Source organism: Microtus pennsylvanicus, chromosome 7 (assembly GCF_037038515.1).
Source record: "Microtus pennsylvanicus isolate mMicPen1 chromosome 7, mMicPen1.hap1, whole genome shotgun sequence".
Taxonomy (NCBI): Eukaryota; Metazoa; Chordata; class Mammalia; order Rodentia; family Cricetidae; genus Microtus; species Microtus pennsylvanicus.
In genome coordinates this window covers 11,073,268-11,143,091 of record NC_134585.1, presented here as the reverse complement: position 1 = coordinate 11,143,091, position 69,824 = coordinate 11,073,268, and the positions used below count along the sequence as shown (strand labels likewise).

At 47.1% G+C, this 69,824-nt stretch overlaps 4 protein-coding genes across 7 annotated transcripts in view; 2 read left to right on the top strand and 2 right to left on the bottom strand.

The window, feature by feature from the left end:
- Nucleotides 1-14,835: 14,835 nt before the first annotated feature.
- Nucleotides 14,836-27,889, bottom strand: Gucd1 (guanylyl cyclase domain containing 1). Of its 2 annotated transcripts, none has more exons than XM_075979975.1 (6): nt 27,656-27,889; nt 20,279-20,363; nt 19,133-19,298; nt 17,964-18,055; nt 17,526-17,767; nt 14,836-17,007 (listed from the first exon to the last, which is right to left on the bottom strand). In XM_075979975.1, exons 2-6 carry the CDS (start codon nt 20,287-20,289, stop codon nt 16,916-16,918), a joined length of 603 nt encoding a protein of 200 aa, XP_075836090.1. In that variant the 5' UTR covers nt 20,290-20,363; nt 27,656-27,889; the 3' UTR covers nt 14,836-16,915. The 2 variants fall into 2 exon arrangements, with proteins under 2 accessions (XP_075836090.1, XP_075836089.1); XM_075979974.1 differs by lacking the exon at nt 27,656-27,889 and adding an exon at nt 27,108-27,431.
- Nucleotides 27,890-27,920: 31 nt separating this feature from the next.
- On the top strand, nt 27,921-44,589 carry Snrpd3 (small nuclear ribonucleoprotein D3 polypeptide). Its single transcript, XM_075979976.1, has 4 exons — nt 27,921-28,055; nt 29,123-29,269; nt 41,219-41,411; nt 44,367-44,589. The coding sequence occupies exons 2-4, from the start codon at nt 29,144-29,146 to the stop codon at nt 44,426-44,428; spliced, it is 381 nt and encodes a 126-aa protein (XP_075836091.1). The 5' UTR covers nt 27,921-28,055; nt 29,123-29,143; the 3' UTR covers nt 44,429-44,589.
- Nucleotides 44,590-59,152: 14,563 nt separating this feature from the next.
- Nucleotides 59,153-69,824, bottom strand: part of Lrrc75b (leucine rich repeat containing 75B) — an 11,543-nt gene continuing 871 nt past the window's right edge. Inside the window, exons 2-4 of the mRNA XM_075979973.1 lie at nt 67,542-67,670; nt 66,247-66,347; nt 59,153-64,468 (exon numbers count right to left, since the gene is read on the bottom strand). Coding sequence (XP_075836088.1) covers nt 63,943-64,468; nt 66,247-66,347; nt 67,542-67,670 — 756 coding nt within the window. The 3' untranslated portion in view covers nt 59,153-63,942. The remainder of the gene's footprint in view (nt 64,469-66,246; nt 66,348-67,541; nt 67,671-69,824) is intronic.
- Ggt1 (gamma-glutamyltransferase 1) overlaps nt 63,615-69,824 on the top strand; it is a 33,645-nt gene continuing 27,435 nt past the window's right edge. Inside the window, exon 1 of one of the 3 annotated variants that reach the window (XM_075979972.1) lies at nt 63,615-63,705. Coding sequence is in view for 1 of the 3 variants with exons in the window: in XM_075979968.1 (XP_075836083.1) it covers nt 64,471-64,484 (14 nt within the window). In the remaining 2 variants the exon portion in view is untranslated. Of the gene's footprint in view, nt 63,706-64,398; nt 64,485-66,559; nt 66,703-69,824 lie in introns of those variants that run through there. The other 2 variants (XM_075979968.1, XM_075979971.1) reach the window with 2 other exon arrangements.

Here is a 69,824-nt window from a genome sequence, read left to right as displayed (position 1 = left end):
CTTTCTTTCTTTCTTTCTTTCTTTCTTTCTTTCTTTCTTTCTTTATTTATTTATTTATTATGTATACAATATTCTGTGTGTATATGCCTGCAGGCCAGAAGAGGGCACCAGACCCCATTACAGATGGTTGTGAGGCACCATGTGGTTGCTGGGAATTGAACTCAGGACCTCTGGAAGAGCAGCCAGAGCAGCCAGTGCTCTTAACCGCTGAGCCATCTCTCCAGCCCCCCCCCTTTTTTATTTTTTTAAAGATTTATTTATTTATTATATATACAATATTCTGCCTCCATATATGCCCACACACCAGAGGAGGGCGCCAGATCTCATTACAGATGGCTGTGAGCCACCATGTGGTTGCTGGGAATTGAACTCAGGACCTCTGGAAGAGCAGCCAGTGCCCTTAACCACTGAGCCATCTCTCCAGCCCCCAAGTTGTTCATTTCTTGAGAGAGGCATCCCTCCACATTCCGGTTTCACAAGGCAGGCCCTAACAACCTCAGAATGCAACAACTCCCTACTCTCTGACCCCAGTAGCTGGAGGTCGGCTCCAGGTCCCAGGGGTACTAGTGAGTAAAGAGCAAAAATCTGCTTCAATGCAGAATACAGCAGGGTGTTAATGGTGATTTGAACACAAGCAACTATCTATTGGCAAGGTGATCTCTGGTTGTCCATGCTGGGTAGACCACAACACATCATCTGTTGGCTAAGAATTGCTCTATCCCCAGCTTCCAAGGGTGTGGTAAGAGTGTCTGGGAAAGCTATACTGGTCTCTGGGGGCGGACAGTATACTTCATGGGACACATGTCCTTTAACAAGGTAACAGTGTTCCTACAACCGTGACCTGAGGAAGTGATATCAAAGAGTACCAGGTTGTGTGTGAGGTGTTCACGGTAGCACTCATAATGGAAAGGCTGGAAGTCGCAGAAATGTCAGAGTTCAGTGAACCTTCTCCCACTGCTTCAATGGGTTGGTGCCACCAATCCCATGGTGCACCCAAGTTGGCACCGCGAAAGAAAGGATCTTTGGTTGAGGTAAGGTCTTCCACTGCTCTCTTCGGTGAGTGTTAGGTTGAGAACGACCCATAGATCAACTGTGCCCGTGGGGTGGCCAGTAAGGGAATCAGAATTCTGGCTCTCAATGTCACTGCTCAAAGTCCTTCAGCTGGTTAACCAGATACCGTCTGAAATTTCCTTTTGGAGACATTATGCAAACACTGTGGGGTAGGAGTGTTAGGCCAGACCAGAGCAGACCCGTGCTCAGTCCTCACAGGCCATGTAAAGCTCCAGTAACAATTATTTCTCGGGAGGGATGAAGGCTAGCATGTGGAGATTCGCTGTGCCTGGCATGACTCCAGGGATGTACTGAACTGAGGATGTGAGGGAATAAAGGAAAGAGAAACACAGACACCCAGGAAAGCTGGGACTGAGCGGAGTGGGCTCTGGGGTGGAGAGGCTGTAGCACCCCAGAAGCTCAGGGTGTTTATTACAAACAGTCAAATGGAGGCAGGGTTACTGTGTACAAATAAACAAGGAGGCGGGGCTACTGCATATAAATAAACAAGGGGGCGGGGCTACTGTGTATAAATAAACAAGGAGGCGGGTTTCACAATACTCTTCAGGCCACAAACATCCGGAGAGAAAAAGCTGTGATGGACACATTTTTCTATGCTCACTGTCACCATCACACACAAGGACTAGAAGGTTTTGCCATTCCTCTGAGACTCACTCAGCCACGGGGGGGGGGGGGGGGGGGGAGTAGGGGGTGGGAGGAGGAACTTTGCCATCTCCACATGCCACTTTGAATGGCCTTCCTCTTAAACCAGGGTTTTCTTCTCTAAAAACCTCCCTTAAAGGGCACAAAACAGACTAAATGGCTGTGCAGACTCGTCTCTGTGGGAAATGGAAGCAGCCCTGAGCCGGGGAAGTCCTGGGTGACAGGGTACTGTTGATACCCGCACAGCATGTCAAGGTCTCCACAGCCTTAAACCCTAGCTCAAGAGGAAGGCCATTCCAAGGCTGTCTGACTCTCAATGGAGACCATGGTTGTGTGGACTCGGCCAGTAGATGACCTACCCAGAAAGATGCCATTAGGTAAGCAAGGACAAACAGATGTGTTTGTAGGTTTTAAGACAGAGTTCCACTATATAGCCCAGGATAGCCTGAAACTGGATATACAGCCCGGGCCAGCCTCACACTTGGAGTCCTGCTATCTCAGTCATGCAAGTCCTGGGATTAAAAGTGTGGGTCACTATGTGCAACCCTGCTTGCAGGTTTGAGGCATGGCCACCAGTCTCTGAGGGCAGTGGCTGGGCTGAGCTTCCAATCAGTCTAGCTGGGAAGTCTATATTTGTTTCCTCATGAGCCTCTCTTAACAAGGAGCCACTGTGGCCAGTCCAGGATAGGAACCCAGGCATTCATTGCCAACACTTCTCCACTGCCTTTGACATCCTTCTCTGGGCTGGCTGGGCGATCTGGAATGACTGTCCTGGTGCTGCCACCTAGAGGTTCATTTTAGCCTTGCCCTTAATTCACAGGAACACTACCACAGTGAGTTCACTTCTGGAGAGGGAACCAAAGGTTTGTTCATGAACTTTCCAGTGGCTGGGCTTCATCTCCCCTGCTTCACCAACTCCCTCTGGGCGGAGTCTGCTCCACAGCCTGTGCCTGCCCGTTGGGTACCTAGGAAGGGGGCACTGACTCACCTCTGCTCCCTTGTGTGTAGTTGGGAGACAATGCCTGGGGTGTAGAGCCTTCATCTTGATGCCCATCTTTCTTCTTTCTTCCCCTCTCACCCCACCTGTTCTGATGATGCCCACGCGAGGCATCATTAGATTGTCACAGATTCTGGGATCCTCTAGGGGACTGGAACTGATAGAAGGAATCTGTATATACTAAAGGGGACTTAGAGTGGTTTATACCACGGAGGATGAGGGAGGCTGACAGTGAGGAAGGGGATCGGATGGAGTCTCTGCTGGCTGGGGAGGATCCCTGGGTGGGATGATGCCCGAGCAGGAGCTATCAATAAATTCCCCTTTCATTTGATTTAGACTCTAGGCGCCCTCACACAGATTAATCTCAATTTCATGTCTAGAGAAAACAGTGGGTTGGCTTCTGTAATCCTTTTTCCTTTCCAGGCATTTGCACTTGCCACGAGATAAATGCGCCTGTCTCGTTCTGCCTGCGACCAGGCTCCAGTCTAGGCATTGAGACAATAGTGGGAACCGGGTCACAGGGTCTCTGCCTGGCTCTGACTCCTCCTTACTCAGTTCCCTTGGCCTAGGGACAGTCTCCAATGCTGCCTATGGTCAGTAGTCTGGGAGTGCAGTGCCTGCCCTGCTGAGATGAGACAGTGGTGGCCAAGGCCAGGACCCCTGGCCTCCAGCAGTTCACAGAGAAAATTCATGTCCCCCTCTGTGTGACTGAATGGCTTTGCCAAGTGTGACTGGAGGAGCCCAGATGCGGACTCTGGACTCTGTTCCCCAACTTGACCTGAGAGCGAGTCCTTGGTCGTATTCCAGAGACTCAGATTCTCATTGGACAGACAAGGTACTGCCCATGAGAAGTTCTGACCTCCCTGTCCTCTTCTTGGGCAGCTGAGGAGAATACAGGATTCCATTTCAATCAGAAGTTGGAGCCACGAACGTGGCCAGTTCTTTTACCAAGTATCTCTGGGAGCAGCAAGCAGAGTGGTTTCTCTTTAGACCCTTTCTGGAGACACAAGCCTTCCCAGGGGTGCCAGTGTGAGCTCATGCCCCTCTCCTCCATCCTGCCTCAGGCCTGACCACACCTCCAGTCAACTGGGCTGGGCTGTGTGAGTCATCTCGCATCCTTGAATTTCACTGACATCCATGCTGAGGTCATAAGGCAATTATTGTCTTTATTACTGTCTGAAATAACCCTGTCAATTAGCATGATGAATAGTTTCTGCCCGTGGCTGCCCCCTAGTGGCAAGATATGGTGCCACGTCAGGTAGTGTGTGCGGTTCCAGTTGGTTTCGTTTGGGATTTGTGTGTTTGTGTTTTGAGACGGAATATCACTGGGTATCCCTGGCTGGTTTGGAACTTGTACAAGGCTGGCCTTGAATTCAAAAAGATCGACAAGCCTTTGCCTCCCTAGCTCTGGGATCTATGTCCAGTGTGTGTGTGTATTTCAGAAGATAAGCAGATTTGAGATATGTATCTGGGAGCTTGCTGAAGCTGTCAAACTCAACTACAACCCCACCATTTAGAAGGTTCCAGTCCCTACCTGCCTAAGGCCAGTTAGGTATAGGACATCTCAGGCCCCAATGGGTGACTTTTAAAGTGCATTGGTGGGGTTTTAAATGTCCAAGCAGCAAGCAGGGGCACGCCTTTAATCCCAGCACTCGGGAGGCAGAGGCAGGCGGATCTTTGTGAGTTTGAGGCCAGCCTGGTCTACAAGAGCTAGATTCAGGACAGGCTCCAAAGCCTGTAGCTACAGAGAAACCCTGTCTCAACCCCCCCCCCCCCAAAATGTCCAAGCAGCAAGTGGATCTATTGGGTTTTTTTTAGGGTGCTAGAAATATTCTGGGGATGGTTCAACAACCTTGAAAATTTATTAAGTGTAACTGTGTTAAACACTTGAAGTCTTTCATTTGTTATAGAGAGTCTACCTCAAGTTAGGAAATCCCTCGCTGTTGCTTATGCTGGTGGATTTGAAATTAGACCCACAGGCTGCCCCAGTGTTGAGGTGCCAGCTCCTTGAGGGGCAGTTTTGGAGACCGTGTGCTCGCGGAGAGCAGAGGGAAGAGGCACAGACCAAGGTGTTCTGGTTTGGTCTCCCTGATATAGTGATAAAACACCGACCAAAAGAAATGAGGAGGAAAAGGTTTATCTCGTGTATAGATTACAGCCCATCGTGGAGGGGATCCAGGACAGGCGCAGGAGGCAGGAACTAAAGTGGAGACCATGGAGGAACATTACTCACTGGCTAGCTGCCCATGGCTTGCTCCGTTCCTTTTCTTGTGCAGCCCAAGCCCACCTGTTCAGCAGTGGCACCACCCACAGTGGGCCGGGCCTTCCAATATCAATTGGCAATTAAGAAAAAGCCCCACAGACATGCCCATCTGAGGGAGGCAATTCTTCCATGGAGGTCCCCTCTTCCTAGGTGTGCCGCGTTGACAACAGATCTGACCAGGGACGCAGCATAGTTGTGAGCAGGTGGCATGTTCTTTTCATGTATCCCCTCTTCGGCTAGCGTTCCCAAACCCTGTAGTTAGCCACAGATCTAGATGAGAAAGATTCAGGACGGTTGAGACGACCTTGCTCTCACCAGGTTGTCCGGGCTGGTCTGGAATTTGTCTTAGTCACCCTTGCTTAGCTGGGACTATAGGTGTGTGCCCCCACCCCCCGCTGTGTGATAGTTACTTTTGCTATTGCTGTCACAGAAATATAGAGTGACTTAAGGAAGGGGGTGGGCAGGTGTTCATGGTTCCTGGACAAAGTCCAGGGTAGCAGCGATATCATGATGGCAGGAGTTTGGCAGCTGGCTCCCTTGTACCCACAGAGGAAGTCCATGACCCCAGTTGCCCCATTTAGACATTTTCTCGAAGGTTTGCAGGGAGGTTTATCTCCATGTCATTCTAGATCTCCTAAGTTGATAATCAGCCATAACAAGCAGGATAGCTTTGTGCAAAGGTATTTACAGATGCCACTAAAGTTTATAGCCAGCATATTGAGTGTGATCATGGCATCAAACCTGGGTGGGAATCCCCGCGGCTTCTGTGGGGAGGAAGAAACTGTGTATGGACAGCAGTTCCAGCCCTCCGGGAGAGTTTCAAGCTGCCTCCCTGCCAGCCCTCCCTGGAGCTTTGAGGCTTGCCCAGATGTAGTGGAATGTTCCTCAGACTGTCAGCCCGCAAATAATAACACGGAGACGTCTTACGAAAGCTTGGCCTTAGGCTGGGCTCGTTCCCAACTAGCTCTATGTAATTTCTATGTTCTGCCATGTGGCTTTTTTTAAAAAATATATATATCTCTTCCATTCTGTATGTCTGATTTGTTCTGCATCTCACTGGTGTCTCCTGCACAACTAATTCTTCTTCCCAGCCTTCCTTCCTCTCTCCCTGGAAATCCCTCCTGCCTATCATCTCTTGCCTAGCTATTGGCTGTTCACTTTTTTTGTTTTTGTTTTTAATCAAACCAACCAGAAGATGTCTCAGGCAGAGACACATCTTTACAATGTACAAAAAGATTGTCCTACAACATCTGGCCAGCTCCACCATTGCTCCCTTCACGTCCTCATATCGTCTCCTAATATCTAACGCTACAAGTTCTGCCTCTGGCTGGGTCTCACTGCTGCAGACTTTGATGCCGAAAGCAATTCCAGAGAACAGAATCTTAAGGATGAGCTTTCCTCTTAGGTTCTGGGTCTCTAAAATTCTATTCATTTGATTTGGTTTAAAGATATTAACGACTCTATTTCCCAGGGGAAGAAAACAAGTGGGTGCCCATGGCATGACGGATGCTACCATAAGCATCTATGTGTGGGTGGGTCACCAGCCAGCCCGAGAGTATTGTGTGTTGTTTTTGCTCTTTTGGCTTTTTGAGAGACCTGCCACCCAGCTCCCAAATAAATCACACTCACATGGAGGCTTATTATTATTATGATTGCCCCTCCTTAGCTTGGCTTGTTTTTTGCCAGCTTTTCTTAAACTATCCCAACTACCCTTTGTTTTGCCTCTGGGTTTTTATCTTTCTCTCTTTCTGTATACCTTTCTTTACTACTTTCTTCGTGGCTGGCTGGGTGGCTGGTCCCTAGTTTCCTCCTCTCCTGGTTCTCTTGTTGCTCTTATTTTTTGGGTCTCGGTTCTCCTATTTATCCTCTCTGCCTGCCAGCCCCACCTGTCCTGGCTCCTGCCTAGCTATTGGCCGTTCATCTCTTTATTAGGACCATCAAGTGTTTTAGGCACAGTGACACAGCTTCACAGTTACACAAATGCAGCGTAAACAAAAGTCACACACATGAAAGTAATATTCTCCAACATGAGTGTCCAAGCTTGCCCTTCCTGATGGCTTTCCCTGTGGGTCTCAGTTTGCCTAACCAGCCCCAGCATCATGACAGAAAATTCCTTCTACTAAGTCTCTTGCTGTCTTTTATTTCTGTCCATTTTCTCGTGGGTCCCACTTCAGTTTTGACCCTGACTTACGATTAGGTCTCTCAGTTCTCTGCTAGGTATGTGTATAATGGAGCCATGTGGCCGTCCTGCTTTGTGTCTTACATGGTGGTGAGAGAGACTAGATGGTCCATGAAGGCCCCTGGCCACCGCCAGGGCAGTGCCTGTGTGGGCTGCGCCCCTTATACCAACCTCAGGTGCAGAAGGCGCAGCTCAGGGGTCGAGGGCTGAGTCTCAGACCATAGTTGACCAGAGAGTCAGGGGTGACAGGCGGTGCTTTGTAGTTCCACCCTTCCTGTTCCTTGTCAGAGAAGGCAACAGCTGTGGAATATTGTTTTAACTAGGCAAAGACTGTGTTACTTCTGTTTATCCTGAGGAATATTACTTTAACTGTGTAAAGGTGTGTTACTTTTGTTTATCCTGCAGAATATTACTTTAACTGTGTAAAGGTGTGTTACTTTTGTTTATCCTGAGGAATATTACTTAAACTGTGTAAAGGTGTGTTACTTTTGTTTATGCTGAGGAATATTACTGTAACTGTGTAAAGGTGTGTTACTTTTGTTTATCCTGAGGAATATTACTTTAACTGTGTAAAGGTGTGTTACTTTTGTTTATGCTGAGGAATATTACTGTAACTGTGTAAAGGTGTGTTACTTTTGTTTATGCTGAGGAATATTACTGTAACTGTGTAAAGGTGTGTTACTTTTGTTTATCCTGAGGAATATTACTGTAACTGTGTAAAGGTGTGTTACTTTTGTTTATGCTGAGGAATATTACTGTAACTGTGTAAAGGTGTGTTACTTTTGTTTATGCTGAGGAATATTACTGTAACTGTGTAAAGGTGTGTTACTTTTGTTTATCCTGAGGAATATTACTGTAACTGAGTAAAGGTGTGTTACTTTTGTTTATCCTGAGGAATATTACTGTAACTGTGTAAAGGTGTGTTACTTTTGTTTATGCTACATTGCATTTGTTAGCAAGGTAGGGCTGCTTGTTGAATTATGTAAAGATATGCTGCAATTTGTTTCCCCTGGCCTGCCTAACAAGAGATGAATGACCAATAACTATGCAGGAGAAAGGCTAAGCAGAAAGAATAAATAGAAATCTAGGCTCCAGAGAGAAAAAGAGAACAAAGGACACGCCTGGGGCAAGAAGCAGGTGGCCTCCAGCCTGTCAGACACAGAAGTAAAGTTATTCAGAAACAAAGGTAAAAAGCTCTGAGGCAAAAGGCAGATAAGGAGAAACAGGCTAAAAGTTAAAAGAGTGAGCCAGAAATGTGTGTAAGCTAGGTTGAGCATTCAAAACTAATAAGTCACTGTGTCATGGTTTGGGAGCTGGGTTTTGGCCCAAAAGGACAGGCAGTCTCGTTGCTCAGTAGCTAACTTGTGTGAACAACCCCATGCTGGGGATAGGCGTCCTTAGGCAGCACCTCGGATGACAAAGTCCAGTGGAATGGCCTGACTATGTTTGCAGTGTCCTTAACCCTTCTGCACTGCAGGGACAGCCACCCTCCGGGACCTCAGTGTGTGTTAGATCTTTTCCCGCCTGTGGGGAGGTAGAGACAGGGAGACCCCGGGTCTTCCTATCCTAGCCCAAGTTATTCAGTGAGACTTTGAGCTATTTTGAGACTTTGTCTCAAAAAAATAAAAGTATGGAAGGCACCCTGATTATGTGGTTGAACTCTGGCCTCCATGTGCACAAACACCCTCAGCAGACCTCAAAATGACCAACAAAGCCAATCATGAGCAAAGCTTACTACACAAGCATGAGGACCTGAGTAAGATCCCCAGCAGCGTGTAAAAGCCAGGCATGGTACCATACCTGACGTCTCTATACTAGGGAAGCAGCCTGGATGATTGATGGCTGGCTGGCCAGTCTAGCTGAGTTGATGAGGTCAAAGCTCAGCGAGAGATGTTGTCTCATAAACTAAGATGGGGATGAGCTGGAGAGATGAGCAGCTGTTAAGAGGACCAGGGTTGGGTTGCCAGCACCCACATAGTGGCTGACCACCATTGGTAACTCCAGTTCGAGGGGATCCAATGCCCTCTTTGACTTTTACAAGCCCTGCATGCACGCAGTTCACAGACACACACACAGGCAAACCACTCATACACATAAAATAAAATCTTATTTTAACAAAAAATGAGTTGGCTAGGGATGGTGGCACCCACCTTTAATTCCAGCATGCAGGAGGTTGAGGCAGGTGGATCTCTGAGTTCAAGGCCAGTGTCTGATCTACATAGCAAGTATCAGTTAGCCCTGAAATCCCTTGCATCATAATTATGTTACACGCATGCACGCACACATGAGCACACATGTGGGGTGGGGGAAAGACCCCTTTCTAATAACCTGTCTGGCTGCAATCAGCATTCACCATATATAGACAAAGTGTGATGTAGAATTTGCCTTTTACGGGTACGGTCTGGTTAGTTGTCAACTCATGGTTGGCTAAAGCTTGACCACTGCAGTTGGCTGATATTTAGTTGCATATTTACCAGGGTATTTACCTTAGATTACAGTTTGTTTACACATCAAGCAACGGTACGGTTCACTATGATTGGAGTTTGCTTTGGGCCAAACTTGATCAATCTTGTAGATCAAGAATTAGACCAAAGTTATCTGTTTTTGGTTTTTTTGTTTTTTGTTTTTGTTTTTGTTTTTTTTTTGGTTTTTCGAGACAGGGTTTCTCTGTGGTTTTGGAGCCTGTCCTGGAACTAGCTCTTGTAGACCAGGTTGGTCTCGAACTCACAGAGATCCGCCTGCCTCTGCCTCCCGAGTGCTAGGATTAAAGGCGTGCGCCACCACCGCCCGGCCCAAAGTTATCTGTTTGACAATATTTTACCAAAGTTTTTTTTTTTTACTTTTTTTTTTTTTTTAGTTTAAAGACAGAGTCTCAGTATGTAGCCATGGTGGGCCTAGAATTTGCTCTATAGACCAGGCTGGCCTCAAACTCTCAGAGATACACCTGCCTCTGCCTCCCAGCAGCTGGGATCAAAGGCCACCATACCCAGCTTAGCACAAATTGAGAAAGAAGTTGTCAATGCCACTTTATAGTTCCTTCCTCATTGCAAAGGGCCCCAGTCCTGAAGTCACCTGAGACGGAGGAGACAGGTTTTTGAAGGACTGATTCTTCTTCCCCATATGAACAGGGAAACACAAGGTTTTGCCTTTTCTTTTTCCCCTCCAAAGACTGCAGCCAGAACAGCAGCCTTAGCCCCAGTGTAGAGGGGACGCTGGTCCAGGCTTCATGTCCCTCCTTCACACACACGTTCATCTCCCAGAGCATCCAGGGGCAAGGAGTCTGTTGCTCTCCCTCCATCCAAGTGCTCGCACCTGCCCACATGGACAGTTACCTGCTGGGGAAGCCTTTTAGTCAGTCACTTGTCCAGGATGAGCCAAGGGTCCTGCGCTATGGTATCTGTAAGCTGAGAGCTGGGCTTCTGCTCTGACTCCTGGATTCTTTCTCCTCTAGTGCCCGGTGCACAGTTAGCTCCAGGGAACAGCTAGGGAAGAAATGAAGTCACAGCTGGGGAGTGTGGGTGAGAGAGTGCTGGGGACTGGGCAATCAAAGAGAACTCAGCCTCTCTTGTCAGAAAGAAGCATTTCATAGAGGATTTGGAAAGTGAGAAAAAAATGAGAAGAAAAAACATCATCTCTACTCCTTCAGAGATAACTCATAACTAATGTTTTGGCATAAGTCTCTTTAGTCTTTCTAGTACCTATTTTAATGTAACTGGATCCATATGTCTATAATGTTGCCATTCCATTGTTTCACAATATAATGTGAGCATTTTCCTACATCACAGAAAGTTGGTCTCAACTATTTCTATGAATCTGCTTATTGTACATGTGAATAACCCCTTATTTAATCTTTCTGCTACATCAGAATTCAGTTACTCATTCATCCACCCTTTTATATAGCTATGACCAAAGAAGCACGCATGGGCATTTTAAAGGCTGAACCCAGTCCTGTTTCTGTGTCCTTCAGAGTCTATCTTCAGGATAGAGTTCAGGAAATGGAATTCACTGTATTAAAAAGTTCAAACATTCAGGAACCCTGAAGAGCTAGGAGTTTTTGTCTTACTTGCAAGTTAGTATGCAAATGAGGTTGTTAAATTCTATGCAAATGGACGAAGTATGTGTCTGGGAGACCAGGATCCTTAAGCATGAATAGAAGACCAGGTCTGATGTCTCCCAAACAAGACTTTCAACATCATAAGGTCTCATGACTCTATTAAACCATTCTTGGCTGAGAAAGTCAAGCATATCTTTGAGTTGATTTTTGAGGAAGCCATTCTAGCACTCAACAGTGCCAGATGCTTACAGCTGGCAGGAAGCATGGGCACCTTGACTGTCAGCCACCGTGGAGTGACTTTGTAACAGAGGCGCGCCACTGGCAGACTACAGATGGCTCGGAAAGTCAAAATCAGATCACGCGTCCGTTCAAAGCCCTCATGGTACTCTCAGAGTTGGCTGATAAACTGGAATAACATAGAAAAGAGTCACCAGTGACGTGCAGTTCCGAAGAGGCTATAGCTACACCCCAGACTGTTTACTCTTGAGTCTCCCACCATCACCAAAAAATGAAGGCTAGTCCTTCCTTGAACTCTGCATATTGGAGCTATTATATGCCTCAAATAGTCTGCTTGATGCTTTATAACCTCTATCCCACAGAACGGCACCCTTCGAGTGACAGGCAAGAATAAGTGCCTACATTGGAGACATTTAGGGTAATGCCCTGGATAAGGTGAACTCTTTCTTGCAAGAGAACTGGCCAAGCACAAGCCTGGCCTGCTGTGACAGTCCCTGCATTGTTATGTGCAGCTCACAACACTGGATGGGCTGTCACGGCCAACACAAGGACAGACAGGATCCAGGTCATACACACTATATCCACAGCCTTATTCCAGTTAGCTCAAAGAAAACATGATCTTAGGATGGGCATCTGTATATGTATGTGTCTCAGACAAGCAGATCACAGTCACAATTTACCCAACTCACAGACCCAAATAGAGGAGTCTTTAAATACCATTTGAGGAGCTGGAGATGGCTCAGTGGTTAAGAGCACTGGCTGCTCTTTCAGAGGACCCAGGTTTGATTCCCAGAACCCACATGGTGATTCACAACAGTCTGTAACTCTGGTTCCAGGAAACTTGACACTCTCATCTGGGCTCCAGTTAGCAAGCATACAAAATGGTGCACAGACACACATGCAGACAAAATATCCATACATATACAATTAAAGAGGAAAAAAGGTGAGCAGTGGTAGCGCTCACCTTTAATCCCAGCACTCAGGAGGTAGAGGCAAGTGGATCTCTGTGAGTTCAAGGCCAGCTCTGGTCATTAGAGCAAGTTCCAGGACAGTCAGGGCTACACACAGAAACCCTGTCTCAAAAAACAAAAAAACAAAACACCCCAAAACCCCAAAACAACAAAAACACAAAACACCGCCCCCCCCAAACAAACAAAAAAACCTTAAAATATAAAATAAAAATAAATGAAATACCAGCTGAAGTTTTTGAAGTGGCAAACCAAAGGAGGCACTGGCAGGAGCCCAAGGCTTAGGAGGTAAGGTCTTTGTCCAGAGCTACTCCACGGGCCCACAGCAGTGACTCACCCACTTTCTGTCTGCTGTGGCAGATTCTGAATAAACAACCATAGCTGGAGACACCAGCGCGGTTCAGCCTAGCTGGGCAATCATCAGTAAACCAGCAGAAACTGTGTTAAGGTCCCCATAGAGCCCGTGGTTTTAAGTATGGCTATGTTCTCCCCTAAATGGCTAGCTGCCCATTTTTTTTTCTTTTTCATGTAAAGCTGAGATAACCACCTGGACCCAGGTAGCTATACTCTATTCAGACCACTTCCATTTTACTAACATGCCTTTCAAGAATCATCTTAAGCTGATTCTTGGTGGTGGCACACACCTTTAATTCCAGCACTTGGGAGGTAGAGGCAGGTAGATCTCTGAGTTTGAGGCCAGCCTGGTCTACAGAGCTAGTTAGTTCCAGGACAGCCAGTATTGTTTAGTATCCTTGTCTTGTAAAACAAAAGGAGAATCACCTTAAGGCTGGCCTTTCTACTCACCACCCTCTTGCCTCCGCCCCCGTACGTACTGCAACTATCAGCATACACCACCACATCCGGCTAAGTACTCTAATTAATATCCAGGGCTGGAGGGTTGGCTCAGCAGATAAGGGCATGAGTTGCTCCTGCAGAGGTCCTAGGTTCAGCTCCCAGTACTCATAAACGGTGGCTCACCACCATCTTTAACTCCAGTTCCAGACGGTCCTATGCCCTCTTCTGGCTTCCTTGGTCACAATATGTGCATGGCGTACAGACATACATGCCGGCAGAATCCCCATATGCTGTGGGAGAATGCTCTTGCACCCTGTAAAGATTTTTCTCTCGAATTGGTCCAATAAAATGCTGATTGGCCAGTAGCCAGGCAGGAAGTACAGGTGGGGCCACCAGACTAGAATTCTGGGATGAGGAAAGGCAGAGACATATTCGCCAGCCAGAGGCAGAGGAAGCAAGAGAATGCCTGAGAACAGGTGACGAGCCACATGACTAAACACTGACAAGAATTATGGGTTAATTTGTTTAACAACAAGCCTGAGCAATAGGCCAAACAGTTTATAATTAATATAAGCCTCTGTGTGTTTCTTTGGAACCGAACAGCTGTGGGACCAGGCAGGAAGGAAACTTCTATCTACACCCATATACATAAAATAACTTTTTTTCCCCTCCGAGACAGGGTTTCTAAGTGTAACAGTCCTAGCTGTCCTGGAACTTGCTTTGTAGACCAGGCTAGCCTCAAACTCACAGAAATCTGCCTGTGTCTGCCTCCCAAGTGCTAGAATTAAGGCAGGTGCCACCACTGCCCAGCAATAAATTCTTTTTAAAAGAACTATCCAGTCAGCTTTGAAGGAGAATAGTTGGTCACTGTGTCAGGGACACAGTGAACCCCAAATGCTCAGAGGCACCTCTAGCTTCCCTCTTTTGGAAACTCCAATCAGCAAAACTCTCGACTACAGAGGGTTAAAGCATTTTAAAGGGAGCGTTAGGGTTATTGGACCCTCAGGTAGTCACCCTGGGCTTGCTCGACAGACAGCTCTGGTGTGAGTGTTGCTCAGCAGATCTGTAGAGAAGCCATGAAAAGGACCACGAAGACAGGCGGTGAGACACTGGAGGTCAGGAAGGTACTGGGCCTACATTTTTTTTTAGCTGCTGCGGTAAAGCAGGAGGACAGAGGAGACGGCAGCTTCTCCTTGACTGCTGTAAGGAACTGGACCAGTGACTCTCACTCAGCCTGAAGAAAGTGAATTCTGTCAAACAGTATTAGTCAAAAGCCTAGAGGACCTATTACCTGGCTGTAGGCTGGAGCAAAGGAAACACAGTTGGAGTCCTCCCATTGAGCCCCTCTGCCCCCTTGTAGAGATGACCAGCTCCCTCATCTTGGCCAAATGTCCTATCTCCTAGAGCCAGTCTGAGTTCTGAAATGGATGGGTACCGTCTATTCTTGTCCAGCATCAAGACTCGGTTGGGGCCTTGATGAAGGCAGAAAACGAAACTCCAGTGCCAGTTAAGACTAGATACGGCATCCCAAGGATCTGGCTCCAAGCAGTCACAGCGATGGTCTGGGGAGGCAGGAACTCTGCAGGTTAACATGGCTTCACAACAACTGGACAAAGGGGACTACCACCATACAGTGAGAATATTTATTGAGAATGGCTCATTACAAACAAAATATATTTATGTATAAAATCCTCTGCTATGCAAAAGATCCCTCTCACCTTCCTGTGGCTAGAGTGAACAACACCACACAGTTCCCATATGGCCTCAAAGCTGACAGTGGGTGTCACATGGCGCTGATGCCAAGGCTTTCGTGACTAGTGCAATATACCAGAGTGCCCGTGACCCCGCCTCTGTGAGCCTCCTCAGGGAGGGGATCTTGAAGACAGCAGCTCTCGGGTTGTTCTTATAGACTGGTGGCCTCTAACTTGTGCCTTGCCCTGAGAAGCCATTGTCCAGGTCCAGCAGCTGAGTATTTTTAATGTCCTAGATGGTTACGATATCCGTCTCCTTTCCAGGCTTCTCTCCACCCTGGATGCTCAACTGTGCCTGTTTGTTACAGTGCAGATATTTAAACCTCTTATTCCTTTATAGTTTATGCATGTTGTATTAATAAAGTATTTGGGAAAAAAAAGATATCCACCTCCTATGGAAGATCCCTTCTATGGAAGCCACCTCCCATGAGCGCCCATGAGCCCGCGTGCCATGCCTCATCCCATCCAGTTGTGAAGGCTTTACTTCCTCCTATCCGCTAGTCTCAAGAGTTATATCTGAACCTCTTCTGAGGACACCCATACCCAGAGCTGCTATGTGGTGCTCCTGAGCTTGGAGCCAGAGTTCCTTGGGGCCCTGGGTTACTCAGTATTAAGGCAACAGAAGTGAGACCAGACTGAAACCAGTGCTGGTCTCTGAAAGCCAGAGGCTGCCTAGCCAACAGCATCTCCCTTCACACTGAGAAATAATGAGTGACTGGTCTGACTGCCCTTGTAAACACAGACCACCTCTGTCCCTCAAACTCTCGTGAGGGCCAGCTGGTGGTAGGAGAAGCAGCTACTGCCACGGCATGCCATGAGCACTCAAAGACCAAAGCCCCTGGAGCATGGGGACGGCAAGAGGCTGTTGGGGTACCATGAGGAGCGGGCTTCCAAGTCTCTTTAGGAATGGCCCATTCGCTCGTGTCTTTGGTGCAGCTTCACCACTCAGACTGCTGGCCAGGCCATGCTAGTCATCTTGTTCAGAAAGACCTGGACTGGCCTATCTGCCTATGTAAAGAAGCGCTAGTGGTTTCAAAGTACCTGTATCTATTATAGTCTTACTCCCCACACAGTGGAAACTGTCTCAATAAAACGACATTCTTGCTACCAAGAACAACAACAAAAAGACAATCCAGCTCTAGTTGATGCTACCTGCAGCGCTACATGACATTGGCATTGCCTTTCAAGACGGAAGAGATCCAGTATTCGGTGCAAATGCTCCCAGTGTGAACACCGGGGTGGATGGGAAGCTGCTGCTGTGGGAGGCACACAGGCCCTCTAGCACCTACCCTCGAAAGCTCCCGGACTTAGAGGGCAGACGCTGCTGTGGGAAGTCAAGTTGGTGAATGGAGAGGCTCTCTGGGGAGTCTCTTGTCAGAGCCCTCTTCCTGGAACATCTTCCCTGCTGTCATCCATTCAGCCCCGCCTACTCCTAAAGACTTTCCATTCTATGGGAGGGTGCCTAGAAGCTAAGAAGCTGTCAGCATCCCAGGGGTCAGAGGGCCTCAGAGTGGCCATGAGGTATGCTTATGCAAGGCCTCATAACCAGTCCCAGAGACCTGAGTCTACTGGCGGCAGGAGAGAGCAGTGATGCCATCCACCATGGCCCAGAGCCCGGCCTGGAATTGGATTGCTTTCCCCAAACAAGCTTCTCTCTCAGGGTCCCTGCCTCTCTCCTTGCGAGTTAGACTTGAGGCCTTCCTCTGAGCTCAGCTGGAGTCAGACTTAAGGTCTTGAGAGATACTCCCCAAGATACTCCCCTTAGACGCTCTTGAGTTGTCTCCAGCAACAGAAGGTGTTTGGGATAAGTGGCATAATGACACTGGTGGACAAAGCAGTCACAGAGTTCCCAGAGGTTTTGTCAAGGAGCCCCAGCAGCCCCGGGTGTGGGAATCCTGAGTGGGTCTGACTCGGGCAGGACTCAGGTTCTGAGGGCCTGGCATGCCAGGCTCCTGCTGTCAGCTGTCCAGGTAGACAAAGAGGATGTCCTCATCTGTGCCATAGCTGGTTCTGGCCTCCTCGAAGTTACTGGTGCTGGTGCTGCACATTCCTGCCAGGTGTGGGAAAGACAGTCGGGTCAGTGGGTGACTGCATAGGGTTTGTGTTCTACCTGTCTGGCCACCTCTGGCTTAAGCCTTCCAACCTTAGGAAACCTTTCTTGCCTATTCTGGCCTTCTTGAGTTAGTTCTTTCTTTTGACACCTTCCCAGGTTAGTAGACAGAGAAAGTGAGGCCCAGAGAGAAGAAAAAGTATGTTAAGTATGTTAAGTACGACATGCAGATGGTCAGGGCAGTCCTCCACGCCACGGCCTGAGGACAGCGAGCAGTCTGGCAGATTATCTAGTTTGTGTGCTGGCTACAGCCCATGGACCCGAGCAGTAGAATCTAGCTGGTAGTGTGTGCGGAGAGGAGGCTGGAGGCCGGGACAGGGGCAGGTTTGTTTGTATGACTAGAAGGCAAGCCCAGAGGGGTACAGGCTTTGGAGAGAGAGACATGGGCCATACCAGTCTGAAAGGGAGGAAGTTTGTGTTAACACATGCCACCCTGGCCCACCTGCCCCAGGACTCACGGTCAGCATAGGCCGGGTTGTTATAGAAGATGCAACCAGTAGCCCTGTTGTAGCCACGCAGAACGATGAAGTGGCCCTGGTAGTCGGGGGTACGGCAGAAGCAGCGGTGGCCACTGGGAGTGAAGCAGCAATACTTGACGGGGCTGGAGCACAGGTCACAGTGCAGTACCCCGGAGTTCACCAACACGATGGCCACGTGGCCCTGCGCCAGGTGTGCTTGGATGTCCTGCACACTCACTGTGCTGTGGGCCAGGAGGGAGGTTGGCCGGTGCCAGTGGGCCCTTGTCCCCACCTTCCAAATTGATGTCCCCAAGTTTATACCCATCCCCAGTGGTAAGATACGTCCTTGACTTGTCTGCCCTCTACCCTGAGCCCCCTACAAGTGGTCATGTCCTGGCCTGTCACTGTGACCCAGGAAAGCTGGGTGAGGAGGCTTACCATTTCTCCACGCGCACCTTGCAGGCCTTGGCTTGTGCAAACAGCTGGTTCACCCGGGTCTCCTCAGTGTCAAAATGCTTCCTGTAGAAGGACTGGAGCAAGGGCAGACTGGAGTGGTCACCCGTCCCGGATGTACACTCCCCATTCAGATGAGGCAAAGAGCAGGTTACAGAATAGCAGCATGAGGGGCCCTACCGACAGGCAGGTGGCTCTACTCAGCATGCCCAGGAAGAAGGCTGTGGCTGTCCCTGGCTGGAGTGTGGGCAGGGCCATGCAGAGGGTGAAAAGGATGCCCAGGAGCTGAGAGAGCAGAAGATCTGGATGAGCTCCCTGAGGAGGACTGGTCAGGCTGCTCTCTAGTAGACATGAACAGTAGCCTAAAGCAAAGGGTCAAGGAGGGCAAGGCTGCCCTTCCAACCCCCCACCAGGATGGCTCAGTCACAGCCCAGGGTAGCCAGGCATGATTTACGAAACAGACTCTGCTTGGTGCTGGGACCTCACGTGACCAGAGCCCCAGGAGGCAGGCCAAAGACATTCTGTTCTCAGGTCCCCTTTTTCTGTCTTAAGATTTAGTAGCCTTATTTACCTGGCATGGAAGATTCAAAGAAGAATTAGGCTGACTGCCACTGGCTACCATGTGACAGCCCCTTTGCCAACAAGGCCAGCAGAGACCCTGCCAAGACTTGGTGCTTAGGCCAAGATCGCCTCAAGGGCAGGTAAGACTGGCTCTGGCTTTGCAAGGGGACGGAATACACCGGTGTGTTGGCATAGCCATTTACAATGGCATTATTTTTTTAAGAGGGAATAAAAATCGGCAGAAAAGCAGACAGACAATACATGTTGTTTTTCCAGAATACCAATTACCCTGGTGAGAACAAAGAAAACAAGCCAATGATAGTCGTGCAAATCAGAGTACGACTCCACAGCCTTCGACCTGTCCTATGCTGCATAGAGAAAGATGCAGAAGGTCAGGACTCAATGTGCAAATGTTCCATGGAGCCTAGATCTCAGAGTCACCAGTCTGTAGTCTATCTGCCACTGCCATTTGTCTTTCTACACCCATGCATTGCTCGAGTATCCGGGATTTGATCCTTTTCTCTTCTGGGATAACTGGGCGACCTATACCTCTGGTTTTCCGTGTGAAGAAGGCCCAGAGGGTAGCTGCTCACCTGGTTCTTGTAGCCCTTGTCAACACCGAGAGTCTGGGTGCAGAAGCGGTGTCTCACACCGAAGTGGCGCATCAGGTAGGCCAGGTCGATGGTCCAGATGCTCCTGGTCAGCTGCAGCTCATGCAGGGCATTTTCAAACTCCCCATCGTCCAGCTGGCCCAGGTACCTGAAGGCAAGAGGGCAAAGAGATTAGCTTGTTCCTGAGGCAAAGCTAGACCAAGTCACCCTCCAATATGAGTGCCACAGCCACTGCCGGCACTTCTGATCCTCGGAGGTCTCTGTCCTTTATCATGAAACCACCATGGTGACTTTAGGGATCGGCAGCCTGGGACGCTGTCTGGCCCCACAGTGAATGGCCTGGGATTGGTTCTTCCATCTCTTTTGGACTATGTGAACCTGGGGAAGTTTCTGCTCTCTCTGGTTTGGTTCTTCCATCTCTTATGGACTATGTGAACCTGGGGAAGTTTCTGCTCTCTCTGGTTTGGTTCTTCCATCTCTTATGGACTATGTGAACCTGGGGAAGTTTCTGCTCTCTCTGGTTTGGTTCTTCCATCTCTTATGGACTATGTGAACCTGGGGAAGTTTCCGCTCTCTCTGGTTTGGTTCTTCCATCTCTTATGGACTATGTGAACTCTTATGGACTATGTGAACCTGGGGAAGTTTCTGCTCTCTGGCCTCATTGACTACATATCTAAGAAGCCCTTGGATCACAGAAGTGGCTTTCAGAATTTCAGGCACTAAACGTTTTATTATGCTCCATCTTTTCCAGAACTCTTAAGTATGTAAGATAGATACAGGAGAACTGATCTGGGTCTCCAGACAACCAACTAAAGACTCTTGTCCAAGGTGACGGTATTGGTACTTTCTGGTTCAGACTATCAAGGTTCTATTATTTATGTAGCATCCTGGTATCCTGATATCAGAGGGGTAGAAGATGCAGTAAGCACCCAACCTGAACACCTGTGAATTCCTGCATTACCCCAAGCTCCCAGGCATCACCGTTCTGTTCATATTTAAACTATGACAGGGCCCAGATGGAAACTAGGTCTTTTAAAGTTTCAAACAAAGCCTACCCATGCAGACATTAGATCCCATCCAGGTTACTTCCTGTTTCATCCCCGAGCCACAGCAAGTGTGGACACTCACCGAAGCACCATCCTGGAGCAGGCCAGGCCACAGTCCCAGTGGTATAGTTGCTGGATGATGGGCACAGGCAGCTGCACAAAGTCCCCTGCGAAGGAACAAGGGACATTTCATCCTCTCTGCACAGTGCCCACTAGAAACACCACTATAACCTCCGCTGAAACTCTGTTAGTCTTACACCATCAGTAAACATCAACACAGCCAGTCAGCCCTACTCAGGACCCCCCCGCCCACCCCCCCGTGTGTACGGCAGAATAGTACCAGCTGCTGCCTCAGCATGCTCGGGTTCTTTCACATCACCAGGGCCCACTCCCCACAGCATCAGCATCTGCTGTGACCCCTCACTTTCGGGAGGGGGGGCAGACAAGGTCTTTGCACACATTTCCTAGATGCTTTTGGCGTCCCATGAACTGACACCCACCCCGGGGCCTCAACTCTTTACAGTGCTGCCCCTTGCAACTGTGTCCCAAGGGGTCCTGGCTCTAAAGTTTCCAGAAGGAGCAGCAGGGGAAGACCACAGCTAGGAAGAGGGAACTGTCACACAAGCTAGGTAACTAGACTGCTCCTCCAGAATCCAGCTAGTATTGACCCTGGGCAAACTTCTCAGTCCACGTTCCAGGCTGTGAAGAGGAACAGAAAGTGCCACACCTAGGCATTCTGGTACCATTGGCTGACTGGAGGAGCTGCCTATCTTCTGCTCACTGGATTGAGTTTTGCTATTCCTAAAGTAGGGGACTTGGTCTGATTTGGTCAACAGATTGAAAACTATTTTCCAAGAGCCTGGCACTTGTACTGCAGTACAGAGACAAGTAGCACAGCAAGGTCCTGTCCCAGTGCGCAGCAAGGACAAACAGATAAACAGACAACCAACAGCTCAGGTGGAAAAAACAATAGGTATGTCTCAGAGAACACAACGCGGCTGAGGAACAGCACGCTCTGAACTGAGGCCCTGAGGGGAGGCCGAGCTGGCATGTGACCTGCAGCAGCTTAGCTCGTGAACATGCACAAAGTTCAGTCTAGCTGGGTATGATGACACAAACTTACAATCCCAAGACTTGGAGGCTAAGACAGTAAGGCCAGTCTGGGCTATAGAATGAGGCCTACATTCTCATTCTCTCTCTCTCTCTCTCTCTCTCTCTCTCTCTCTCTCTCTCTCTCTCTCTCTCCCTCTCCCTCCCCCTCCCCCCCACACCCACACACACCATACAGGAGAGAGAGAGGGAAACACAGTTTAAGGAACCAGGAGGGACTTCTCTGTACTGGTCACCACTTCACTTACTCGACACATGAAAACCCAGTCCACTTTCATTCCCCTGTGAGGATTTCTGGGATCTCCCCTGGGCCAAGTGTCTAGCTCTGTGCAAAGTCAGCCCAGGAGCCCACCTACCAGGTCAGCTTCTTTCCCATCACTCCCTCTGCCTGTGTTAGACAGGCGTGACATTCACTAGCCAGAGACTTTCTCCTGGCTCTTCTGACCTGGTGTCTGAGTTTAAACCTCTTGCTCTCCCACCTCTTCAGGCACTGGTTAAAATGCCACTATTTCTATGGCTAACCTAACCCCAGGCAGGCCAGTCCCGTCTCTCCAGTAATCCCCCGGGTAATCCTTTAAACCTGAGTTCACGCTGAAGGTCACAGAATGCAGCCCTTAAATAGATCTTATCTGTAGCCTGCTGGACAAGGACTCCTGATTTTTCCTGGCCATTTACCTCCAGGTGTGCCTGTGGGAGGCCGGACGTTTGCCACCTGACATTTCTGTGTCTGCTTCCTCCTCTGAAATGGGCCACCACTGAGGCAGCTCACACAATGCCACAAGTAAATAGAGCAACAATTGGCATAATGCTTTCGTGTAGGAAATCACATGAACCACCTGCGCAGGGCCCAGGTAAAGCTGAGGCTTCATACCCTTCATCCCTTTACCCCAGGCACCTCTAAACCTAAGTCTTTCCTTTTGCCATTTTGTAAATTCAGTCTTGCCCGTCCCCCTCCCAAATCCTATTCAAATCCTATTCTCTCACCTGTCCGGCACACAACAGCCAGAGGCCTTTCATCTACAGTTTCTAATCTTTAAAGTACTTCAAAGCTGGGTGTGTTGGCACACACCTTTAATCCCAGCAATTGGGAAGCAGAGGCTGGCGGGATCTCTCTGAGTTAAAGGCCAGCCTGGTCTACAGAGAAAGCTCCAGGACTGCCAGGGCTACACAGAAAAACCCTGTCACAAAAACAAACAAGTCCTTGAGATGGGCAGATGGCTCAGTAGACCTCCAGCGTTGTGGACCTGAGTTCAGATTCCCAGTACCCATGACCACCTGTAATCCCAGCAAGCAGATAGATAGGAAATCTCCAGAGCAAGTTGACTAGCCAGATTAGCAGAAACAGCAAACTCAAATTGAATAAGAAACCCTGCCTCAACATGTGAGGTGGAGATGGTCATGAAGACACCTGATGTCAGTCTTGGGTTTACGCACACATGCATATAAGACACATACAAAAGTGTGAAAACGTGCTGATAAATGATGTTCTTACTGCCCCCAATATGTACTATTTTTTTTGTTTGTTTGTTTTGTAACAGAGTTTTAGGAGGCGTGGGGCGTCCTCAAACTTGATAAGTAGCCAAAGGTGACATTAAACTTCTTCTGATCCTTCTACCTCCACCTCTTAAGGAATTACAGGCGTGTGCCACCATGCCTAGTTTTATGTGGTAGTGGGGATGGAACCCAGGGCTTCCTCTGGGCAATCACTATCTCATCTCCAGCCTTCTACAAGAGCCTGCAGGTCCCGCCTCAACCTGGGTCCCCCAGACTCACTTCAGCTTCGTCTGTTCCGTTGTCCTATGGAGCCTGCAGTCTGAACTGTGCTGGAGCCATCTTTGCACATGTGCCACCCTCGGTCTGGAACTTTTTCTCTCTACTGTTCTTAGCATTTCAGCCTTGGTTCAAGACTCTGCAGGGCTTTTTTCTGACTGCATTTGATAGCTGAGAAGGGTGTTTCTTCCTGAGAACCTGTCTGTGTCACTCGGTGCTTAGCAAAAGTAACCCAAAAAATTGCTGTCACCTCACCAAGTCTTGAGCTTCCCGAAGAACAGTGATGCTTGAGCCTGCATCCCTCATCATCAAAACTCACATTAAAACATAAACCCCACAGTGGTGGTGGTAAGAAGTTGTTGGGGCTGAAGGAGCAGAACAAACTCCACTTGGAGAAAGAACTCCATTTTAGTCAGGACCTAACTAGGGGAGAGAATGCAGCCCAGCAAAGTCAAACATTCTCAACAAACTGCCTGCCCTGGTCAAAGTGACCCACCAGGGCATTCAGACGGCATCTGCTTGCTTCAAATGTCCCTGTAGGTATCTGATGAACTGCTGTTTTGAAATTCTTGTCTGCTGGTAGTCACTGTTTTAAAACTCCCCTATATCCTAACCAACGAATTCAGAAGTTACTTTTACCCAGTCCCAGAATGCCAAGGCCTGTGCTATTCTGCCTGCAGCTTTTCCCTTTAAAATCCTTACCCTGAAGCCTCGGGGCCATTCTCCCCCACCCCTGCAGCAGTGTGTTAGATTACATCCGAGTTAGCTAACTTGGAATCAATAAACCCCAGTGTGTTTGTATCAGATACTGGCTCTGTGGTAGTCTTGTTTGGGCGTCCTGTGGTGCAGGCACAACAGGTCTTGAGGGGCTAGAAGGATGGCTTAGCAATTATGAGTACTGGCTGCTTTCCCACTGGAACTAGGTTCAGTTTCCAGCACCTACATGGTGGCTCACAACCAGGTATAACTCCAGTTCTAGGGGGGTCTCCAATATCCACTTCTGTCCTCCAGGGTACACAGACAAATCCACAAGCAAAACACTCATACAAACAAAATAAACAAATCTTTAAATAAGAAGTTGGGTCTTTAGGGAAGTAATTCAGTCATGAGGACTCTGAATCTGTGCCTTACAAAGGGTCAGGAAAAATAACTTAGGCTGTGTCTTTCCACCTTGACGAAAGTAACTTTGGGGGAAAGGGTTTAATTTAGGTCACAACTTTAGGTTATATCATCATGTCTGGAAAGTCACAGTCATAGGAGACAGCCAATCACACCACATCCAAAATCAGGAGCAGATGGGAAGAATACACGCATGCCTCTGCATATCCCCTTCCCCGCTTCCTATCAGTCTGGGGCCCAGCTCAGGAAACAGAGCTGCCCGCATTTAGGGTGAGTCTTCCCAGTTCAATAAACCCATTAGGAAAACCCCTCACAGGCAGACCGACAGGCCAATCTAACCTAGACAATTCCTTAGTAAGACTCTCTTCCCACATGGTTATCCATTATGTCAGGCTGACAATTAAAACTAAAAAGCTGGAGATGGCTCAGCCGCTAAAAAGTACTTGATGCTTTTGCAAAAGACCCAGGCACAGTTTAGTTCCAAGCACATACAGAGGCTTACAGCTGTAACTCCAGTTCAAGGCGTTCTGATAGCCTATTCTAGCCCCTGAGGGCACCTGCATGCACATACATACAGACAAAACACTTAAGATCTATAAAATTTTATAAAGGAAATCTAAGAAAGAAGGGAGGGAGGGAAGGAAGGAAGGGGAAAAAAAGCTAACAGTCATAGGTCTTAGGTCTTTTTCTTTTTGTCCTTCTGATATTCTGCTATGCAAGGTCTCCCCCTTTCTTTCTGTCATGTGGGCATATCTAGAGAGGTGTCTATAAGGAACAGATGGATCTTGTACTGAACTTACCAGCACCCTCCTCTTAGAATTCTCAGCCTCCAGAACTATAAGAAAATAAGTTCCTATTGTTTATAAATCATTTGGTTGTGCAAATGGACTAAGACACCAGGGAACTTGCTGGTCTTGTTTGCTGTTTCCTTGCCTAGTATCTGATGCTTCGTAAATAACCCATCATTATACTTGAGGCTGGAGGTGTAGCATTGTCAGGGACCTAGGTTCAATCCACAGTGCTACAAAGTTTTTCTTAAAAAAAAAAAAGGAAGAAAGTCATACTGAAGAAACTGTGACAGGCTGTGGGCAAACTAAGGTGATGTAAACCTCGGTCTCCAGAGACTCCTATTCTAAAACAGTTCTCCACAATATGCTAGTGGAAAACTCTTGCAGGGTGTGGCGCTATCAAGATGGGTGTCTTCCCTTTCCAGAACCCTCACTGAGGCTGTAAATGGCCTTTTTGTTCTGATCTACTCAGGCTGATTTCCACCCAGCTTTTGTTTTTATCTAACCAATGATCCGGAATGTGGCATTCTCATCTCTGACACCCAAATGCTCTGCTCCCCACTCTCCTCCTCCTACTCCACAACCTGCTCATAGAGAGGGCATCTGCTTTTTCCCTAGTCAGTCCGAGAACTCTAACAGGCAGGTAGGGCCAAAGCTGCATTTGCCTCTTCTCAGCCTTCACCCACAGCTGGCATTCAGATACGCTGTTGAATAAGTCTGTTTGTTTGTTTAAAGCTCTACCCCTTAGATGCCTACATGTCTCTACAATGCCCATGAGTGCTAGGCTTCCAGATCACAACCCTCTGTTGGAGACTCCCTCCTCATTCCGTGGCCTATGCTCTGGCTCTAATTAGTTGGGCCATGCCTTCTCTCACACTGAGAAAATGTGGGCTAGGACAGTTGCTCTTCAGGGTCCTAAGAGACTCAGCTGTCCCTCATCTTTCACTCAGCCTTCACACCCCTAGATTCAGAGGCCTCGTGCGGCAAACATTCCTGATCTTGGCATAGGCCAGATGTTTTCTGGAAGTAGGTGATAAGTGTAGGCGAGGTCTTGGCATTTGTCCAGATAACAGCTTTAGCATCCAGAGCCCAAGACCGCTGCTGATATCCATGCCTAAAAACAAGACACGACCTGACCCTACCTGACAGCTAGGGTCTGCTGTGGTTGCCTGGCTGTCACTAGAGAAGGAAGGCTGTCAACTCTCCCGGGACGCTTTATCCCTCTCAGCCTCAGCCTGCTCAACTTAGAGTACAAATGACAGCAGCAGCCTGCTTCCGCGGGATTTATGAAAACTAATGTTCCATCGTCTATAAACACTTTACCGCTCTATCTACCTCTCGGCGCCCTGCACAAGCGAGCCACTATCTGCCGAGGCTAAGAAAGGGAAACGATCTTGTCCAAGTTCACAGTTAGACAAGTGGAGGAGTAAAAATGAAAATCCCAGGATAGGTCTAAGTCCTGCTCCAGGCTACAACCGGAAGGAATCACTCCCTGAACGTGCTATTACTCTCCAACTGACACTAAAGGGTTTGGGTCCCAAACCCCTTGGCCCCTCCCATGAGATGGCACCTCGCCGGAACAGTTTATTAATATCAACTATTGCTCCACCATGACTGCCAGGTTTCCCCACTTCTTCAGCAAGCAAAGGGGCCCGGGTTTCCTCAGGGCGGAGGGAACCAGAGAACAGTAGTTAAGACAAAAGCGCTGCGTTTGGGAAGTCAGAGAAAAAGCCCTTCCCTTTGCTGAGGGCTCTCAGGCCGTTATTTCCCTCTTCTGAGCCCCAGGCTTTCAACAGTTCCCCCTGGGAACAGAATCACGCAACATGGTTCAAGCAGGACTAGTTGTTTCTGGGGAAGGTAGTACCTTTTGCCCCTTGGACTTTGCTACTTGACTGCTCTCAGAACTCCCCGAGGTTCCAGCCCCGGGAGACTCAGAAACAACCAGAAGTGGAGGACAGGAGCTGAGAAGGAATAGCCACCTAGCTAAGGTCCACCAGAAGCTTCCAGGCTGGGCTGAAGCCACAGAAGGCCCAAGGTCGCACGCCCAGACCCTGCCCAGCTCTAGGGCGGAGTCCCCCCCACGATTCCCCCGGTGAGGGCAAGGCCCTTTTGAGAGGCACTGACCGGGCTCGAGCGGCTGCCCCGCTGCCTCTGCCTCCGTCCTCATGACCCGGGTGGCGCAGGGCGCCCATGGCCCCGGCCTGGAGCTGATGGCAGCTGCGACTTCTGCTGGGCAGCAAGCGCGGCCAGTGTGGAGAGAGATCGGCCGCCGCCAACGCCGCCGCCTCCGCGGTTCGGAGTGCGGTAGGCGGGGGCTAGGCCACCTCAAGCCACGCCTCGTCCCTTCCAGTGCTGGGATCTGGAACCCGCCCTTTGCCTAGGCCGCGCCTCTTCCCTTCCGCCCACTTCTCTTCCATAAAGAGAAGACCCGTGGGGGCCGCCCCTTCCCCGGAAGCCCCGCCCCTCGCGATCCCCGCCCCCAAGGCCCTTCCGTAGCGACGTGGGCTCCTCCCAAAACTCCCTCCGTCGGCTTGCTCCATTGTAGCCTCAGGGTTTAGCCCCGGCCCCTCTCAGTGTCTCATCGGAATTCCTGGGAATCCTTTCCTGACTCCCTTTAGGTCTTATCCATACCATGAATAACAAGAGTTCCCCATGCTCAGTGCGACCCTTACCTGATGGCGACCAGATCCAAAGCTTAACTTCCTAGTCCAAACCGCACTTCCTGTCACCCCGGCGCACTGAGCTCAAGCCTCGATCCCACCCAGTCCGTCCTTGTTGTACTGCGTAAGTGCGCGTCCCCATGTTCTTTTCTGGGCTCGAGGATTGATGTTTCCCACCGTCCCCGGGTCCTCTCCAGTGCCGGAACATAGTGCTAGAGCCCTCGTTTCTCAGCCGGCGGGAGTAAGGAGAAAGCAGGAAAAGGAGGATCCCTGCGCACGGCATTCTGGGAGCGCGTGGTATTCTGGGTACCCGGGGCCCGCCATTCCGTCGCTTCACGCCTTCGCTTTCTAACGTTTTTTCCAGAACCGTAAAGGAGCCTGCAGTTTCTTGGCGAGGAGCGGCGACTGACGGGTAAGAGGAGGGCGAGGCTCCCCTAGAGGGTTAGAGGAAGGAAGGAACCCTGGCGAAGAGTTCAGCGGGGCAGAGTGGATGGGAAGAAGCCCAAGCCGATCCAAACACTGTCTCGCTAGCGCTTGGAACGGTTAACTGATTTACGCATAGCCTGCGCGTCCTGAGCCTTTCCGAGTCACCGATTTTTTACGTTGGAAGCAGTTATTTCTTACAAATGACCGCCTTTTCCCTCAGGATCATCGTTTTCCACGTCCTTTGCATCCCTGTCTCCACTCTCGTCCCGGCACTGGCCCTCCATGCTCTCGACGCTGCTGCAGAAGTTATAATAGTTTGCTCTGCTGCAGAAGCTCTATGTTTGATCCACTTTGCAAGATGCTGCTATTTCCTTTTTAAGCTTTTGGCTATAGCCCTGCTGTAGTTCGCCGCTGCTTTCGCCATAAGCACGCAGCTAAGGGTTCTCACCAAGAGAGACTGCGTTTAGCATCCTTATAGTCACGTGAACATAGGATATGTTCATCAGAATTATAGAAACCTGTGTATAGTCTCTGCCTTTTACTGAGATAAAGTTTGTCCTGATGGTCTCATGATGAACATTTCCTGTTTGTATCATGTTGTGGGCGCCTTCATTCTTTGTACCCACCTTTAGTGAGAGGGCAAAGCCGAATTGAAATCATAACCTCCGCCTAGTTTCTCTGGGTTTGGGTCTGTATCTACTATAAGATACTGTGGCTTTTGGCCAAATGTGGTTGCTGGGCACTTGGAATATTACTAGTGTGACTGGGGACTTACTTTTTAATTTACGTTTTGTTTGAATAACTGAATAGGAGCCAGTGATTATTTACACCTCAGGTCCATATCATAGTTTGGTGAATATAAAGGGACACGTGTTTGGAAATAGAAAGGAACACTCTTCGTTCCCACTAGCTTCCTCCATCCATCCAGCCATCCTTCCCCACCTCATGGCTGCGTGGACTTGCCATGGTGGTGCCTTCGGACATATTTGCAGAGCTTGTGAGATGCTAGACCTTATGCTCTGAAAGATAACTGTTGTCCCTCTTCCGCTATAGCACAGGAAGAGTCCTGCCAAGATGTCTATCGGTGTGCCAATTAAAGTCTTGCACGAGGCTGAGGGCCACATCGTGACGTGTGAGACCAACACTGGAGAGGTCTATCGAGGGAAGCTCATTGAAGCAGAGGACAACATGAACTGCCAGGTACCTTGCTTTGTCCTGGGGCTGTGAAGGAACTGTGGCATCTATCCTGGGGGATAAAAAGACATTTGGGAGTCTTGATGAAGTTATTCTCATCCAACAGCTCACTGAGTGCTTAAAGTGTGCTAGACACTCTTGAAGTCTCCGCAATTGTTTGTATGTCAATACAGACTCAGGCTTGGGGCAGAAAAGTCATTTGACAGCCTCATAACCATATTAGCAGGTGGATCCCAGCATATGGGAGGCTGAGGTCAAGGATCAAGAGGTCAAGGCCCTGTCTCTAAAGCAGCAAGTCCTATTTAACTGTTCCCTCCTGTTTGAAAGAAGTGGCGCTTCTTATAGGAGAGTCAGGCTCAAGAACCAGTGTCCATTTTCCATCACGATTTATAATTTACAGAATCTAAAGCTTATTGTGTGTGCTTTTTTTTTCTTGCAGAAAGTCTTATCTGATGTAACTACCAAGTTTTGGTGTGTGGGGTTTTGTTTGTTTGTTTTTCCTGTTAAGAACTCGAGCTTCGGAATCAAATTTGAGCCAAACCATAATTGTTCTCTCTATAAAGTTAAGATGGAGTTGTTTTGGATCCTCTGTGCTGTAAATGCCAAGACAATTAATACACAGGAGACTTATGGGGAAGTGGCAGTGAAGAATAACGGTGAGAGAGCAGGGTACATAAGTAATTAGTTACTATTCTTGTTGCTTTGATCAAATGCCTGGCAAAAGCAACTTAAGGAAGGAGAGTTTATATTGATTCTCAATTTGAGGATTCAGTCTGTCACCGAGGAAGTCATGGTGGCAGGGATTTGAGAAGGCATCTGGTCGCAGTGACTCTGCCAATAGGAAACAGACGAGTTCCTGTGCTTAGCCCGGTTTCCACTTCTTATTCACAGTAAGTTGGAAATTCTCACCTCAGCCTAATCTGGATAATCCCACAAATACGTTCTTGTCCCTTCAGTAATTCTGAATCCACCACGTTGATAATATTAACCATCAAAGCTTTTCAGTCCAGGGAAAGGAAGGCTAATGGAGCAAAAAGAGCCTCAGACTGTAGCTTATTGCTGAGGAAGTTTCATCTAAGTAAGAGGAGTCTCAGGAGGCAGAGATGGATTATTAGCTCTGGTGTTTCTGCTGTGATCAGTCACTGGCAGTCTGTGGGGTGGCTACCTCAGAGTGAGTGCCATCCGTGGTGGATCTACAGAATGTCAGCTGGAGGCTGTAGCTCCATATATTCCACCCAGCCTGTTGTCTTCTGAAGTGGGGGGGAAGGTATCCCAGGCTGCTCCAGGTCTAATACCCATAGCTTGGAGTTGTTACAGAGATCAGATAATTTGTGTGTTTGCAGGGGCTGGCTCAGTGCTTTGTGTGTTATAACTCTTGGAATATATGGTTCCTGTTACTATATTCCATGTGAGAGAAAAGAAAGGTTTGAAGGGTGAAGTTCCTTATTTAGGGTCATACCTGTGAGTTAGGTGGCCTGACTATTACCATTAGGGTATAAGTTACTTCCTGTAGCTGTGATAACACACTGTCAGTTTAGTTTGGCTCACAGTTCCAGAGAAATGGTAACAGAAGCAGAAAGCTGAGCACTTATATTTTCAATAGAAAGCTTGAAGCAATGTAGTACTACACAACAGAAAAAAACCCCGACATCTTGAAATTTGCAGGCAAATGGATGGAGCTAGAAAACATCATTTTAAGTGAGGTAACCCAGACCCAGACAGACAACTATCAAATGTACTCACTCATAAGTGGTTTTTAAACATAAAACATAGAAAACCAGCCTACAAATCACAATCCCAGAGAACCTAGTCAACAATGAGGACCCTAAGAGAGACATAGATGGATCTAATCTACATGGGAAGTAGAAAAAGACAAGATCTCCTGAGTAAATTGGGAGCATGGGGACCTTGGGAGAGGGTTGAAGGGGAGGAGAAAGGCAGGGAGGGGAGCAGAGAGAAATAAAGAGCTCAATAAAATCAAAAAAAAGAAGAAGAAGAAGAAGAAGAAAGCTCGAAGCAGTGAGTGCAATCTGAAAGTGTTGGGGGTGGTAATTGCAAAGCCTGACCCTAGTGACATTCTTCCTTCAGCAAGGCTGCATCCCCTAACACCCCCCCCCCAAAAAAAACCCAGCTCACCACCAACTGGGGGCCAAGCGTGCAAACACCTGCAACTGTGGAGGATACTTTTCATTTAAACTACTGTAACTGTGCTGATTAGTTTTTTTGTCAATTTGACACAAGCTAGAGTAGTCTTTCTTGGAAAAGGGAACCTCAATTATGAAAATGCCTCCATCAGATTATCCTATAGGCAAGTCTGGGGCATTTCCTGCGTAGTGATTGTGTGAAAGGGCCCAGCATATTATGGGCTATGCTACTCCTAGGCAGTTGTTTCTGGGAGATGTAAGGAAGGTAGCTGAAGACTGAGCATAGTGGTGCATGCCTTTAATCCCAACACTTGGAGGCAGGGGCAAGAGGACAACCAGGGCTACATAGAAAGACTCAGAACAGCAGCAACAATGCATGCGTGCACCCGTGTGTAAGAAGATAGCTGAGCATGAGCCAGTAAGCAGCATTCCTCCGTGGTCTCTGTTTGTGTCTGCCAGCTTGAGTCTCTTCCTTTCCTTTTTCAGTGATGAACTGTGATCAGGATGTGTATGCCATGTTGCTTCTGGCTGGGGTGTTTATTACAGCAATAGAAAGCAAACTAAAACAAGATTTAGTTTAGAGCTGGGTGGTGTGCTGTGTGCCGCTGTTTCCCCTCTACTGGGGATGGAACCCACTGCTTCAGGCATGATAGGTTAAGTAATCTCCTGCTAAATCCCTTTTCCAGTTTGGGGTTTTGCTTTTCAGACAAGTTCTCTTTATATAGAGAGCCCAAGTTGGCCTTAAACACTTGATCCTCCTGCCTCATCACAGTTCTGTAATTATAGGCAGGTGCTATGCCACCCAGCTATCAAGACTCTTTGAAGTCCTGTACTACTTGGTTGCCTTCCACAGGAATTTTCTGGGAGGTGTAGCTAACTTAGTGCTGTCAAGATCCTGACCCGTCTGCTTTTGGGAAGTGTCACTTTCATGGGTCCAGCCCTGTCAATTAAGACATCTTTGTTTTAGGGCATTTAGTTTTGTGAGTAGAGTGAAAGATTTGGATAGTGACTGTTGATGTCTTTGTTATGGTGCTTTATTTAAACAATTCATTGAGGCATGAGGGTCTCAGACAGCAACTATAATAGGAATTTGTCTGACTAGATAACTGACATTCTCAGAAGTGCAGCCCACGTGGTGCAGTCACAGATCTTAGTATTATCAGGTTGCAACTTGGAAAGTAGTGTGTCTTGTGTGTGAGCTTTGTGTCTCCCTGGCCCTCTGTCCCCTCCAAAATCGGTGATAACAGATGAATGCTCATTTACTTTGATTTACTTGTAGAGTCTGTAAACATGGCTGCACTCTGAGGTACTGGGAATTAGGACTTCATGATGTCCTAATTTTTGCAAGAACACAATCTAGCCCATAATACTGCCCATATCCAGATGATGAGACTATATTAGGTTGACCAGAGCCTGAGCACATTGCTGTGTAGAGCAAACCCCAGCTGAACACTTCACTCGTGCATCTCTGGGACTATGATGACTCCTGCAGGTTCCTCTGCTGTCTCCTTCCTGGTCCACAGTCCTTTAGAAATGAGGACGTCCTCCAAACACCTTCTCTGCATACACAGCGGTAATCCCAGCACTCAGGAAAACTGAGGCAGAGGAATCACCACAAATTCAAGGCAAGCCTGGACTTTGTGACACCTTGTCTCAAAACAACGCCACAAAACTGACAGATTTGGGAAGCTGCGAGGATTCCGTCATAACCACTTCCTTACCTCAATGTATTGACATAGACTTCTTTAACTGTGTGTATTTAAATGAATATGGCTTAGAAAATAATGTAATAGTATATTCTTTTTGCAGTGCTAGCACTAGAATCCAGCAAGTGTTCTCACTACTCAGCTGTGCCCATCCATTTTTATGGTAGCTTCAAATAAAGAAATGGGCCATGGTGTAGCCGAACTTAATTAGAAAACCAAGCGACTGGTACTTAGACTGTAAACCTGAATCCCTGTGCTTAAAAGGTACATTCAGGTGTGAGATACATGAGGTACAAATTTCTCTGGCATTCAGATATAGTAGATCCTATTAAATGATGTTCTTAGGTGCTGGAGAGATGGATCAGAGGTTGGGGACACTGGTTACTCTTTAAGAAGACCTGGGTTCAATTCTCAGCACCCACATGGCAGTTCACTATCATCTGTCCAGTTCCAGGGGATCTAATGTCCTTCTGGCCTCGGAGGGCACCTGCACACTTGTGATGTACATGCATGCATACACATTAAATGAATAAACAAATCCTTTTGTTTTAATGATGTTCTTACCAACATCAATCACTATGTAAAAATCTGCCTCTTTTAGGCTCCTGAGAGCCTTGGCACTTGCTAAGGAAGCACTGACACTCCCCCTCTCCCCCCACACACATAGAACTTCGTTGTTTTAGCATAATTTGTACCATGTTTGTGTCATTTGAAAGTATGTAGAGGGAGGGAACTGATTCTGACCACCACCCACATACTTGTGGCATGTAAACATGTGCACATATATACACAAATACATGCAATTTTTAAGGAGAAAAATTAAAACTCTAAAAGATTTTTTAAATATTTTAAGATTTTATTTATTTATCTATTATGTATACATTATTCTGCCTGCAGGCCAGAAGAGGGCACCAGCTCTCACTACAGATGGTTGTGAATCACAAAGTGATTACTGAGAATTGAACTCAGGACCTCTGGAAGAACAGCCAGTGCTCTTAACCTCTCTGAGCCATCTCTCCGGCCCTAAAATTCTAAAAACTTTAAGATGAAGCTTTGAGTCTCCTGAACACTAGTGCTCTGAAAGAGCCCAAAGTGCTGAGTCATCTCTCTGCCCTTTTTTTTTGTTTGTTTGTTTTTGTGGGGTGGGGTGTTTTATTTTTTTCATCTCTTCAAACCCAAGGCTGTCCTTAAATTTATTGACTTCCCTATCTCTGCCTCCTGAAGAAGGACGCTTAAAAGAAATCCCACACTAGCTCCGAATTGAGAAACAGATGGTTGTTTATTTAGGGGTAGACTCACAAATCAGAATCCTCCAATCCTCCGCTTGAACAGAGACCAGAAACCGAATCCAGCAGCCAGAAAGAGAGCAAAGAGAGAGGACGCATGCTCTACATCGTCGACTTATATAATATAAGAGGCCACGCCCCAGTAGGCGGGTAACCAACCACAAGCTGTAAGACTTCCTACAGCAACCTCCCAGGGGTTTTATGATTATAAGTGATTATTATGATCATGACCAACTTTATAATTTTTACTGTGTGATCTATTCTAAACCATATTCTAGGATGCTAATACCAAGGACATTGTATAATTTTTCACAATGGAAGGTTGTTGTATTATGTATATAGTTTTTACCAATGTGATAGTTTGAATGTAATTGGCCCCCATAATCTTATAGGGAGTAGCCCTACTAGGAGGTATGGCTTTGTTGGAGTGAGTATGGCCTTGTTGGAGGGGTAGGCTTTGAGGTATCCTATGGTCAGGATACCACCCAGTGTCTCAATTGACTTCCTGTTGCCTTCAAGTTGTAGGACTCTTGGCTGGAGAGATGGCTTGGTGGTTAAGAGCACTGACTGTTCGTACAGAGGTCCTGAGTTCAATTCCCAGCAACCACGTGGTTGGCCCACAACCACCTATAATGAAATATAGTGCCCTCTTCTGGCCTACAGGCAGGACACTGCATAAATAAATGAATAAATCTTAAAAAAAAAAAGTTGTAGGACTCTGAGCTACTTCTCCAGTACCTCTTCTGCCTGCCTGCACCATGTTCCCTGCCATGGTGAAAATGGACCGAATCTCTGAAATTGAGTGAGCCACCCCAATTAAATGTTTTCCTTGTGGGGCTGGAGAGATGGCTCAGCAGTTAGAGCACTGGCTTTTCTTCCAGAGGACCCAGGTCCAATTCCCAGCACCTACATGGCAGCTCACAGCTGTCTGTACCTCCTGTTTCAGGGGATCTATCTAACACCCTCACAGACATAACATGCAGACAAAATACCAGTGTACATAACATAAAAGTAAGTTATTAGGCCGGGCGGTGGTGGCGCACGCCTTTAATCCCAGCACTCGGGAGGCCGGTGGATCTCTGAGTCCGAGGCCAGCCTGGTCTATAAGAGCTAGGTTTCAAGACAGGCTCCAAAGCTACAGAGAAACCCTGTCTTGAAAAGAAAAGCAACAACAAAAAATGATTTTATTGATAATGTGCTGATTATTCCTTATAGATCGCACTAATAACCCATCTTTGGAAACAAAGTTAGTTAGGCTGCTGAAGGGGTCTTCGCTGTGCTGCTGGTTAGTATGTTCTTCCTGGAAGTGACTTGGTCCATCTGTCCGTCTACAGCAATTCTGCTGCCAGTTCAAAATGATAAAGTTGCGTTGTCGTGTGTCCCTTTCAGTGTTGATTTTAGTAAGGAAAACTCTGAAAACCAGTATTTCTCTTACTAGAGCTAAATTAATTATAAATAAATTCACAATATAGCAGGCTTTGAAATTCATACACACACCACACACACCATCTCTACATCCCAAGTTCTGGTATTACAGGTGTGTGCTAACATGCTTATTTTGTTTTGTTTTTCATTATCTATAGAATATTTTATTAGTTTCTATAATCAACTCTGTAGAAAAGACCTTATATAGGTAATTAGGTAATACAGTCAGTATGTTACTTTTACACAAAATTACATTTAACATTTCTAGATCCATGTGGCTGTTAGCACTTTAAACTGGGATACTTTTCCAAAGTTGACAGAGCAGCTAAACTTTCTAAAAATCAAATTTTATTTCACTTTTATTTATTTAAAAAAATAATATCAAGTATGTTATACAGGAACAGTTTTTCTGGGTCCTGTAGTTATCTGAACAAAATCACAGCGACATCATAGCTGGCTTTATGTGGTGCTAGGGTTTCACCCATGCTAGGCAAGTTCTCTACCAGCTCATGTAGTTATTTATTTATTTATTTATTTTTGGATTTTTCGAGACAGGGTTTCCCCGTAGCTTTTTGGTTCCTGTCCTGGAACTAGCTCTGTAGACCAGGCTGGCCTTGAACCCACAGAGATCCACCTGCCTCTGCTGGGATTAAAGGCGTGTGCCACCACCGCCCAGCATGTAGTTATTTTTTATTATTTTTCTTGGACACTGAGGTGGGAGGACTATTTGAGGCTAACCAAGGCTCATAATGATGAGCATGTGTTCAGTTTATTATCATAATGCCAGTAAATATAATCTGAGAATAATAGTCAGACCTCTTTCATCATACATCAAGAGATAAAATTCTTAGAAATTTGAATGGGAAAATGCAATAGAGTAAGCAGGTTCTACAGAAGCTTAAAATGCTGCTTTGAGGACCACAGGGGCGCTGTTTGTTCTGTCTGCTTGGCTGTGACAAACCCCTCTGTAGATAAATGATCTGCATGGAATTGTTATCTTAAAAAAATGATAGCCTACAAGAACCTTATACAGGATTAGGTCAGCTTGAAAAAGCAAAGCATTGCATGTAACTGACACTAGGAAAGTTTGAGATTTCTCAGCACAGTGTAGTTTTTTTGTGACAGTTTTGCTGTGTGGCCCAGGCCAGCCTGAAACTTGGAATCATCTTGCCTCAGTTTCCCAGTCACTGGGACCACAGGTAAATAGCACCATTTGTGGCTGTGCGATTAAAGTTTGTGGATAACATAAGCTCTTTAGCTTGAGGGGAAAAAGAAAAACAGTTTAGGCTATATGAGCTATTTTCAAGGAGTTGTGTTTTTTGTACTCCTTTACTCTGTAACATTTTTGTGTATTTCCCAAGAACAAAGATAGAGAGGTTGAATCACTTCATAGTGTAGTGACATCGGTGGTGATTGAATGAATATCCAACGAGGGTGTGTGCTTTTAGCATGTTTGCAGTTATGGCAGTTATGGCCATACAGAAAAGGAGGACCCACCTCTGAGACTCAATGTCCCCTGTTCTTTCCAAACGGGTCACGCTGGACAGTGGTGGCGCACACCTTTAATCCCAGCACTCAGGAGGCAGAGGCAGGTGAATCTCTGTGAGTTCAAGGCCAACCTGGTTTACAGAGCAAGTTCTAGGACAGCCAGGAAGAGAAACCCTGCCTTGAAAAAATAACAACAAAAAAAGCGGGTCACTTCTGGCACTGATGCAAGAAAGTATCCTCACATGCTGAGAAAGAAGACAGTTGTAGTTGGGTGCTTCCTCATTTAGCTCAGTTCTGATGCTACAGGGACTGTCACTGTCACTGATTGAGGTCTCAGTCCTCAAGACTGTCCTCTCCTTAGACACCAGTGAAAGCCCCAGTTTGTTTTAACTAAACTGTGCTTCTGACTGTCCGGGTTTAAGTCAGTGTTCTACTATCCTCTTCTTAGGTCTCATCAACCTTTGTTTAAGCAGCTCACAGAATTCAGGGAAGTGCATTTACAGGTTTCTTGTAGAGGGTAGGACAGAGGATACAGATCTGTCAAGCAAGGCCTGGGGGCAGGGACTCAGTTTTCAGCTTCTTCATGATGTGCCACCCTCTGGAAACTTGCCCTTGTTCAGCTCTCTGGAAGTTCTCCAAATCACGTCCCTTCGGGCTTTATGGAAGCTTAATTGAATAGGCAGGACTGACTACCCATGAATTGCCATGTAAAAGAGTGATCTGGACGACAACATCAAAGGAGTATGAACTCATGCTAATGGGCTAAGTACGTAGACAGGACTTCTGTTGTCCTCAGTGTTTCCCTCAGTACCAGGGATGGAACCCAGGGCCTTGCACATGGCAGGCGAATGATGTACTACTGAACTCTAGCCCAGGCATAACTCTTTCTAAAATGAAGGTTGTGGGAATTTACTTACAACTCCAGAGCAGAAAGACAGACCGGAATTAGTTTCCCTACCAGCTGAGGAAAGAGGAATTCTAGCTTTTGTGGACTGTCCTTAAAAAAGGATTTATGAGGCCAGAACCATGGGCAAAATACCATATTACACACTCCCGCATTGCTTCACAAGCCTGCATCACGTTCTCTCCATCCTGGTCCACAGATGGCATTTCACTTGAATATCTAGTCTGTGTTATTTACTGTGGCTCTTTAGGAAAACCATAAACTCTTACATTCCTGCCTGACTTTCAGAAAAACCCAAGTGTTTGCCTGGAGAAATGGCTCAGGAGTTAAGAGCACTTGTTCTTCCAGAGGACCCGTGTTGGGTCCCTAGCACTGGGGGATCTTAGCCTCATTGCCCCTGGCTTCTGTAGTTACCCACACAATATGCTTGAATAAAATAAATCTTCAAGTATTTTTAAATGTAACTAATATAAACCTATTGCTAAAAAGATGCTGCCTTTGTCTTTATGCAAACATGGGGCCCTCCTGGGTCTGTGCTACCATTTGTTCATCAGCAGGACAGGAACGCATTAGAGCAGTAAGAGTATTCGGTGTTAGAGTATTTGTCGGTGACATTGAGAGCCCCTCATAGGATATTAGTGAAAGTACCTGGTTTAAGTCTTGTTGGATCTGTGTGACAGTTTCATGGAGATTCTCAAGGCACAGTGGGGAGGTGCTGAGTAGGGAGGGAGATTAGGCTTAACAATCGTACATACCCCAAATAGACATCCTAACTCCGATTAGGTAAACATTACTGAGTTTGTTGTGTCCTAGGTGATTGAGATAACATTTAGACATACTTTGCCTTGTTTAATTGTTTTTTTTTTTTTAACAGTTCCAGGAAGGTAGTCTGTCACATTTTCAGGTAGGGAATGGAACATGAAGGCAGTGTGACTTTGTGCGGAAGGATAGAATGGGTACAGGTGTGGGCCTTCGGGGACAGATCTGCCTCTGACAGGCTGTGCTGTCTCCCATAGGGTCTCACGGTATGAAGTCAGTTATCTGGGGTCATTGTCATTTGCTTGCTGTCTGTATTCATGTTGACTTTTGTTGTATTTTATTTCCTTTAGTAGGGGAGGGAGGGAAGTGGGACTCAGAAAATTCTGAAGATGTGCTCAGGGTTACACCTCTGTAAGATGACAAAGCTAGATTTCACTGGAGATGGTCAGGCCACTCCGGTATCTTCTATAGAGTCACAAGTATGTCTGGAATTGAAGTTAGTGGAATCCAGGTTCTCTGATTGGGTGAGCCAACCATAACTACTTTCTTGTGGTAGCAGAGGCTCAAGTGTGTACAGGAAACTGGCAAGGACTTAGGAACTGTGAGATTTTTAAGGAAATGGCGATAGGAAGCCTACTCCTGATTGGTGAGAAACTGGGGCCCCCTTGCCCTTGAATGTAGAACAAGAACAGTGGTTTGCAATCCTAGAAACCATTCCTGTTGCTCAGATAAAGCAGGGACAGCCTCAGTATTGATGTGTTTTGGTTTTGTTTTTCACTGTTGGTATTCCAGCAGAGACCACCTGGCCATTTAGAAAGAGCAGGAGAGTGCAAGACATTTAGAGAAGACAGTCCTGGGGGATGATGCAGCCGAAGATGAGCATTCAGCAGATTAACCCAGTCTTAGATTTTTTTTTCTCATTTGCAGTTCCTAAATTTTGTATTCACGTAGAATTGTGTGTGTACATGAAAAATGAAAGAAGTGACGTTGTTTTGGAGGGGGCCAGGGGCAGGGAGAAGAGGCAGAGAAAGAAAGGGAGGGGGAAACGGATAGGAAGGTGTGCAGTGTAAACATCGAGAAGTTTTAAAAAGAAGTCTGGGAGATGGCACATCTTTGCAGTGTAGGCTCCACCCATTCTAGAAAAGTGTAGTTCTTTTCTGCCCAGAGCAATTGGGCAGTTGAGGCACCTGTTGAATTTGGTGCTGGCAGGTTTGTGTCACTTTCCTATTCCCTTGGGCCCCTGACTGGATTCATCATAGAGAATCCTCCTTCCCTTCAATCTACACCTACTCATTCTGGCACGTGTGTCCTCCCAAAGTACCGCCTAGCTGTCTCCGTCCACAGACCTGAGCGGTCTTCCATCTCTGACGTGTCCTCAGTGCTGTGCAGATATGCTGCTTCAGCCCTGCATGCCTGAGTCTTCCTCCTGTGCAGGCGCTGGGTGCAGGTGCTGCCGCCTTCACTTCTCAGTCCCTCGTCATCTGCCTCCTAATAGCTACTAAGAGAATTATATCTGGTGCATACTTAAGACCGTGAAGGTGCCTTTCCGGATGCAGTGCCAGCAGGTCCATGAGAGGCTGCAGTTTGGCATGAAGTTAGAAAGACTGTCACCGTCACTCACAGGCTACCCGGGAAGCAGTGCAAGCTGGGTTCTGCATCTGAGCTCAGTGATTCGAGCCTGGTGTCTCCTGCATATCAGCTGTTTGACATGGTTTTTGTTTGGCTGTAATCTGTTAAATTGGGAGAACTCATAACCCTGAAGTTTCTGTGAAATGCAGTGCCTGGTGCACAGGGAAGTGCCAGCCATTGATGTGCTGTTTCACAGCTTTGTCCGGCTTTTTCTTTTTTTTTTAGATTTATTTATTCTAGTTTATGTGTGTGGGTATTTTGCTTTTAGTGTGTGTGTGTGTGTGTGTGTGTGTGTGTGTGTGTGTGTGTGTGTGTGTGTGCGCGCGCGTACGTACGTACAAGTGTGCACCACATATGTGTCTGGTACCATGGGTCCCCTGCACTTGGAATAACAGACAGCGCGAGCTGCCATGTGGGTGCTGGGAATTGAACCCAGATTCTCTAGAGGAGCATACGGTACTCTTAACTGCTGAGCCATTTCTCCAGCCCCTTGTCTGACTCTTTTATGCTGGTGACAGGCTTTTGTGTTTCTAAACTTACTCCGGTTAAAGCTCCTTCGCTTTGTGTGCTTCAGTGCTATGACCTTTACAACTAAGCTGGTGATTCCCTTCCAGATGTCCAACATCACAGTCACCTACAGAGATGGCCGAGTGGCACAGCTGGAACAGGTATACATCCGTGGCAGCAAGATCCGATTTCTGATTTTGCCTGACATGCTGAAAAATGCACCGATGTTAAAGAGCATGAAAAATAAGAACCAAGGCTCTGGAGCTGGCAGAGGAAAAGCTGCTATCCTGAAGGCCCAAGGTAGGTGCTTCTGGGGTTGGCTGCAGAATCCTTACCCTCTTCCTTTTAGGGAAAAGCCCTCCACACATGATGATATACCCCATCCTGACCTACTCCCAGGCTTGAGAAATCCTTGGTAATGGGGGCCTTTCCCCATTATCTTTCTTGTCTTACTTGATCCTATCAACAGAGTTAGTAAAATCCCTAATCTCTCCTTAGGGGGAAAAAAATACAGATTCCTTCACACTTATCCCAGCACTCAAGAGACCAGGGCAAAAAGGCCACCCTGAGCTACATATACATAGCAAGACCCTGGAGAGGCAGGTAGAGAGAGCCCTGTCTTAAGTGAAATAGTCCTATAGTGAAGGTCCTTCCTTTTCAGAAATTCTATCCAAGGCCCTCTTTGGGGCCTTGCTATGGTCTAGTGAGGATGGGGAGTGACACCTGAAACAGTACTGTCGCATTCCTAGAGTTGTATGTGATATATCTTGCCTGCCCACCCACCCGCCCCTCCCCCTGCCCCTGCCCCTCAATTACCCAAGATAGAAAGGGGAACAACAAACCAGAGTTCCACTCAAGTCTGTCTTGATGAACCAGTGAGCTATTGGGGTTGTTTAGGAGCACAGCTGGCCTTGCAGCTTCACTGGGAACTCGAGTTCAACATGGGTGATAGTTCCTAAGAGCTGCTTCCCTGGAGTTTCTCTCTTCCATCCACTTTCTTTACGGTTCTCACCTCCCAAAAGAGTGTGCAGCTAGGACAGGATCACTCACAGTGTTAGTCTTATAGCCACAACAACAGATTGATGTTTTTGTTTCCTGAGACAGGATTTCTCTGTGTAGCTTGGCTGTCCTGTAGACCAGGCTGGCCTCGAACTCACAGAGATCCACCTGCCTCTGCCTCCTGAGTGCTAGGATTAAAGGTGTGTACTTCCACTGCCTGACTCTTTTTGTTAATTTTTGAAATTGCGTGAATTAGCTTATTTGTGGGGTAGGGGACACATGTGGTGATGAGAGAACAACTGGTCAGAGTCAGTTCTCCCCTTCCACGTGGGCTTTCTGGAAATTGAACTTAGGCGGCAGGATTGGCAACAAGCACCTTTACTTAATGAACCATCTTGCCATTCCTTGTTTCAAATTTTCTTAAACTTGGCATTAAATCCCTCCTTTGACACATACCAGCAGTGTAACCACACTGTCCCCCAGTGACTGCTAAGCTGCTCTTGGAGGCTAGTCTAATTATGGTTTATATTTGGGTTCCTGAAAAGTTCTGCTGCATTATTAGGTACAAAAGCATAGTCCTAAGGAAATACATTGGTGTTGGGAAAAGATTTGATGCATAAAAGGCCTTGGGTCCTCCCTTAGTATATTTTACATGTTTTATGTCCGAGGTAGCTTCTGTGTTTAAAGATAGAATGGTTTGGCCGGGTGGTGGTGGCACACGCCTTTAATCCCAGCACTTGGGAGGCAGAGGCAGGCGGATCTCTGTGAGTTCGAGACCAGCCTGGTCTACAGAGCTAGTTCCAGGACAGGCTCCAAAACCACAGAGAAACCCTGTCTCGAAAAAGCAAAAAAAAAAAAAAAGATAGAATGGTTTGGGGTGGGTTTTTTTTTGTTTTGGTTTGTTTTAAGAATTCTAAAAAGCTGATAAGAAAATCTTGGGACCAGTGATGGCTTGAGGATAAAGGTGGTTGTCACGTAAGCCTGACAGAAGTTGTCCTCTGACCTCTACAAGCACAAAATACACACAAATGAATAAATACAAAAGGGTGTGAGAGAGATGTTTTTCCTTTGCTGCCAGGAGGGCTGCTCTTGCTGTCACAGTGACACTAGCTGTCCCGTCTTTGCCAGTCAAATGTTGTCACTCGGGCAGTGAGTTTCTCAACCCTGCTGACGGCTGCTCTAGGCACCTGTGCTTTTCCCAGCCCTGGCTCTGGTCCCTATCAGCAGGTGTATAGGTTCCCATCAGAATCCTAGGCACTTTGGGTTCCAGAGTGGGAGTCCTGTGCATTTTTATGGGTAGTGTTAGTTTGTTTTTGTTATTAAGCATTTCTTTCGTGCAGAAAAACTCAGTAATAAAACCCCTTACCCAGAATTAACAGATGCTAGCACTTAAGTATACGTGTTTGAGAGTTTCAAAAACAAATTGAGAGCCAGGGTAGGATAGCTCAGTGGGTAAAGAGCTTGCCATACAGTATGACTACCTGAGCTCAGTCCGTGCATGGTGACACCTGCTTGTAACCCCAGCACTGACAAGACCAAGGTGGATCCCTGGGCATCCTAGCCAGCCAGTCTAGCCTACATGTCAAGCTCGAGGCCAGTGAAAGCCTTTGCCTCAAGAAACAAAGTAGTAGCCAGGCGATAGTGGCGCATGCCTTTAATCCCAGCACTCGGGAGGCAGAGGCAGGCGGATCTCTGTGAGTTCGAGACCAGCCTGGTCTACAGAGCTAGTTCCAGGACGGGCTCCAAAGGCACAGAGAAACCCTGTCTCGAAAAACCAAAAAAAAAAAAAAAAAGAAAAGAAAGAAAGAAAGAAACAAAGTAGTGGGTAGTACGTGAAGAAGAATACTTGAGGTTTTCCTGTCTTCTCTCTGTTCATACACACAGGTTCATGTCCCGTCCCTTCCCATCCCTCCCCTCCCCTCCCCTCCCCTTCTCCCTTCCCTCCCCTCCCCTCCCCTCCCTTCCCAAGTGAATCGAATGCATCTGTAATGGCGGTTCCTCCCCTCCCGTGGACCAGCCCTGAGAGTGTGTCTTTTCTACTGTACGTAGACTACTGTCAGTCAGCACTACCTACCACCCTGCTACCAGGTGTCAGTGCCAATGTCCGCTCCTCTTCCTCCCCCGCCCCCTGTGACTGGTAGTGATTAGGGTAATGTTGGTTCAGGTGGCCTTTGAGGTCCCTCCCAGAGCTGACGGCAGTCTCTACCGTGTCGTGAGCGTTCCCAACCACTCTGATCTCTCTCTCTTTCCTTTCAGTGGCTGCAAGAGGACGAGGACGTGGAATGGGGCGTGGAAACATCTTCCAGAAGCGAAGATAACTTTCTCTGTTGTAGAGAACTTTGTCCTTAACTCTGTTGGGTTATTGGGGGAGGGGGGGTTACATGTGCATACGTCGTAGGTTTTCTTTTGCTATTTCTCTTTGTACCAGAGAAACTGTTAAGCTTAATAAAATTGGTTGTTTTGTGGTTTGTTTCTGTGAGGGTTTGTTTTGTTTTTAAGGAAATAAGAACTCTCTGTTCGATCTGTAGTTTGCATTGGCAACAGGTTAAAATCTGACACCCTCGGACACGCACTGGGACAATGCCAGTACTTTTCAAATGGCAGTTATGGATAAGAACTGCTCGGGCCAGTTCCCAGTTGAGCCCAGAGAATGCTAACTCAGACGCTCCCGTAACTGTGTTCTCTTTGGCTCCTGCATTCCATGTGGCCCTTTGCTCAGTTAACCTTTGTGGACCGCCGTCAACCTGACCTGTGAAGATGTCTCACACCCTAGCCCTGCAGCATTTGAGGACAGTCTTCTGATACTAAGAATAATGTAGAGGCTCCTGGGGACCCCGGACTGGCTGTTCTACTGGCTCCACGCAGTGTAGTTAGCATCTTGGGGTTGATTAGCACATTAATTATTAACATGACAAGGATGGCAAGGGAGGTTAAGATATGCAAAGTGAGTATTTGACAGAAGCACGGGTTGGGAAAACAGCCTGCATCATTTAACTATTGGGAAGAAAGTGTTGCCAGGGACTCATTCTGGAATGCAGCTATAACAAACACTCAAGAGGAAAGGGGTCAGCTTTTGTTTCTTTTTCTTTGTTCACTTCTTATATTTGTAGTATTCTTTGAGATCCTTGGCCTAAGATTATTTGTTTGTCTATGTATTTGGCCGTATATCTTTACCACACAGCTGCAGCCAACCACCTTAACACTTTTCATTTTCATTTAGTTTCATGTCAGCTTTAATAATTGATTTGTTGCCTTTACCAACTTGACATATATTGGCTCTCTCAGGATTGGAATCAAGCATAAGCTAAGCCATCATGGATGAACATAGTCGCTAGCTGTTTATGTGGTGAAATAGTAACATCCTTACACGCCAGCAGCAGTGCCTTCTACCCTCGGAGTGACTGGGTTACAAAATAAGGTGGGAGTGGGTGGGGGGACAGTTGAGACCAAGTGGCCTCAGATTCAGAGATGCACTCCATCTGCTTCCGGAGTGCCATGACTGAAGGTCTGCGCCACCATGCCCAGCTAAAAGCAAACCTAGAATTTGCCCTAGCCATTACCTCTGTAGAACTCCATGGAGACTGCAAACAGAGTGAGTGCGTTTTCTAACAGGATCCCTGCTTGGTGCTGGAAAGCACTTCTTTGAGGTTGTGCCAGCGCTTGAGAGGCTGAGGCAGGTGGTTGAGTTCAGGGCTTGCTACTTAGTTCCAGGCCAGCCTTGGTTAGATACCCTCCCCAAAATTTTTTAAGAGATATATTAAAAGTTAGAAATATTGTGGGGTTTTTTTATGTACTTAATTATTGTTGAGGATGCACTTGTGGAAGTTAGGTCAACTCGCAAGAGTTGATTCTTCTACCGTCCTGGGAATCAAACTTAGGGCATCGGAGTTTACCTTGAGAACAGGAAGCAATTCTGTCTCCCTCTTTTTTTCTTTTTCTTTTTTTCTGCTTTCAACTCACAACTGATTTCTCTCAAATGTGTCTCTGCTTATTCCTTGCTGTCTCAGTTTTCCACACTGTCTTGGATTCCTGGTTATTACAAGTATTCCTCACCACCTGTCTTCCTAATGGTAATTCTACTGCCATATTTGTTGTTAGTTGGTGATTGCTTACATTTTTACTGGTGAGCCATGGAGTAGATTGCTAAAGGACTTTCCCTAGGAGTAATAATATCCTCGCCTATCTTGGTTTAGGTTTCTGTCTATTCCTAACTCAAAGACCTGGAGTCATTATCTGCTATCAGTTAATCTTTATCTGTCCAGTCTGAACTGGTTTGCCTCATTGGTGTCGTCCCAGGTTCTTGCTATACCCTTTCTCAGCTTAGCTCCCCTTTTCTGTATAGGTTCTTCCTCTTGATTTATTATTTTGTATTTTGGGGGCTACTTACGTGAAGTTGGAGCCAATTTTTCATCATATTGAATGACTATTCCCAGGAGGTAGGAGCAAGCATCTACCCATTCCAGGTAGGGAACCAACACCAGACCAAAGTTCAAATAGTAGAGTCCAACTTGGTGAGCCAGTGAATTTTGTTAGGGATATTTACAGGAATGGAGGTGAAGGGCTTCTTACAGGAGCAGAAAATGACAGGTGCACCACCTGCATGGGTGTCAGTTTATAAACCCTGGAGTGCACTGCATACCTGCAGGTGGTTCAGCTCGTCTAAGTGTAGCAGTGGTCCTTTCTGCTTATGTGTGCTTAAGGAGGAAGGAGCATGGTGAGTCCCTTTCAGGGACTTCCTGAATTCCCTTAGGTTGTTCAGTTCCTGAGCTTCAGGAACTTCCTGCAGGATGGAGAGTTCTGTTTCCCTTTCAAATATCCCATGTCTTGAGCTTCCAAGTAAAAAGAATGGTTTTATCTCCGAGGACATCACTATACAACACTTAGGATTTTGAAGGCATTGATACTTGGAAATTTTGCAGGTGTTCTGAAATGTCACCATGTACATACCTTGACCAATGTGCGCGTATTGTGCAAGCCCTGATGAACTTTGAGTGGAGCCTGTCCTTTTCTGGGAAACCTTTCTTGCCTTATTTGTTAATCTGCAAGCCTGTGACAGTCCAGGGACAACTTGGATTCTGGGAGGGTCAAACGGGGTATTCGGGCTTGGCAGCAAGCACCTTTACCCACTGAATCATCTAGCCAGCCCATTTTTTAGTCTTCAGGAAAATTGATTACCACAAGTTTGTTTTCTAAATGTTTTGAAGTGTTGGTTTGAGGACGATGGTTCCCTGTCTTCTCTTTGGAGATATTAATGTGTCTGATGCTTTTATCCCATGTTTTTCTACCCTTTTGGGTTTGGGAGTCCCTTGTTACAGATTTTAGCTTGCCTGACAAGCATTAGTAATCTGTGGGATTGTTAACGATTACTAATATGTATATATATTACATATATTGTGTGTGTGTGTGTTAGTAGTAGGGAAAGGATTATTTGTAGAGTGATCTGGTTGAGTGGTAGGAATTGAATACAGATCCTTACATGTGCTAAGGAAGTGCTCTGCCATTGAGCGAGCCCTTCCTCCAGTGTCTTAAGGCTTTCTTGGGACAGACAAATTTGCTAGGGAACATGGCCAGGTTTAGACCAGATGCGGTGGCGTATGCCTTTAATTGCACCTGAGAGACAGAGGCCAGCAGATCACTATGAGCTTGAGGTCAGCCTGGTCTGTGTATGGCGTTCCAGGCCAGCCAGGGATAAATAGTGACACCCTGTCTCAAAAAAGTAAAAATGAGTGGGGTTTTTTTTGTTTGTTTTTAAAGAATGAAAGATGACACCATAAAGCAGTAACTCATCCCCTCAAAAGGTCAACATGTAGGCAGAGGCTGTTCGTTCATTTCCGATACACGAATAAACACACAAACTATTACAACACTGTTTAGCCAATAGCTTATGCATATTTTTAGCTAATTTTTTTTGTTTGTTTTTTTGTTTTTCGAGACAGGGTTTCTCTGTGGCTTTGGAGCCTGTCCTGGAACTAGCTCTGTAGACCAGGCTGGCCTCAAATTCACAGAGATCTGCCTGCTTCTGCCTCCCAAGTGCTGGGATTAAAGGTGTGCACCACCACCGCCCGGCATATTCTTACATCTTAAATTAACCCATATCTGTTAATCTGTAAATCACCCTGAGGCTATGGTAAAGGTTCTGGCTGGCAACTGGCGATTTTCTCCTTTGACAGCTATATGGTGTCTCTTTGACTCTGCCCTACTTTCTCTCTATTTCTCTGTTCAGATTTCCCACCTGGCTTTACTAAGCCATTAGCCGAAACAGTTTCATTCATTCACCAATGGTAATAAAACATATTCACAGCATACAGAGGGAAATCCCACATCAACATATAACATTGGTTCTGATGACTGTAGCTACTATCTTCCTATATACAGGAAAGTTTAGACTCTCATAAATCTGTGGTATCAACTATCCCAGCAAGGGAAGTTTCTTGCTGAGTATTCCATATTTAATTAAATTAAATTAATAGTAAATTAAGTATATGGGATTTTTTTCTACAATTGGCAAAAGCAAATGGTAATTAGATTTACAATTGTCCCTGAAAAAAAAGAAAGACAAATACATGAAATTAGTTTTCAAAATCCCAGGCCTCAGCTATTGAAGGAAACGGATTCCTAATAAGTAGGGGAGTTACCCGTTGTCCAGTCACACTTTACAAAGAGATTCCACCCTGTAGACCAGAAAGCAGGGACAGCCTTGCTGGAGCCTGCCTTCACAAATCAAAGCTAAGAAATAGAAGGCGGAAGCACCAGGATATCTGCAGGTTGCTCCTGACTCTTCCACAGAGACGAAAGAGCACATGACAGAGGAAACGCTACAGTGAGCTGGAAAGATCTCTAGATCTCATGCTGTCTGATGACATGCTTGGCTTGTGAGTTGTTGAAGGCTCGTACTGGACGTTAGGCCTCACACAGAGGTGGGTGATAAGTGGCTATTAAGCAGACCAAAGATAAAGATAGATAACTTGGTTCTGGATCTGACAAATTCTGAATCTCCAGTCAATCAGTCTTGAATCATTTAACAGGTAGGGGATTTTTCTGGAAAAGTCAGCTTGCCTGGAGACGCACCAAGGTCCAGTTAGGAAGCAAAGGGGACAAGGGGAGAGTATGACTCAGGGCCTCCATGGTGGTTTCTGCTTCTGCGTGAGACAAGTTTAATTTCAGTGGGCTCTGGCTAGCAGGACTAGTATTAAACTCTCAAGTTATTGGCCCTGGGCTTTGTGTACACGTGAGATAAAGGAGGGGACAGGGGTCTAGGATTGACTGGTTTGTGTATGAAAAACATTCTGGCAGGCACAGTGTTTGCAGTCGTTAGGAAGCTGCCGATCCTGAGAGCAACACTCTCTCAAGAACGCAAAATAACAAAGCATACATTCATAGAATGGAAAAAAAAAAGGTCACAGAGAAAACTAAAACACAACCAAGGTTCTTTGGGACAAACCTCAGTTATTGAGGGGGAAAACCATGTCCATAGGCAAGGAAATGGTTTTTTTTAAAAAAGCCAGTCTTATTAGTTTTATTTTTCATTATTGAGTGGATGTGTAGCCATGGGGTACATATGGAGGTCAGAGGACAACTCTCAGGAGCTGGCTCTCCTTCCACCGTGGGATCCAGGTCATCAGGTTTGTGTCCTCTTACCCATTGAGCCGTCTCAAACCACCACAGCTGGCATTTAACATTCAATATTGTCAATAAAAGGTTGTGTTGGTTTTTTTAATTTACTGTTTCCCATTTTTAAGAGATTTTTTTGTTTTGTTTTGGGGTTTTTGGTTTTGGTTTTTTGAGACTGTTTCTGTCCTGGAACTTGCTTTGTAGACCAGGCTGGCCTCGAACTCACAGAGATCCTCTGCCTGTCTACCTCCCAGGTAATTGGATTAAAGGCGTGTGCCACCACCACGTAGCTTAAAAGATACTCATATGAAATCACAATATACTATATTTAAATAGCAAAATTTTGTTGTTTTGTTGTTGTTTATGGAAAAGTTTGTTTCTCAGGATTTTTTTAGGTTTATATATTTTATGTGTATGAGTGGTTTTCTTCAATGTATGTAGGTGCTCTGTGTGCATGCTCGGTGCCCATGGAAGTCAAACAAGGGCATCCGATCTCCTAGAGTTGGAGTCAGGGATGGTAGTGAAGAGCAGCAAATGCTAATAACTGCTGAGCCATCTCTCCAGCCCCAATTTAGGGCTTAGTGCCTTTGTACTAAAGTTAACACTTAAATTTGAGTTGAATTGTAAGGACAGTAATGTCTGGTGACACGATGTGACTTTCGTGTGGCACCACTATGGTTGTTCTTCCAAACATCCCAGTCCTTAGAGTGTTTCACAGAGTTGGGAAGATGACTTTGCAGGCGAAAATGCTTACTTCACACAAATGAGTTCAGATGCCCAGCACATTGTAAAAAGCTAGGCATGGCTGTGTAAGTCTCTGACACCATATTGTAGGGGGCAGACAGGGATTTGCTGACACCAGCCTAGCACCAGGTTCAGTGAGAGACTTTTATCTCAGGGAAATTAAGGCAGCGAGCCATAAGTAAGGCACACCTACATACGTGTACATACCACCCACACACACACTCAGTGTTATGGACAGTATGCAAGAAAGTTAATATACTATTTCATCCTTTTTCAAGTAAAGGGTTACACTATTACATGTAGTTTACATGTATAAGTAACACCTTGAAATTAAATTATTTAACGTCTGACTGATTTCAGTAACTGAAAAATAAAGAGGGTGTTACATTTGAAAGACAAACAAAACAGACTAATTATCAGTGCTCAGGAAGGTCTTGTCTCCTAAGTGAGGAACAATTAGCCTGGACAAGCACTGCTGTGGACCTGCCTAACAAGTCATAAAAACAAGACTTGAAAATTTCAAATTGTTTTTCCAAGCCAATTAAGTATATCCTAGAGCTGGGTGTGGTGATAGGTGCCTGCGGCATCAAGATGAGCTGTTGGCCATAGTGGCTACATAATAATTGCCAGGTCTGCTTGGGCTGGAATGAGGCTCTGGCTCAAAACCAAACAATTTCAAAAATGTGTACAGCAGAATAAGACAAAGAGGATGTTATAAGACTATAAAACTATCCAACATCTTGGCATCCACTCCAATATTGGTAGGCATGCAGAAGACAGGAACGTAAAATCAATGAGAGTAATCAAAAGACGTCCGAGCTGATACAGATGTTCCATTAGCGAGAATGGCATTAATAGAATTGTTACAGCTGCATTCCATATATTCAAATAGTTAAACAGAGGAGTCGGAGAGATGGCTCGGCAGTTAAGAGTGCGTACTGCACTTGCAGAGGACCCAGCACACGGTGTCTCCTAACCATTTGTAACTCCCAGTTCCAAGGAATCGAGCACCCTCTTCTGGTCTCCAGAAACACTGTGCATACGGTACACAATGTTTATACACATAAGATAAATGTAAATAAATACTAAGTAGAAAGTTCTAAAGGAAGGTAGCTGGAGAGAGAAGGAGGAGGAGGGATAAAGCCCCAAATTGAATTTCTGGGTGTGATTAACAGCAGATAACTCACTTCACAGGAAATAAAAGATGGACCTGGCTGCTCAGACCTGTAATCCCATCTACACAGGAAGCTAATAAGGAAGTTCTAAGCCTGACTTAGTAATAGTATTCTGTCTCTAAGAAGTCAGAGTCAGGTACGTGTAGTGGTTCATGCTTGTAATCCTGGACCTTGGAAGACAGAGACAGAAGGAGCAGGAGACCAAGGTCATCCTCCAGTACACAGTGATTTCAAGATCAATCTAGGTTACATAAGACCCACATCTCAGAAATGGAGAGAAGCAAAGGTCTGGGGATATACCTCAATGGCAGATGTTGTAATTTAAAAAAAAAAAAAGTGCCACGTGCAAGAAAGACACCATGCAACAGAGCTCAGGTGGAGAGGTTCTTTTACTGGGAGAAAGTGAATGGGAAGAGGGGAGACCAGCCTCTGGGGACAGAAGCAGCAGAAGAGAACAGAGAGACAGAGACAGGCAGAGAAGCAGAAAGAGAGGAAGAGACAGGAGGTGGTTTAAAAGGGAACGTAGTGAATGTGCACAGGAGGTGCTCTTAGTGGCTGCAGCTGAGGACACAGCCTGTCAGGACCTCAAGGGCAGGCCAGTAGGGATCCTGAGTACTAACAGAAGCTTGCCTAGAAACCTCCAAAGCAGGTTAAAAAAGGTTATGAATTAGAGGCCTGTGGTGGTTTGAACGAGAATAGCCCATAGGCTCATATGTCCTCACCTGGAGGAACTTGTTTGGGAAGGAGAAGACTCACTCAGTCCCCAGTGTTCTCATCTTGCTTCATGGTTGTGGATCAAGATGTGAGCTTTCATTGCCATTGCTTCCTATCACGTACTCTTAAACCTCTGAAACTCTAAGCCAAATTAAATGCTTTCTTTTATAAGTTGCCTTGGGCATGGTGTTCTGTCACAGCAATATCAAAGTAACAGAGAAAAGAGACAACTAAAAGGATCCAAAAATTAAATGTAGAGAAAAAAGCTGGAAAAAGAGTGAGCTGTGGGATACTTCAAGTGACCCAAAGAAGAAACTGGAACACCTAAAGGGAGAACAAAAGAATTAGTTGAAAAAAAATAATGGCCATATTTTTTCAAACTTGATGAAAACAAACTCATAGATCTGACAAGTTAAATGAACTCCGAGCAGAAGAAACACGAGGAAATGGCACATCATAACTCAGAACAAGTGGTGAAAAGGAAAAATCTGTAAAAGTAGCCTGGAAATAAAAGGTAAGGTCCAAGGACCAAAGATAAGGATGGCAGCTTCCTCATCTGAAACAGAAGCAAAAAGATAATGGAGTGTTCTTGGTAATTAAAGGACAAATTGTAGGGCCAGCAAGAGGGCTCAGTGTGTAAAGATGATGTCCACCAAGTCTGACAACCTGAGTTCAATCCCCAGGACCCACGCGCTGGAAAGAGAGAACCAACACTACAGTTATGTCCTCTGATCTCCACACAAGCACTGTGGCATGTGCACTCACTAGGAAGGCTGAGGCAGGAGGATTGCAACTTCAAGTCCCAGGCCTACAAGTCTGGGCTACACCAGAAGATACTGTCTCAAGAAAGATGGGGAAAAGTGAAGCCTCCATGTGATCCCTGGAAACCCAGGGCATGAATGCATACACACACATACATGCTATCATCATCATTTTTTAAGTGTATTTATCATTAGTCTTTTGGCAAGATCTCATTCTGTATCCCAGGTTGGCCTAGAATTTATGATGAAGCATAGGCTGGCCTCAAAGTTGCAGTGCTAGGATTATAGGCACACCACCTTGCCCAGCTCAGAAATAAACTATGTGTAAAAATGTAAGCAGTAGAAGCAAGAGCTGGGCGTGGTGGCGCTCGCCTTTGATCCCAGTACTCAGGAGGCAGGGGCAGGCAGATCTCTGAATTCGAGGCCAATCTTGTCTACAAAGTGAGTTCCAGGACAAGTAGGGCTGTACACAGAAAAACCCTGTCTTGGCGGGGTCGTAAGAAAATTAAAATGAGCCCCTCCTCCAGCCCACCTCTATCTCCTAGGGACATGGCCTTTTGGTGCCAACCTGGGTCCCCATAGTTCTTTCCTGCTGCCCTAGCAGCCTTTCCTTCAATCTAGCCCATCTCTGACGGAAGCCATGCTGGTACCCCAGGAATGGCGCATAAATGTTTTGCAAATGGAGCTCCTTAGATCACAAGGCCCTTTGGAGAATTCCATCCATTTGGCAAGGATCTATGTAACCGATACTGCAGGCCCCTGTGCTGATCCTAGGGAGCTCACAGGCTTCAGCCCTCTCTAATTTCCACTGTGCTTCTTAGAGTGACTCAGTTTTGTTTCGTTAGCCGTGATTGTGCCTTAGTTTACTGGGAACAAAAGCTCTGATCTGTTACAGAAACATAAAACCAATTTCTGCCCGCCAATCCAGATCTAAGACCAGAGCAGCAAAGGAGCAGCCACAGTCATTTCCTACCTCTAGGAAATCTCAGACAGAGAGGTGGGCATCCTGCCCCTACCAATCCTCTGACTGAATCGGCGAGATCCTGTCTCCACCTCCCAAGTGCTGGGTTCAAGGGTGGCCTTGAACTCCTGATCTTCCTGCTTCCTCCCAAGTGCTGGGACTAAAGGTATGTGCCTACACTGCCTGGACTCTGCCCTCTGATCTCCAGGCAAGCTTTATTTGTCAGAACACAAAGTATCATACAATACTTCATTAAGTTTTACTTTCATATCTTGAATTGTTTTCATTATTTTGTTCAATTATTTGTGTTTCATAATCTGCACTAAGGCATTTATTCATTCCCCTTTAAGGTCTTTGAACATATTCGTATTTGCTATTTTGGAGTCCTTGTCTTGTGCTTTGGCTAAATTGCTTTTCAGTACCTATTTCAAAAGAGTTGTTGGCTTCTAGAGGGGGCATACTGTCTTGGTTGTTCACGCCTGTATTTTCACACTGGGATCTACACATTTGGAGTTATGGTACTTGAAGTATTTCTTGGTGGAAATATCTGGTCTCATCTTTTTTGGGTTGGTTCCATTCTTTGGTAGCTGTTGTCCACTCTGGATCCTTGGCAAGTATGGCAGCTGTGAGGTCCCTAACATAGAGTGGTTCTGGTGGCCAGTGGGGTTCACAAAGGAATGGAGACACGCCGGGGTCCAGCTCCAGTGGGGTTCTGTGCCGCAGGGAGGATGTGTGAAGTCTGCGAAGAACGAAGAGTCTGACCGCTGGTTGTCTTTCAAACTGCCAGGCCATCTTTGTTTATACAAGTGCTAATGCATTCAAACATGAGCAGTTTCAAATCATTTCTCTTTAATCATCTTCCAAGAATCATTAACATTTGTTCACTTTAGTTTCTTTTGTTTCCACTCCTTTGATGTCTTTGACCTTTACCCCATATCATCATAATGCAAGTCAAATGTTTCTCTCTAGCTATGTGCATCTTACTCATCCTGTGCCCTAGGAGACAGCAAACATGCAGTTACAAAGTAAGAGACTTAAGCCCTGTGTTTAGTTCTTAACATGAAATCAGTAGCATGTATTGTCATGCCTAGGATATCACTTTCAGGTGCAATTTATTATTTCTAAATAATCTGTCATGTGAATTGCAGTTATAATCCTATTCTTAAGAAAGAAAGAAAGAAAGAAAGAAAGAAAGAAAGAAAGAAAGAAAGGAAGGAAGGAAGGAAGGAAGGAAGGAAGGAAGGAAGGAAGGAAGAAGTGAGAGAAAGAAAGGAAAGAAGAAAGTCACGTTGATCAGTGGAATAGAATTGAAAACCTAGACATAGTTCCACATACCTACAGACATGAGTTTTGAGAAAGAAGAAAAAAATACACACTAGAGAGAAGATGGCATCTTCGACATACAGTGCTAGTCAAACTGGGTAGCTGCATGCACAAGAATGAAAATAGATCCATATCTATCATCCTGCAGAAAACTCAACTACAAATGAATTTAGGACCTCAACATAGAACCAGATACCCCGAATCTGATAGAAGAGAAAGTGGGAGATGGTCTTGAACTCATTGACATAGAAAAAGACTTTCCGAATAGGACACTAATAGCGTAGGCATCAAGACCAACAATTAATAAATGGGACCTCATGAAGCTGAAAAAAACTTCTGTATAGCAAAAAATACCATCATTCAAGCAAAGTGTCAGCCTGAGGAATGGAGAGAGAGTATTAACTGCATGTCTGCTAAAGGGTTAGTGTCTACAGTATATAAAGAACTAAAAAAAAACCCCATCAAGATAAATAACCCAATTAAAAAATATTAAATACAACTAAACAGGAAGCTCTCAAAAGATGAAATACAAATGGCTGAGAAACGTTTTTGTTGTTGTTGTTTGTTCTGTTTTTCAAGACAGGATTTTTCTGTGTAGCCCTGGATGTCCTGAAACTCTCTCTGCAGACCAGTAGGGCCTCAAAGTCAAGAGATTCACCTACCTCTGCCTGCCAAGTTCTGGGATTAAAGGTGTGTGGCACCATTGTTCAGTGAGAAACTTTTTTTTTAAATGTTCAACATTGTTAGCTTTTAGGGAAATGTAAATTAAAGCTTCTTTTGAGATTTCATCTTGGCTGGTCAGAATGGTCAAGATCAATTTTAGAAAATATTGATACATGCTGGCAAGGATTTGGGGAAAGAGGAACAGCCATTCATTGATGGGGACTACAACCTTGTACAGCCACTGTGGAAATCAGTGTGGTGGTTTCTCAGGAAGTTGGAAATTAATCTACCATAAGATTCAGATGTACTACTCTTGGGCATGTATCCAAGGGACCCTACATATATAAATATGAAAAGTATTTAAATGAAGTCAATATATAATGGGGACACAATGCCCCAAGTAGACAGATACCATTTTATCTATCTATCTATTTATTTATTTTTGTTTTGGTTTTTCGAGAAAGGGTTTCTCAGTGTAGTTATGAAGTCTGTCCTGGAACTTGCTCTTTAGACCAGGTTGGCCTCAAACTCACAGAGCCTTCCAAGTGCTGGAATTAAAGGTGTGCGCCACCGCCGCTGGGCTCCAACTAGGTATCTTATGCTGCCAAATAAAGCCTCCAGTGAAAGGAATGGGTTAAATCTTGTTGAGTCACTGGCCAAAAGGGTCCCACGGACACCTATTGCCCTCCCCAAACATTACAAGCTATTGGCAGGGCTATTGGTTACTTTCTACAGCCTGATGGTAAGGGTTGAAGATAGCCCCTACAAGATGATGCCTAACTAGAAGCTTCACCCCTACAGATGAGCTGGAAGGTATTCGACAAAGAACAGTCATCATCAATATCACCCAGCTGCATAGCTGAGTGTTGGTGCCACACATCTTTAATCCCAGCACTCAGGAGGCAGATGCAGGTGGATCTCAGTGAGTTCAGGACCAGCCTGGTCTACAGAGCAAGTTCCAAGATGGCCAAGGCTACGCAGAGAAACCCCATCTCAAAAATAAAAAAAAAAAATCACCCGGCTACAAACCCCCTTTGACTAGTGCGACAGTGGCCCGAATGTTACGGGAGTCACCAACCACTTTTTGATTGGCCCACTCTACTCAGTGGAGGCCATACCTGTTAAAGTGACCAGGAATCTGAGATTAGACAGGCTATGAGCGCCAGGAGAAGATTTTTTTTGTTTGTTTGTTTTTTGTTTTTTTCGAGACAGGGTTTCTCTGTGGTTTTGGAGCCTGTCCTGGAACTAGCTCTTGTAGACCAGGCTGGTCTCGAACTCACAGAGATCCGCCTGCCTCTGCCTCCCGAGTGCTGGGATTAAAGGCGTGCGCCACCACCGCCCGGCGCCAGGAGAAGATTTACTCTTGCTTTTTCTGCTAAAGGAACACAGACGACACGTTACTCTAGCTAGGCCATCGCTCCAGGAGGAGATCTCCTACTGTCATTCTGCTAAAGGAACATAGCAATCAAGTGCCTTCCATTGACACGTTATTACGCCCATAGATCAGGGCATCACTCGGCCCTCGTCAGAGAGCTTTCTCTTTTCAGTGAATGGCGATTAGCACAGGGACCCACCACTGAACCAGGTGCAGAAACTGAGAAACTTGGGAGCACTCAGTCCTAAGTGGGATGTCTTTGCCAAACCCCTCCTATCAAGGTTCAGGGCGCTGTAGAGAAGTGGGAGACTGTAGGTACCAGAAATGGTGGATGACCCCAAGGAAACAGTGTCTCAGATCCAGCAGGACTGATTAGCTTAGAGACTGTGACAGCATGCACAGGACCTGTGCAGGTTCAGCCCGGAGAAAGGAGGTAGATAAACAGTCCCGCCCTGGCCAGGAAGTTATGTGCAGCTGCTGCCTTCTGGGAAATGATCGTTTTCTCCAGTGGAGTGTCACTGAGTCAGTCTGTCAACCACAATCCAGGACAGGCTGTAACTGTGCGTGTTGGCGAGGGGGTGCCTTTCGTTTCATTTTGTTTTTTTTTTTTTTGAACTTAATTTATTTGTTTCAAATTTTTATTTTTGTTTTTAGAAAGAAAGAACATGAGCTTAAGTATGTAGGAAGGCAGAGAGTATCTGGGAGGAGTTGAGGAGGGGAAGGATATGATCAAAATATATTGTAAGAAAAACCTTTACATATTAAAGATAAAAAGGATGAAAAGAGGCTGGGGAAGGCCAGAGATGCCTCAGTGTTTAAGAGCACTCTTGCAGAGGACCTGAGTTCACTTCCCAGTGCCACATTCGGTGGGTTACAGTCACCTGTAACTAGATCTTCAAGGGATCCAATAACACAAACACACACACACACACAATTAAAAGTAACAAAAATAAAAAGATGGAGAAGCATATATACTATCTGTGCTAATTAGGGTTTCTCTTGCTGTGCTAAAACTTCACAACCAAAAGCAACTTGGAGAAGAAAGCGTTTATTCATCTTAGCTTACAGTTCCACATCACAGTCCATCACTGAAGGTAGTCAGGACAGGAACTCGATTAGGACAGGACCCTGGAGGCAGGAGCTGACGCAGAGGCTGTGGAGGGTGTGGCTGACTGGCTTCCTCTTCATTTCTTGCTCAGCCTGCTTTCTTATAGAACCCAGGACCACCAGCCCAGGGGTGGCCCCATCCATCATGAGCTGGGCTCACCCCCTTCAATCACAAATTAACAAAATGTACCACAGTCTTGTGTATAGGCCAGTCTGGTGGGCACATTTTCTTAACTGATTCCCTCTTCCAAAATGACTCTAGCTTGTATCAAGTTGACATAAAGCCTAGCCACTAATAATAATCTAGCTTTGACTGTTAAGCATCGTGTGACTAATATCAGTCAAGCACATTCAGAAGAAGGAATTATTGCCCAATTATGATAACGGTGCTTTCATGATGATAGCAGGGCAATTAATCAAGGATCTGTGGCAGACTTAAGCATTTATGCTCCTAATAACAAATCTTCAGAACATACAAAGAAAAAAAGTGGTAAGACATCAGTAAGAAATAGGCCAACCCACAATTACAGTCATAGACGACGGTGTTCCCTCTCAGCAGAGAAGACAAACAAGGAGAAAATCAGCAAGCATAGTATAGACTTAAACAATACTATCAACCACCCTGGCTTTAATCAATACCTACACCCAGGAGCAATGGAATATACATTCTTTACAAACACACATTTGCCAATATTGGTCATATGATGAGCTGTAAAACTAATCAAAAAATTCCAACGCTCCAGAGCCATTCTCAGACAATAGTGAAATTAAATTAAAAACCATAGGACCAGCGAGATGGCTCAGTGGGTAAAGGCTCTCGCTGTGCAAGCTGGTAATCTGAGTTCAATTCCCAGAGCCCATGTAGATAAGGAAGGAGAAAACTAAGTCTGTATAGTTGTTTCTCGACTCTCCCCCATGTGTGTCTTGGAACGTGTACTCCCCCGGCCCTACACACCACACTAATAATTATCAATGTTTTCAGTAAGTAACCTGAAATCCTGCACACTACTGGTAGGACTGTGAAATTATGTACAGACCTTAAAAATCAGTGTGACACCGTCTCAGAGTGTTAGAGACACGGACCGTGTGACCTGGCCATTCTACTCTAGATGGTTGGGGTATGAACAGTAGCCCCTAAAGGCTGATGTACTGATGGTCCAATTCATAGGGGTGCTCTACAGAGCTGGCTGGATTATTAGTGGACTTGTTGATCAATGGCTTTAGAATTGGATGAGTTGTTGGAGGAAGAAGGTTACCCAGCGTCTATCTTTGTCTCCTGCCCGCCCTCATTTTTTTTCTAGCAGCCACAAAGTGAGTGGCTTTGCTTGAACATGTTTAGCCTTCTCTCAGGCCCAAGCATATGGGGCCAAGGGGCCAAGTAAACATGGACAGACACCCCTGAAATAACAAGCCAAAATAAACGCTTCCTCTGAGTTGTTTTCTTAGGTATTTCCTCATAGCAATGAAAGGCTAATTAATATACATACCTGGGTGCTTACTTGAGAAATTACAAGAGAAAGGTAAGGCTCATGCCACAACTAGTAATGAATTTTCATAGCAGCCTCGTCTGTCATAGCCAGAACCTAGAAACAACTGAACATCCGTCAACAGGTTCATGGATAAGCTGTGTTACACCCATGAAATACTATTCTATTCAAAAGGCCATTCTCAATACACGCAATACTATAGGTGAGTGTCAAAATAATTATGCTGTTTTAAATATGTATATAGAGTGTATATGTATATATGTATATATGGTACGTGTATATATGGTACATTTGTATGCTCCCATGAACTGGTCTAAATCTGGAAACTGGAAACTAATTGATGGAGCAGACAGACCAATGGTTTTTGAGAGGTAGGGGTGGAAGGAAGTGAGTCAGCAGGGAACACAGCAAGCGTGGGGTGACAGACACATTTACTGCCATGGTTTTCACAAACATGTAAATACGATAAAACTGTGCTGCACGCTTTAAACTTGTCCCAGTGTGTTTGCTTTATCATGTTGCAATTACGGATGCTTACGATACAGCCGAGGGTGGCCTACAGGCATGTGCCGCCCCACCCCACTCATAACAGCTTGCTTTTTAAATACTGTTTTCAAAAAACAAAAAGTATGCATCTGGGAAGAAAACACTGGAGGCTTCTGTTGGTGGAGATGGCAGTAGTGGCAGCGGCGACTGGCAGCAATCTCCCAGGCCAAGTGTGCTTTCCTTTCCCACCCAGAGAAAACCTCGGTGCAACAGGGACCCGCTGCCTGTGATTCTGGGTTCCCAGAAAGACCCTGCTAGACACAGTGGCACAAGCTTGCGGTTCCAGCACTCAGAAGGTGGAAGCAGGATGATTGGCAGTTCAATCCCAGCGTAGGCCACATCTCAAGACTATGGCTAAGTAAGTAAGTAAATAAATGGAGAACTGGGATTCAGGGCAGTGAAAAAGTGTGCTCAGGGCCAGAGGCCAATTCTCAGGGCTAAGATAGATAGATAGATAGATAGATAGATAGATAGATAGATAGATAGATAGATAGATAGATAGATACATACATACATACATACATACATACACACACAGATAATAGATATATAGATGTAGATAATAGATTAGATAGATACATACATAGGTGATAGTAGACAGATGATAGATGATAGCAGATAGACAGACAGACAGATGATGTGTTTTCAGCCTATATCTTGCCAAACCTCACCACACAAAGCACCTGGGTGAACTTATTGATACTACAGCATGCTGACCCATTCCTCTCACATGGCACACTCTTTTCAAACCTCATTTCTTCCTCACTTCAGTAGGACAAGGAGGAGTTTGTACTTAGTTCCCAAATGGACCACCCTGATAGAAGTGATGGGTCTGGACCATGGGTGGATTTGTATGTCTCCCAAGTGGGCACCAGAGCAAGGCCCCACCTGCTTCCTTCTCTCCTGGCCGATGCTCTCCTCACCACCACGCCCCAGAGTGAAGCATACTACAGGCTTGAACGCCTCCCTCAGAGCGCATGCATTGAAGCCCAACAGGTAGGAGATGTGATTTAAAGAGTGATTAGGTCAGCAGGACTCTGCCCTCACTCACGGAAGTCCTTATTGTCACACCAGGGCTCCTTTCACACTCTCTTGGCCTGTGATCCATATAATGACACAGCAAGGAAGCCCTCGCCAGATGTAGCCCTTCCGTCTGACTCCTCAGCCTTTGGAACCATGAGCTAAATAAACTCCTGTTGTTTATAAGTTACCAGGATGTGGTGTTCTGTTACAGTCGCACAAAGACAAGACACAGCCCTCCCTCACTTCTGGAAATCTCTGTCCCTGCCCATGGAATCTCCCCGCTGGTAGTCATGAGAACTCCGTGATGAGCCAGGACCACTTGCGTCGCAGCAAGGCCAACTTCGCCCACAGCTCCTAAGCTCTCTCAGGATCTGGTTCGGCTATTGCGTCACATGCCTCCAAAAGGTGGAGACATTGAGACCATCTGCTGCCACCTGGACTTGCCTGGAAGCTGCCGGGACACCTGGCTCCGACCCTCACACATCATTCTAGGAGGAACCTTGCCGCACGGTGATACCTAAAGGTTTGTGGGCTGGCTTCAGACCAGCTGTGGGCAGAGAGTAGGAAGGCCAGGGGAGCCCCTGAGCACCGATTTCATGCAGCAAGGAATTACAGGGAGAACTCAGCTGCCTGAGCATGTGATGGAGTTATCAGTCTGCTAGGCCCAAAGCTGGCCCTCCCTTCCTTCTCCACTGACCCAGACTCCCCACTCGGCTTTGCCTGGCTCCTTGTCCTGGGTGTGTAAGGCACAGGGAAAGTTCTATAACTCCAAGCCATGTCTGTAAAACAAGTGCGACAAGGGGGGTGGGGGATGGGGGGTGGGAGGGGCGGAGGCCGGAGTAGTCCTTCTAGATGAAGCACTGAGTGCCAGGATCCAGGGCAGCAAGCTCTGTTTAACAGAGAGGGGGATGTTGGGTCCCAGGGCCAAAGAAGCCAAGGACCTAGCCAGGTCCTCCAGCGCGTGCAGAGCGGAGCCTGAGGCCCTGGGCTCTCCTCACTGCCCCTTGGTAGGCAGTGTCTAAAGCTGTGGAGCATGAGGTGAAATCCTTTTCCTCCTCAGACCTCCGTGCCAGGCCTGGGAGCTGATGTAATCCAGCCCTCTCCCTTCTTGGCCGCTGATCTGGGGATGTGCTGGAACTGGTGTTTTTTGGGGGAGCTAAATACGGTCCATAGTCCACTTGGAGACAGACAGTGAGGTGGGGGAGTCAGAGCTAGCGGGCTCTGGGCACATGGGTCCAGGGTGAGCCTCCAACCCCAAGCCTTTACCTTAACGCTGAGGCTGCCCTCCACTGCCACCAGGCCTTAAGTCTTGGCTCTACACAGAGGCCTTAGGCCACTGGTTTCCCCACCCACGGCTTCTCTGAGTCCCTTCCCCACATGTTCTGCCTCTCTACTGCTTGAGCTAAAACCTCTAGTCTCTTAAACAGGGCAATGAGAGCAGTCAGACATCATGTTTCTAGTTGAGAATCCCCCTTGAGGGATTTGAAAAAGGATGATAGCAACTCTCTATAGAGAGACCCTTAGGTCTGTTCTGCCCCCCTGAGAACTCCTGATGCTAACTGGACCCACTTCCACCCCTTACATGCTGTGTGACCCCAGAACTAGAGGAAACACTACAGCTCATCTCCAGTCAGCCAGATCTCCTCACCCTGTACAGGAAGCCTAGAGACTAGAGCTGGGGAGAGTGGGCAGTGCTGTGCCCTGTGGGAGACAAACCCAGGGTCACCCCCTCAAAACCCCTGTGGTCTTGCCTTTGCTGTGTGAAGCCTTGTCCCTAGCCCAGTGCACACTGAGGGGCCCTGATTGTACTTGCTGTGGGGCTCCGTGCAGAGCTCTGCCTGTCTGTGACTCCCAGCCTGCTCCCCTGAAGCCCCCAAATGTAGAGAGCTCAAATGCTGCACAGACATCATGCCTCCTCACACTCCTGAGTCCACACCATTGAATTCATGACCGCTACACCTTGGTTTCCATGGCACCCTGCCAGTGAGCGCTAAGGGGACATCAGCACGGCTGTGGTCCACCCACTCTGGGCGGGTGGGGTTTTCCTACCTCTGCAGTAAGCCTGGAGCTCAGCAGTCTGAAGTCTGCAGTGGAAGAAGCCTGAGGTAAGGGATCGATAGCATCCTTTCTTGGAAGGTCTGGGCTGTGGGTGCTGGGTCCCCTCTTTGCTGGGTGCGGTGGAGCCCTAGCCTGGGCTGGCTGGCTTGTCTCCCATAAAACCCTTCTTCCACCCACTTCACCCCAAGTTGAGTATTTGCACTGTCTCTCTGTGGGACATCGTGAGCCCCCAGGACCTCATTCTTAAAAGACCTCAGTCAGTACCAATGAAGCAGACCAGTTAGTCACCTAGCACAACAACCCTGCGGCTCTAGTCCTGGCTCATTCGCTGCAGAGCCCCAGGTGGAGACAGCCGCTGTGGTCCCAGCCGTGCCGCCCCCAGGCTCGAAGTCCAGACCCTCATAGATGGTGGGGAGTGAGGTGTGCTGACTGAGTCGCCGACGCAGGCCAACCAGCAGGGGCTGGGGAAGTGAAGACACGTCCACATTGTTACCCAGATCGACCCAGGCCAACACGGGGAACTTGGCGGTGTCCTTGATAGCCTCCGTGAGTTCGCGCGCAGCAGCCCGAGTCAGTCGGTTGCCATTGAGCAGCAGCTGGGTGAGGCGGGGCAGAGCCCAGAGGCTGGGCAGCAACAGGTGCAGCAGCTCATCGCTCAGCTCCGTGAAGCTCAGGTCTAAGACCACCAGCTCAACACCGTGGCTGCTCAGGTAGCGGGTTATGTGCTGTACATCCCGGGTGGACAGAGGGATACCAGAAAGGTCCACTGTCTCCCCTGCCAGCAGAGTCTTCTGGAGGCCGCTCTTGAGGCTATGAGAGGATGCAGGTGGGTGCACTGAGCCAGAGCCCAGGCCCAGGCAGAACCCCAGCCGCCACACACTACTGTCCACCAAGGACAACCTAGGTCCTCCGACCTGGCAAAGCCTGGCTTAAAATGCCACTTCTGGGGCTGGAGAGATGGCTCAGCTGTCAAGAGTACTTGCTGCTCCTTCAGAAGGCCCAAGTTCAGTTCCTATCACCCACATCATGGCTTAACAACTATCTGTGACTGTAGTTACAAGTTACACCCTCTGGTCCTTTCAGGCACCAAGTACATGCACAGTGCCCAAACGTGCATGCAGGGAAAGTCCTCATACACTTAAAGAATAAAAATAAGGAAGCCATTTTTAAGATATTAAGTTGGTGGCTAAAGGCAATGCTGGGAATCTTCCTGAGCTCAGTTTGGGTTGTGATGAGGATTGCATACATGATCAAGGGTCTATATGCAAACTGTTATTATTGTGCTTCTTGTATCTGTTAATATTATTTATTTTCAAGACAGCTCAAGGGTGTATAAGTGATGGCCCATTCTACAGGGGAACTAAGAAGTGAAAAAAGACCCCTTGGCTGTGCATCACTAAGTGGAGACCAGGGCTCTAAATCATGGTGCTCTGATCCCTGAGACTATACTTTTGTAACTTTTATTTTAAGATTTATTTTACTTTACATTGGTGTGTTGCCTGCATGTATGTCTGTGTGAGGGTGTCGGGTCCTCTAGAACTGAAGTTACAGACACTTGTGAATTGTCCTGTGGGTGCTGGAAATTGAACCCGGGTCACTCAGGAGAGCAGTTGGTGCTTTTAACCGCAGAGCCATCCATCTCTCCAGCTCCCCAAACCTACACCCTCTTTCCTGTGCCGCTCTAGAAGCAGCATCCTTTAGGATAAGGAAAACCTTCGCCGTGAGTGGATATGGGATCATTCTGGTCCTCTCAGTGTTTGGGGCCCTGAGATGGGACAGGCCCAGGATAGTGAAGGGGGAGGAATGAGATTATGTGGGCTAAGGGGTTGCTAGGGGAGGCCTCCCTGCGTTAAGCTGAAAGAGGAACTTAGAGACTGGGGGAGGGCACATTTTCGCTTTCTCTCCTACTCTTTATCCACAGCCCTATAGGAAGACAGGACTGCTTTGGGTGGCAGGTTACTAAGGTCAGCGAGAGAATCACTAGGGCCCCATCTGCTAGAGCAGGAAGCGGTCTCGTGGGTTCCGGGTTCACCTTGGGTCACAGGGTGGGGGATAGAGGTCGGGTTAACTCCCAGCTGTGGTTCTAGACCTTTGGTTCTGGGCTGCAACTGTGTCATGAGGTCCCTAAAAGGGGACCACACACAGAGTACGCTATCAAGAGGCTGTGGAGGTCTCTGCATCAGGAAGCCTGGAGCGGATGAGCTCCCAAAGGGCTGCAGGGTAATCAGGGAGGAAACGGCCTTGGGCATGCTCCTTTCCCTCTCCTAACTCTGTGTGAAATGGGAGGCTCAGAATCTGTCCTTATGAAGATTTTACCTGAGCACCTGGGGCCCAGGGAAGCACAGGTCCTGAAAAGGGACAGGGGATAAAGGGGCCAGGGAATGGCAGGAAGTGTCACTGTCCTGGAAAAAATGGAAAGCATTTCATGTGGAGCGTGCAGCTTGGCTTAGGGGCATCTGGGGCTGTGGACCACGGTGGTTGTCAGGGCTGGAGCCTTAATGTAGATGAGGGCAAGGGAACCACAGAATGAGATTTCAGAGAAGGGGCCCTGAGAGACTGCCAGGGCTGTGTGGTTGGGCTCTCCTTACCTGTTCTGGGTTTTCCGGTGGGGCTTTCGCTTGGAGTGAGGAGTGAGGTGGTAGATGAGCTGCCGACAGATCTTATCGGAGGACTTCCAGGGCTCATGGTCCTACAGGGATGGGGGAGAGGACACACACATGCACACACACCGTCATAATGAAGATGAGCCTGAACCCCCTCCATTCCGCCCCGGCTGTAAACCTGGCACTCAGCCAAGAAAGGCTGCCTGCTGGGAATTGGACAGGCTAGTCTGAGGCCCGCAGTGCCCAGAGGGAGGGAGGGAACCCAGACAATGGGCCCTTGTTCCCAGTCCTCAGGCCTAAGGCCAGTAGCTCAAGCTATCAACCAGCAGCTTGCCACCCTCAACACCCACAGGGGACTTGCCACAAGGAAGAGGCCAGACCAAGCCCCTTGAGGGAGCCCTATTCCAGAGACGCCAGTCCCAGGGAATAGGAACCAGCCAGGTCAGCACGTTCTCCCCCTCATTCTCCAAGCTGCGCTGTGCCCTTGGGGCCTGGGTCTGGGCTGACAGGGCCGGGGCTTGATGTTTCAGTGGACCACATGGTTCTCTTGGTCCTAATTGTATCCCCAAAGAGGCCCAGCTTGGGGCACACAAGGTGTGCTTTCCACACAGCTGGCACTGAGTATGCGCTATTACCTAGAACAGTCTTTTATACTATAAGCAGCCCACAGAACTTGCAACACACAGTCAGTTAGGTGGCTACTGGGATGGCTGTGAGCTAGCCAGCTGAGCACCGATGTGGGTCTTAGAGCTTACAAAACCTACAGTGGACCCCTTATTTCATGTTGGGGGTAGTTCACTGTGTTTAAGATTCTTGGGGACTCATGGCTGACCACAGACAGACCTACAGGCCAGTGCAGATGTAGGACATCTGCAGGTGTTGTCAGAACAGGGACCAAGGAGGTAGAGGCTGCAGGTGGCTTGTTTGTGACCCAAGTAGCAGTGGAAGAGATCGAGTGAACACCCAGCCCCCAAAGGTGTCCAAGTAGGATAGAGGCCAGGGGCCTCAGCCGACGGCATCTCTCTTCTGACCCGGGAACAAGGATATATGGTTCTGATAGTGGAAGCATCAAGACAGGCTGTGTTCTGTGTTCCTATGGGTCTTCTGCTCAGGTGGGGCACGCAACACTGCCAGTGGGAAACAGGTCTACCTAAGAGCCCGGCTTTAGGACTCAACAAAACAGCTCAGACCTGCTCCTGAAGCTGCTCTTGAAGACTAGCCTCAGGTCTAAGCGAGCATGAGAACCCAAGTTCCCCCAGGCCTATGCCTGCTGACCTCACCTTCTTGGGGCACTGCAGGTCCCGGGCCAGGTTCACCAGCAAGTCATGGGAGATGGGGTCCACCAGGTTAAGCAAAGCCACGTTCCTGTAGAGGATGTCAGTGAGGAGGTTCCCTTCAAGGCCCAGGTCCTAGGGGTGGTGAAGTGATGGTTGAATAAGCCGGGAGTTAGGGCTTTCCTTCTCCCAGCCAGCCAGAAGACACAGCCCTCGCTGGTTCCCAAGCTTCTAACCATCCCCTCTCCTCCAGTTTCCTGGAATTTCTCAACATATGGTGGCAGTCAAGTGTCTAGAGAAAGAGGGGCCATAGTATGGCCTCTTGGGGTGTGTATGTGTGTATGGGTGCATGTATGTGTATGTTTATATATGTATGTATGTGTATATATGCATATGTGTGTATGCATATGTATGTATATGTGTTTGTGTGTATGTATGTGTGTGTGTGTGTGATAATCGGGTTATTCAGGCTAGTTGTTGGGTGTGTAATGTCTTGTGATATCTTACTCCTCTAATAGCCTTGAATGCCAATGTTTCTAGCATTCCCTTTGGGTCCCTTGTTTCCCTCCTATCCCCAAGGTCTCTTGAAATCTTTTTCCTCTGAGAGTCAGCCTCTTCCCTAGATCATGTTCCCCAAAGCAGCTCAAACTCAGCTTGCTCATTTGCTGGCCTTGTGTCCCTGTCCATCCCTGTAGGACTCACCTAGCGTCCTTTCCCTCTATCCCAGTCATCAAGTGAATCTCTGTTTTCCCTTTGTTGCTGCCAAGCTTCAGACTTCATACTTAGTCACCTTTGCTCAGGGCTCCCAGCCTTCCACGTGCATCCCTGGCCTAGCCGGGTCACTCTGTGAAACACACGTGATCTTTACCCTTCGTTCTGTTGGTGAGGGCTAATAGGAGCCGTGCCACCAGAAACTACAGAATCTGCAGAGTCATGGCTCTCTGGACTTGGCCACCACACCCTCCCCAACTTCCTGGGCTTCTTCTCTCCAACCAGACCTCGGGGTCAGGGCCCTGGCCCTTCATCCCTCAGCCTTCTCCAGTCTACACCTACAGGTCTGATGGAAGGCTCAGCATCTTGATTTACTTTTATTTTTCAAGACAGGGCCTTACTGTACAGGCCTGACTGGCCGGGAACTTGCTATACATTCCAGGCTGGTTTGGGACTCAGAGACCTCCCTGTCTCAGCCTCCTGTATACTGAGATTAAAGGCATGCACACAAAGGGTGTTTTAGAGAACATGCAGGTGGCCTACAAGCACCCAACCTCCATGTGCCATCCTCTAACCCCTAAGCCAGAGAAGGATATGCCCAGTGCTGTCCTGAGCACACGGGAAGTCAGACCAGGCAGCAAGAACGCAATGGGCCACAATTACAGAGTTCCTGCAGGTTATGGAACAGGATAGGGTCCTGGATACACCTCAAATCTCAACTTCTAGGATACAAGGAGGGGACTAGGTTGCTCTCTGAGGTTGGTTCACTCCCAGATGCTTCCAGGGAAACCGCAAGCTGGTGCCTTGGGCTCCACCATCCCAGATAGTGATCTGTATTTCTAGGCAATATGCCTGGCTGGCTGCTGCTTGGCAGTTGCTCTCCTGTTTGTATTTTCAATATGGTTCAAGCCACAGATGCCAGCTAGTGGGAGGATCCAGAAGGAAGGAGGCTTGGAATATGGACAGACCCAGACAGAGCCCCAGGCAGCAGCCTACCTTCCACTGGCCTGGCCAGTGTCTCTTAAAGTGACAGCCCCACTTTACCAGACTGCTGAGTCTACAGAGAGGACACTCAGAGGTGGCAGAAGAGCGGGGTTGGAAGTGTCCCAGGATTATCTCTGAGATTCTCTCTCTCTCTTCTCTCTCTCTCTCTCTCTCTCTCTCTCTCTCTCTCTCTCTCTCTCTCCTCTCCTCTCTCTCTCTCTCTCCTCTCCTCTCTCTCCCTCTCTCTTTCCTCATCCTCTCCTCTCCTCTCTTCTCCTCTCCTCTCATTATAGGTTGGTTCTGAACTTGCTACTTAGCTGAGGTTGACCTTGAACTCCTGGTCTCCTGCCTCCATCTCCCAAGTGCTGGGAATACAGGCCTGGACCACCATGCCTAGTTTATCCTTCCTTCCTTCCTTCCTTCCTTCCTTCCTTCCTTCCTTCCTTCCTCCCTTTCTTGTGATAAGATCGATAGAGCTCAGTCCTCTCTAAGCGACGTCCCTAGACACCGTCTCTCAGTTTTCCGTCTGGGTCCTGGCTCATCACTTCTCTCAGTTTCTCCAGCTCTAAGCATCTACCTTCATGGTGGGGGCAG

Bases quoted from the DNA above. Each gene is read 5' to 3' on its own strand.
- Snrpd3 (XM_075979976.1), top strand. From the start codon at position 29,144: ATGTCTATCGGTGTGCCAATTAAAGTCTTGCACGAGGCTGAGGGCCAC. The intron at 29,270-41,218 runs GTACCTTGCTTT...ATTCCCTTCCAG, and splicing joins AGGACAACATGAACTGCCAG to ATGTCCAACATCACAGTCAC. The intron at 41,412-44,366 runs GTAGGTGCTTCT...CTTTCCTTTCAG, and splicing joins TGCTATCCTGAAGGCCCAAG to TGGCTGCAAGAGGACGAGGA.
- Gucd1 (XM_075979974.1), bottom strand. From the start codon at position 27,150: ATGAGGACGGAGGCAGAGGCAGCGGGGCAGCCGCTCGAGCCCG. The intron at 19,299-20,278 runs GTGAGTGTCCAC...TCTTGCCTTCAG, and splicing joins TGCTCCAGGATGGTGCTTCG to GTACCTGGGCCAGCTGGACG. The intron at 17,008-17,525 runs GTGAGTCCTGGG...CACACCTGGCAG, and splicing joins CAACCCGGCCTATGCTGACC to GAATGTGCAGCACCAGCACC.